General features: G+C 40.8%; 1 protein-coding gene across 1 annotated transcript; it reads right to left on the reverse strand.

The window, feature by feature from the left end:
• Positions 1–8,023: 8,023 nt before the first annotated feature.
• Positions 8,024–41,524, reverse strand: MAL2 (mal, T cell differentiation protein 2). Its single transcript, XM_062188071.1, has 4 exons — positions 41,319–41,524; positions 26,335–26,505; positions 14,130–14,285; positions 8,024–10,317 (listed from the first exon to the last, which is right to left on the reverse strand). The coding sequence occupies exons 1-4, from the start codon at positions 41,445–41,447 to the stop codon at positions 10,246–10,248; spliced, it is 528 nt and encodes a 175-aa protein (XP_062044055.1). The 5' UTR covers positions 41,448–41,524; the 3' UTR covers positions 8,024–10,245.
• Positions 41,525–72,089: the final 30,565 nt, after the last annotated feature.

Genomic DNA, 72,089 nt, shown 5'->3' on the forward strand with positions numbered 1-72,089 from the left:
TGATGCTCTATAGAACGATAAAGAGAAACTGAGGGTCGTTAACAAACAGTGAAAACTAAATGCAACAGACAGCTCGTCTGATGGTTTATTAACAGGATCCTCTCTTTGGCAGCAGAAGAGAAACACCGCTAAAGAGCACACATAGGGGCTGACAGGTTCATTGAACGTCTAAGTCCAGTATGCTGCTAGACAAATTTGTAATGCTAAATTCAACACCCTGGTGTGGAGAATCTGGGACCTGAAACATGAGGGAGGGACATTTAAATGAACACCCAGGTGAATTATGAATACATAATTCTATGTTTACCTTTAAAAATGTTTTGAGGAACTGCCAAACTATTTTCCTAGAGCAAGTGCATTCTCATCAGCAGTATAAGAAGATTCCCACTTATTTTCCTTAAAAGTAAGTTACAACCAGCCAGGCCACTCTAGTAGGTGTAAAGTGGTATCTCACTGTGGTTTTGATTTGTACTTCTTGGATGACTAATGATATGCAGCATCTCTATTCATGTGCTTGTTGGCCATTTGTATATCTTCTTTGCCAATATATGGCTATTCAAACCAACTGCCAATTTCTAAATTGGGCTGCTTGACTTTTTGTTGAAATGCAAACACTCTTTACGTAATTCTGGACACCAGACCCACATCAAACACATGATTTGCAAGGATTTCTTTTTCCCATTCTGTAAGTTATTTTTCTCTTTATGATATCCTTTAATGCACAAGTTTTTAATTTTGATGAAGCCTGATTTCTCCATTTCATCTTTTGTTGCTTATGCTTTTAGTGAGAATGCTTTTGGCTTCATCTCTATGAATCCGTGGTCAAATCCAGAGTCATGAGAATTTATTACTTTTCTCTTTTCGTGGAAGGAAAGTGTCCTGAGGTGAGAATATATACACTCAAGTACACTAGGCTTACGGAGTGTTTGACTTACAACCATGGAATCACACTGAATGTGAGAGGTCCCCATGACTGTGGTCACTGATCAGATCACATAACGTGCCATCCAGAAGCAGCTGGCCTGAAGGAGTTTTGACATGGCATCAACTGAAGAATCAACACAGAGGCAAGACTCCTCTGTAAAGGTGGGGTGTCACCTTTCTGGGTATCATATTGACACTGGATCTGAGACTTCTATAGGGCATTGTGACCCTAAAACTAAGGACATATGGGGCTAGGGAAGATGATCAAAGCAGTATTAGCACCAGTTACCTTCAGTCTCAATAACTCAATATAAACTTGGTGCTTTCTGTCCTTATAACTTTGGGTTCATTTTCACTAGTAGACAGTGAAAAGATTTCATTGAAAAACAAATTTTGATAGATGCTGGAAACATTTTGGGCTCTTTAAGAGACCAATGGACAAGATGAAGCTGCCACTTTTGCAGGGGCAGTTGATTCTGATCAGGATGGGTAGGGCTCGTATTATACAAGGGAGAGAGGGAGGAATATACATGTAACTCAGATGATCCACTTGGGCACCTTCTGGGTACTTCCAAATGTGACCATGAATGGACAAGTGCAGTGATCCCAACTTGAGGAAGGCATTGCTGTTGAGGATTCAGACTCCTAAGGAACAGGATTTGGGTCACAGCACCAGAGAATCCACAGGTAGTTGATAGACACTAGGGGAATGCAGCATGGATACTTGGGGAGAGAGTGTCACTGCAGTGGCCCCAAGACAACTGCAGGGACATGGCTGTGAGTCTATCCCACCGACCTCCTGTTTCCAAGTCTTCCTTTTTGGGTGATGGAAAGTCCACTGAGCAATAGCACCAAGGGTCTGTATGGAGAAGTGGATTTACTTGCATAGGGGCAAAAAGCAGCTGTCAGGTAGCGTGCTGTTCAGATTTCCAAGTACTGTCCATAGGGAGGGAAGTTGTTTGACAACTTCCAGTTGTGGGCATCTTCAGAGTCTTCCGTCAGTTTTTGAGCAAATGAGCTCAGAATCTTAGATTTCCATAGGGAATTCTGACCCCAAAAGTAAGAACTTATGAGGCTGGGGAATAAGCTGATGGAAACTCTGGGAAATCCACAACCAGTGACTGGGCGTGGCACAAGGGATCATCATTTCTAGCTAGTTTAAGACTCCTTCATGGGCAGCCTTTGCATAGGAGCTCATGGTTATGTGGTTAAAACTTTCTGAGTTGTACTTCTTTCACAAGGGCCAGACCTGCATCAGGGACAGAAAACTTTCCTGCTCACATTCCCTATTCTCTCCCACTGCCATTGCCTCCAGTGAACACCTTTACTTCTAACTCCATCTTGGCTGCTTCTTCCCAAAGGACTTTCTCTCCCAGGCAAGTAAAATGTGGTCACCATTGTTGAGTATAGGCTTGGATAAATGAAGTGACTTGCCTCAAGTCATACAGCTACTTCAATGCTTTATATCATGCTGAATAACATTCATGAAACCATGTGATTGCTGTGCAAATGATACTTCCCTAATTCGCTCTGAAAGTATAACTGTTGTAAAACAAAAGCAAACCAAACCAAACTCTGCAACTTAGTCATGTGATATTGGGAAAGAGCATAAAGTATATTTACTCATTGAAAATTTATTTGTGGTATGAAACTATATTTAGACAAGTGTTAATTTCCGGGATTTAGGCAAAGAAATAGGGTACTTACCAGCTTAGTGAGAGCTAAGTGCAAGTATTGAGAAAAGCAATGCCTATGTCTGCCAGACCCTATGTGAAGATGCTTCAGTTGATTATCTCGTTAAATACTTCCATAAAACTAGTAGAAGTGATAAATCCACTTTTCTGACCTCCAGTCAATGCCCCATACCTGTAATCTCCAAAATGGAGCATTTGCACTTGCTGAAATTTGCAAGATATTTAATTATACAGGGTGACAAAACAAAAAATTAACTCTTCTATTATCTACAAATTAAAATGCTTTACTAATAGTTAAAATAAATTGACAGTAATTCATATATTTCACATACATAAACCAGGTATAAATGCTCAAAAACTAAGTGTTAAAAACTTGTTTAAAAATAACAGTTATTCACTTAATCACTATTAAATATTTTTAGATACTTGTAATACAAGTAAATGATTAAATAGTATTCATATTCTAAAAAATTTCCACATGAAAGTTTTGGTGTACTCAGTATGATGGCATATTTGCAACAACACACACAATTTTATAAAAGGCAGGTTGACTCAGAACACAAAAGCATCAGAACTTCATTGCTTCAGGTAAGCTGTATACTAACTCAGGACACCAGGCAAAATTAGAGTAATCCATTAGAACTACAGATAAAGAACTCAACAAGATCATTCATCTAGACTACCTCTCTTAAAGGTTAAATCTTAGAGCTGAGAGACATGAAAAGTTTAAATGCCACATCTTATATACAGATATCACACTTTAGGGTTAAAACAATGTCTGTCATCATGTATGATCCCAATTAAGAGCCATAGTTATCCACTCCCACTGTAATTATAGAAAAAAAATTCTTAGTTCTGATCATACTTCACAGATTATCTAAGGCTATAGTGACATCTTTGTTATGAAAGAATTGGGATACAGATCTACTTACTTTAGGTGGGATGCCTGATCTTCAAGTGCACAATTCCTCTAATGTAGAATTTTTTTACTACACAGAGATATTTAGATACCAGAGATCTTGTGTGGTTAGACTTCATCCTAGGTACACCCAGATCTAGATTTAAAACACCTAGCCATTCTGTTCTAGAAATTAAAGTGCTAGGAAGATCAATATTTACAGAATGTATTGAGTACAAGAGTAGATGTTGCCACTAATCATCATCCTTCCACTAATTCAACACATGTTTACTGAGTGCCTGCTGTTTGCTCTGCTCTGTTCTAGGCATTGGGGATTTAGCTGTGAACAAAGCAGATGACTCCCCTCCACAAAACTTATACTCTAGAGGAGAAGTAGGAGTAATAAGCTAAAACATATACACTGAATAGAAATTATTTTCCATAGTGTCCTGGAGGAAAATACAGGAAAACAAATGAGAGTGCTGGTGTGAGAGGCAGATTTAAAAACAGTTCTCAGTCAGGGTCTCACTGCAAAAGAGACAACTGAGCTAAGACTCAAAGATGGTGAAGAAGCAAGCTGTGGAAGCATTTCAAAAGAGTGTTCCAGAGAGAAATAGTGACCTTTTTCTAGAGAAACCACATAACTTTTTGCAAAGTTGAACTTTTAAAACTAACCCATTGTTGGTGGGAATGCAAACTGGTTAAGCCACTATGGAAATCAGTCTGGAGAGTCCTCAGAAACCTGAATATAACCCTACCATACCACCAAGCCATACCACTTCTTGGAATTTACCCAAAGGAAGTTAAATTGGCAAACAAAAAAGCTGTCTGCACATTAATGTTTATTGCAGCTCAATTCACAATAGCTAAGACCTGGAACCAACCCAAGTGCCCATCAACAGTAGACTTGATAAAGAAATTATGGGACATGTACTCTATAGAATACTATACAGCAGTCAAAAACAATGAAACCAGCCATTTGCAACAAGATGGAGGAATCTGGAAAACATTATGCTGAGTGAAATAAGCCAGTCCCAAAGGGACAACTATCATATGTTCTCCCTGATTGGCGACAACTAACTGAGCACCAAAGGGGAAACCTGTTGAAGTGAATTGGACACTATGAGAAACAGTGACTTGATCAGCTCTTGTCCTGACTGTTGATGTACAATGCAATACTTTATCCATTTTAGTATTTTTTTTTGTTCTAGTACTATTGTTTGAACTCTGTAATTAACACACAATTATTCTTAGGTGTTTAAACTTTAACTGAAAAGTGATCCCTGATAAATATAAGAGTGGGAAAAAGAGAGGGAGGAGATGGCAATTTGGGACATGCTCAATCGCACTTGCCCCAAATGGTGGAGTTAGAAACGTGCCTGGGGATTCCAATTCAATCCCATCAAGGTGGCATGTACCAATGCCATCTCACTATTCCAAGTGATCAACTTCAGTTCACAACTGATCACACTGATAGATCTAAGAGTCAAAAGGATCACACAAACAAGACTAGTGTCTGCTAATACTAACTGATAGAATCAAAAAGGGAGAGAACGATCCAACATAGGAAGTGGGATACACAGCAGACTCATAGAATGACAGATGTCCTAAATAGCACTCTGGCCTCAGAATCAGCCCTTAAGGCATTCTGATCTGGCTAAAGAGCCTATGAGAGTATTTTAGGCATGGAAAGCCAAGACACTGTGGGGGAAAAAAAAAAGAAGAAGAAGAAGAGGACCTAAATGAAAGATCTCTGCGAGTGAGATCCCAGTGGAAAGAACAGGGCCATCAAAGAAGGAGGTACCTTTCTCTGAAGGGAGGAGAGAACTTCCACTTTGACTATGACCCTATCGGAATAAGATCGAAGTCGGCGAACCCTAAAGGCTTCCATAGCCTTGGCAACTCATGACTTGAGCCTAGGGAGATTACTGACGCCATAAACAAGAGTGTCAAATTGTTAAGTCAACAACAGGAGTCACTGTGTACTTATGTCTCATGTGGGATCTGTCCTTAATGTGTTGTCCAATGTGAAGTAATGCTATAGCTAGTACTGAAACAGTATTTTACACTTTGTGTTTCTATGTGGGTGCAAACTGATGAAATCTTTACTTAGTATATACTGAATTGATCTTCTGTATATAAAGATAATTGAAAATGAAAAAAAAAACTTTTTTTAATTGGAAATTGCATAGAAAGTTAATCAATTTTTAAAAAATATCATGTAGGGGCCGGTGCCGCGGCTCAATAGGCTAATGCTCCGCCTTGCAGCGCCGGCACACCAGATTCTAGTCCCAGTCAGGGTGCCGGATTCTGTCCTGGTTGCCCCTCTTCCAGGCCAGCTCTCTGCTGTGGCCAGGGAGTGCAGTGGAGGATGGCCCAAGTGCTTGGGCCCTGCACCCCATGGGAGACCAGGAGAAGCACCTGGCTCCTGGCTTCGGATCAGTGTGGCGCGCCGGCCACGGCGTGTCTGCCGCGGCGGCCATTGGAGGGTGAACCAATGGAAAAGGAGGACCTTTCTCTCTCTCTCACTGTCCACTCTGTCAAAAAAAAAAATATCATGTAGGATCTCTGGCCTTAATGTGCTGTACATTGTGATTTAATGCTATAACTAGTACTCCAACAGTATTTTTCACTTTGTGTTTGTATTTTAGGCATGGAAAGCCAAGACACTCTGGAAAAAAAAAAAAAAAAAAAGAAGACCTAAATGAAAGATCTCTGTGAGTTGTGTTGCTATGTGGGTGCAAACTGTTGAAATCTTTACTTAATATATACTAAACTGATCTTCGATCTTCTCTATATAAAGAGAATTGAAAATGAATCTTGATGTGAATGGAAGGGAAGAGGGAGTGGGAAAGGGGAGGGTTGCAGGTGGGAGGGAAGTTATGGGGCAGGGGAAAGCCATTGTAATCCATAAGCTGTACTTTGGAAATTTATATTCATTAAATAAAAGTTTAAAAAAAAAAGAAAAACGAAAGAGGAGTGCTATCATAATGAAGGCTTCAAAAGAAATCAATGAATCTACCAAAATAAACTCTTATGAATAAAAGGATTTAAATGGGAAAAAAAAAAAAAACAGAAACAAAAAACTTTATTGGTATTCTAAAGATATCACCTCCCAGCCGGTGCCGTGGCTCAACAGGCTAATCCTCCGTCTAGTGGCGCCGGCACACCGGGTTCTAGTCCCGGTTGGGGTGCCGAATTCTGTCCCGGTTGCTCCTCTTCCAGGCCAGCTCTCTGCTATGGCCCGGGAAGGCAGTGGAGGATGGCCCAAGTGCTTGGGCCCTGCACCCGCATGGGAGACCAGGAGAAGCACCTGGCTCCTGGCTTCGGATCAGCGAGATGCGCCAGCCGCGGCGGCCATTGGAGGGTGAACCAACGGCAAAAAGGAAAACCTTTCTCTCTGTCTCTCTCTCTCACTATGCACTCTGCCTGTCAAAAATAAAAAGATATCACCTCCCCTTTACTTTGGACCCTTCCCATATGAATGTGTTAAGTTGCCACGTGAGATGCTGGTTTCCTGAATAACAAACCTGAACAAGATATTAAGGATGGAACCTTTGTGACAATGATTAATTTCAGATTACTCAGATACGCAAAGGTGACAATTCATAGTCCCTGTGTAAAGACTAAATGGGACACTTCTGACTAGACATTTTTGAAATCAGTTCCAGAGACAATTAAGAAGTCTGGATAATTTAGGAAAAGGCTGACTCTATGCAAGATGCTAGAGCAGACTGAAGTTCCATAGTCTATATAAGAAAGAACAGAGTGGTGAAATATTCAGGCAGCCAAGCATTCTAGAGACATTTGTAGACCAAAGCTGCCTGATTTTTCTCCATTATGTAGGTTTGGCCTACATTCTTACAGCCAAAATCATGACTTCTTGGTTATGACAAAACATTCTAGACTACACCTACTATAAACAAAGTCTTAAATGTTCTACTAAAAATTTCTTTGGTGCAAAAGGGTCACATGTTTGGATTTATATGTAAAATCTGGGAGATCTGAGGCATTACCCAGAAATTCAGAGCCTGGATTTGGGAGCCAGCCTGCCGGTGTACTTTGTACTTTTGTACTTTGACTTGCTAGGTGGATGGTCCTGTTTCTTTAGGTCTATGTTCTAGACCCCTAATCTTTAAAAAGGGACAGTTGCATCCATTCTACTGGGTGGTTAGGATAAGGATTAAATGAGCTAATATTTGAAAAAATGTTTAGAAATATACCAGGTATATATGAAGTATTGCATAAACATTCTTAAATAAAATAAATAGGATATAATTCTTATTTAGACAGTTTGCCATATTACTCCCAAAGATTTACTCAGTTTTCTGTTTATCAAAGAAAAGAATTACTGACATTTCCTGAGAGACTCTTTTAAATAGAGTTGGTTAAAATGGAAACTGTTATATATTATGAGCTCTTATATATTAGAAGTACTGTCAAATTTATATCAAACCTCTAACTGAATTTCAACGTGAATGGTATAAAAAATAAATGACCAAAAGGATTATCAAATGAATACTTTATTAGAGTCATAACACTTATAAAATAAATTTCTTTTCATATAGGAGTTACCAGATTTTAAAACCAACCAACACTTTCTCATTTTTACAGCTAAGATACATAAAGAAATTCTTAAATGCCACAATTTTTGTTCAAGTGCTTTGTCACTTAACTCACAAATCTAGAATATGATTAATCTACAAATCTAAGTAGTCACAGTTAGATGAGTTTTAGGCTTGGCTCTTAATGATCTAGAAGCAATCCATTTATAGACGTGCCACCAAAGCATTTTAATGAAATCATTTAATTTAATGCCACCAAGCACAGACCTGTTATACCTTGGAAGTAAAAATAAAATCTCACAACTAAATCCTAGCAGACTAACTTTAAACATTTCTGACTAGAATGGACTATATACCCTTATGGCACATTTATGACTTTGTAATATATAAATCATAACACAGGTTTAGGTGTGTGGTATAGAGCTAGAAAAATCCAGGAAGTCAGATGTTTTAGCAATGATTTGACAAGAGTATAAAGTCATAAGACTCATTTCCTCAAGACACATACTGAAACATGTCTTCTCTTTATGATTTTTATCAAAAACCAAGCTATAGGAAGGTCCTTCTTTCTAGGAGATTATTACATAAACAGCATTTATTTGATCATTGAACACTGATCATTCCTAATTCATGGTTCTTATGTGTTCCATTAAAGTTAATAGCCCAGATTATACTTGGCACTCATGGGATGATTCAGCCAGAGAGCTGAGGGCTGGAAGAAGGGAGCAACCTACAGTCCTTTTTCCCCAGAAGTAGCCCTCTTGGGGCAGGAGACAAGTACATTTCCTGGATAGCATGATGATGGGAACTGCAGCCCAACACTTATTTCCCCAATTAAATCCATTATGGCACCTCTCTTTAATGACCAGGTTCTCTACAGGTTAGGGTCAAATACTTCTGTGCTTTTGGCCAGAGACAGTGTGTGCTGGCTATTATTTCAAGACTGATTCTTTTCATCTCTCACCAATGTAGATGTCCAGGCTACTATCAAAACATGTAAGAATCTACAACTTTATGTTATATTTAACACACCATTCAAATATAATGCAGAAAGCAATGAAAAATAATTAGAAGTAAAAAGTTAACTCTTCAGATAGCTCTATTTGGAAAAGCTGTACATATGCATACATAAATATCTGTATATTCATGCACAGGATATACAATTGTATTCTGAAGCATAAATAAATCCAGAATAAGACATAAGTAGAAGATACCAGTTCCAATCATAATTAATGATCTCTCTGGATCTTGTTCTATGGACTCTCCAGTGATAGTCTTGCTCAGTTGTTAGGAGATTCTTATTTTGATTAAGCAACTAGGGTTTACCTCATAGATTAATTTTTCTTATACCTAAGACTCTGCTTGAATTATCTTGAGAAACTATTTGTCCCTCAAAAGGTAAGTATTTGACTTACCTTTTGTGTGAATCACCAATGTGATTCCTGGGTATTGAGATTAAATATTATGTGGCTTGACTTACTAAAGTTTAAAACCTGTCATCATCAGTTCAATAAAATACAGAATATATAACAAAAGCTTCACACAAGAGATCAATAAGCTAGAGTGTGTGGGCCAATCTACCCTGCCTTGTTTTTATAAATAAAGTTTTACTAAAACACAGCCATCCATTCATTTACAGATTGTCTATAGCTGCTTTCATGCTACAACAGAATTGAATAGTGACCACAAAGGCTATATTGCCTGCAGAGTCTAAAATATTTATCATTGGTCCTTTATTAAAAAGGCATGCCATTCTTATTTTCCATTACAGGATACAGGTCAGTAGGAAGTGATTTGAAATACGTTTTTTTAGGAAGTTTTTGTTGCCTATTAAAATTAAGGTTCAGGTGACTCAGCAACCAAACAGTATGGTTCTACTTTTACATGAACAGTATCTGTATATATCATGAACATGAAAGATCATTATCTTACAAAAAGAAAGGCAGGAAGAAAGAAAGTTAAAGGCCATTTCTCTGTTAAACATCATAATAAAAATAAAATTCCATCCATGAAATAAACCAAAACTTGCCCTTAGATTCTCTCTCTAGATCAAACAAATTGTTTTTAAAATGTTGTTGCATCTGGACAAAATGGTATCCAAATTGATCAGACGTATGAAGTAGACAAATGAAACTAACACAGGACTGTCAGTTTCCAAGGAGTGTTACGGTCGCCATCTTCGTAAAGCCAGACCCAAACTGCAACCATAACATACTGTTGTCACAAAGGCAAAAATCTAAGGAAAAAGAAACAAAAATTGACATCAGATTTGTAACACTGACTTTAAGGAAACACTATTGTAAAGGATAACTATATGAAAATGACAAAAAAAATTCAATGCTTATGACTATTTGTACTACTGATTTATACTTAAAACTTTTATGATGAATTGTACTACTGTTTTATCCCCTCACACCATTACTCCTGTCTTTAAGTATTTTAGCCCCTAATAGTTTTCTCATTTGTAGATAATCTTATGTTGAACTTTTGTTCACATAGTAGGCTCACTTATTAAGTATTTGTGAAGTTCCAGACACTGCTTTTAAAAATCCAGCAGGAGGTATGCACTTGTGTAATGATTTCATAGTCCAAGACAGCAACTGCCAGAATTTGAGAATGTATCAAACCACTTCACATTGGAAAGTGATATTAAAACTCAGCAAAAATCCCACAGAAATGAGTCATCAGATTGGCTCTTTCCAGTGTAGGAGATAGCCCTTATGCACAAGTCTGAACTTTATATTGAATTATATTCCTTAATGTCATTCCTTAGATTTCCTTAGCATTAATTGCATATACACAACTATGTTTGGCCTTCACCCTTTTGCTATTTCTGATTTATAGAAAACTAGAAGACAAAGCAGTACAATATGATAAAACTCGATTTCGTGCAAGGAGTATTAACCGGAAAGCTGCAGCTCTGAGATGGAATACCTACAGTTGTTCTCCTCACTCATCTTCCAGTGGCTGTTCTCTAATATCTAATCTGGCCAATGTCCTCTGAATGTGAACAAATTCATAGTAAAAACGAATTTTCCCCTCTCTCAGGTACAGTGAGAGGAAAATGTGAAGGACTCAATATAATGTCACAAATGAATGGCTCAATCATTTTAGTACTACTAAAACTCAGGAACTAGAGATTCAGTTAGACTGGAGTGTTTGGATGAAATGGGATTTAATGTAGAATCTGAAGCATGTAGAAGTTTGTTGAAGCAGCTTCACTCAAGCAGAGAGAAAGGAAAGGATAACAGGGACAAAGTCACAGAGGAGTAACAACCAGAATTCTATGATGGAGAACAATGAAAACTGAGCTATAAGGGCAAAGTGAGGCTGGTGAAAATCAATTAATTAATTTATTTATTTATCTGAAAGGTAGAGTTACAGAGTGAGAGATGGAGACAGGGAGAGGTCTTCCATCTGCTGGTTCACTCTTCAAAATGGCAACAAAGGCTTGGGCCAGGCCAGGCTGAAGCCAAAGCCAAAGCCAGGCACTTCTTCCGGCTCTACCATGTGGGTACAGGAGCTCAAGGACTTGGTCCATCCTCTGTTGCTTCCCCACATTAGCAGGAAGCTGGATGAGAAGTGGGACAGCAGGGACTTGAACCAGTACCCATATAGGATGATGGTATTGCAGGTGGTGGCTTAACCCTCTATGCGACAGTGCTGGTCTCCTAAATTTATTCATTTTTAAAGATTTATTTTATGTGTTCGAAAGGCAGAGTTACAGAGAGAAAGGGAGAGTCAGAGATAGCAAGCAAGTGATCCTCCATCTGCTGATTCACTCTCCAAGTGACATCAACAGCATGGGCTGGATTAGTCCAAAGCCAAGAGCCAGGAACTCCATCCAGATTGCTTATGTGGGTGGCAAGGACCCACGCATATGGACCATCTTCTGTTGCCTTCCCAGGAGCATTAGTAGGGAACTGGATCAGAAGTGGAGCATCTGGGACTTGAACCCAGTGCTTATATGGGATACTGCCATCATAGGCAGCAGCTTAACCAACTGTACCAAAACCCCTGCCCCAGCTGTTGAACCTTTAATCAGCTAGTACTTGGGGCACTTAGTATTCCTGGGAAAGTAAGATCTCAGGGTGACTATCAATAAACCAATCTGGCACTACTTCAACTATCCAAGAGAGGTAATGAGAGTCTAGCCCACACTTGAAAGGAGGGGTCAGAAGTTAAGACACATGTAGAAGAAAATCCAAGGTAACTGGTAACTAATGGGAAGGGAAAAAGTCAACTCCAAGTCCCTGAACTTTGTTTTGTAAACAGTGATTTTCCTTTGTGATCTTTGGCTCACAAGCATTCTAGAAGTATGGCAGGGATGTTTAGATGAGTGGAAGAAGTTTTTTTAAAAATAGATGGCCATCATTCAAGGCCCTCTTCCTGTACTTCAGCTAGTATACCTATGCTTTCATCTTCTACATGTCGGGTTATAAGTAAGATTTCATGAAGTAAAATGATTTCAATTAAAAAAAATTTTTTTAAATTTATTTGAGAGGGAGAGAGAAGGCTGAAGTGAGGGAGAGAAATGTAGAGGGAAGAAGAGGCAGGTGGAAGAGGGAAGAAGAGAGAGACAGAGACAGTGATACAAACAGAGAGTGTACCCATCGACTGGTTCACTCTCCAAATGCCTGCAATGGCTAGGACTGTTCTGGAGTCCAGAAAGGGCTGAAGCCAGGAACATAACATTGGTCCCCTATGTGGGTGCCAAGAAATCAAGTACTTCAGTCATCACCTTCTCGCTCCCAGCATGTGCTCTGGCAGGAAGTTAGTTAAGAGCCAGAGCTGGGGATCCAAACCAGGGACTTGGATGTAGGACTCAGATATCTTAACCGCTAGGCTAAAAGACTGCTCTGGTTTCTTAAAGTCAAAATCACTGATATAAACCACAAATCTTTCAAAGCTAGAACCATGTCTTCTTTCTGTTGTAATTCCATCTTCAGTCCAGTTCATCATAATCACTCAATGAATTTTGATAAATCCTAACACAGACTTGTAAAACTTATATTAATAGCTCTTAGAATCATGTCTTTCCCTTTTCAAAATCAAGATTCTAGACCTGTGTTGTCCAGTATGATAGCAATTAACCATATGTGACTATTTAAAGTTACTAAAATTAAATATAAAAATTCAGTTCCTTAGTAATACTAGCTACATTTTCATTACCCAATAGCTACAAGTGGCTGGTGACCACCAACATCACAATATAGAATGTCCCTATCACTATAGAAAATTTTGCTGTACAGGGGTGCTTACAACAAGCTTCAATGACTATAAGGAAGTACCAGGTTATTTATGGGCTAATTGGGTAAAACAGTAAAACATCTGGTGACTAATTTGCTAGACAGTCATATTAAACATTAAGGTATTTCAGGAAATAATTTGGACTTCTGAGATCTTAAAAATTATCTATAAGAACAAAAACAATATCACTTTTCAAATTACCGATATCAATTCAAAATGACAAATTTATCCCATTAATGAAGAGGATTTAAAAAATCCTAAAGTTTTCCATTGGAATGTGTTTCCTCTGTATGTCATCCACTGTAATTGTTGGCTTATTTGTCTCCTTCACTAACCTGCACTTCCTCGATTGTAGGCATTACAAGTTCTTCACCCCTTTCCCCACACTCAGAAAAATACCTGTCACACAGAAGGCCTGCAGTAAATATTCACTGCGTTAAAATGAATTATAAATAGGTATTGAATACTAAAGAGCAAAGAAGGGAACAAATCTTCCTTACCATGTTTGAAAGTTAAAAGAAGTAAAAAGCACAATTAATTCCTTTTCACAAAGGAGACTTTGCTGTGAAAAGCCAAGTTGAACTAATGGCTTGCTGTAATTTTCCATGAATGTCAACTTTTTTTGTGTTCCAGTTCAATCATCCACACCTCTAGAGTTGATAACAGTACTTTGTTCATAAGGTTATGGTACAGATAAATGGCTATTATATGTTTAATGCTAATGGCTACTGTAGAGGACTGCTGTTGCCTGAGGAGAGTCTTAGGAAATGCAGGTGAACTGTACTATTGAATACTCACTGTGGCTGCTACGTTTATGTTATACTGGTTATTACTCAGGAGAGGTTGTACAGACACGGTCATGTTGCAATGCAGATTGTGCAGGGACGTTGCTGCTGCTTCCAATAAGAAGGCTCCAAAGTAGAAAACAAACACTGTAAAATGGTAGGCAAAATCCTGAAAGAGGAGAGGAAAGACATCTACAATGAAAAACAATAAGATTTTCTATTACTTATTTCAAACAATCAAGTTTAAGTTCAGGAAGATCAAAACATTTAATCAAACAGTCTTAAGTATACTTGGGGTGTATTTGGCTGTGTTAGCAATGTTAGGCCATTAGAATGCAAATGAAAAACAACTTATAAATCTTAATTGGTAAAGTAGCAAACTTTCTGAAAGACTAAATTTTATAATGAAATGTATAATTTCAGTGTGGATTAAGATGCCACAGAGATCAGAATTAGTTAACATAAGATACAAAAGGGATACAATACACTAACTTTAAAAGTAAAATAGCATTCCAATGATATATTTTTAGTCAATTATCTATATTAATTATAAAATTATTTTATATTTGAGAAATCACTAGTTTCATATTTAAGATCTTCATTCCACACATTGAAAGTTATGGAAGACTTTTTAAAAAATACAATTCAAAGACATATGTGTCTATGTTCTATTACAAACAAATACATCATATGCTTCTAAAAAAAAAATCTAGGAACTGAATTATTTATTAGGCTATTTTGTATGTTGTTGGCATTAATGTGAAGCATAACTCTATTAAAATTGTCTCACCTGAATTAATATACCACTATTACACTGCTCTTTATTTTTAACAGCTCCCATATACCAGTTATACATATTATTACTCATCCTTACAACCACATTTATTACCTTCATTCTACAAACAGAGAATTTCTTTTCAGTTAAATGACTGTCCCAGAACCACAAAAAATTAACTTTTAAAGTGCTAATTCAAACTTACATAGTCTCTCTGCTTCAAAAGTCCACTTTTTTTATAAAATATTTTAATTGACAAATAAAAATTGTCCACATTTATCATATACAATATGTTTTGAGTATATATGCATCATGGAATAGCTAAATTGAGCAAAGTAATGTATACATTGTCTCACATACTTCCTTCTTTTGTGGTGAGAACACTTCCAGTCTACTCAGATAATTTTTAAGAATACAATACATTGGTATTAACTAGTCACCATGCTGTATAATAGATATTTTGAAGTTATTCTTTCCTTCTAATTGAAATTTTGAAATTTTGTATCCTCTGGTCAATATCACTTGAAGCTCCCCTCTCCCTCCCAGTCCCTGACAACCACCATTCTACTCTAAGAATTCAGCTTTTTTGGATTTTATATACAAGTGCGGTCATACAGTGTATTTTCTTTGTGCCTGATTTCTTTCACTTGACATTATGTCCTCCATGTTCATTTATGTTGTTGTAAGTGACATGATTCCTTCTTTGTAAAGGCTGACTAGTATAGATGGAGGAGGGTACTTTGAAAAGTTCACTAAGAAATGGAATTAGGCTGGCGCCGCGGCTCACTAGGCTAATCCTCCACCTGTGGCTCCGGCACACCGGGTTCTAGTCCCAGCTAGGGCGCCGGATTCTGTCCTGGTTGCTCCTCTTCCAGTCCAGCTGTCTGCTGTGGCCCGGGAAGGCAGTGGAGGATGGCCCAGGTCCTTGGGCCCTGCACTTGCATGGGAGACCAGGAGGAAGCACCTGGCTCCTGGCTTCGGATAGGCGCAGCACGCTGGCCGCAGCGGCCACCTCGGGGGTGAACCAACAGAAGGAAGACCTTTCTCTCTGTCTCTCTCTCTCACTGTCTAACTCTGTCTGTCCAAAAAACAGAAAGAAAGAAAAAGATAGAATTAAAAGATAGGCTAATTTTGGTCAAAATAGTTTCAAATTCTTGCATGGTTTTTTTCATAGTATACAATGTCCATGAAGTTTCTGAAAAACTCTCCTACACCACATTTTTTAATCAATTCATCCTAAGCACTAAGTGATAGACACTTAGGTTTATTCCTTATCTTGGCTCTTATAAATAATGCTGCAGTGAGCAAGGGAGTTCAGATTTGTCTTACTGATTTCACTTTCCCTGGACATATGCCCAGTAGTGGATTGCTGCATCATAAGGTAGTTTTAATTTTTTGAAACACCTCCATACTATGTTCCATAATGATAACACTAATGTACATTCTCACCAATAGTATGCAAGTATCCTTTCAAAGTCCACCTTCTTTCTATCAAACTGCCTCTATTATCGATGTAGCAATATTGCAAAAGAAATACTGCCCTGCCTTGGTAAACGCCCACATAGCAAACAATATTGTCCACAGGAATTGTCTTATTATACCCAGAACAATCTTCTAGGACAAATTTAACTAACCAGAGGTGAGAATTATAATAGCATGCTGCTAAAAATGCTTTCAACCAAGCACCTCTTATTTGTGAATTGATCTAATCTCAAGATTTAGGAAAATTGTTTCATACTGGTCATGAGTCTAATGTATAGGAGAAATGTTCAAGTACATTCAACAAATGTTAGTTGATAAAAGTTAAAATCTAAATTTGTAGTGATTAAATGAAACAGAGCTGAATCCTAATTATCTGAATTCATTAGAGGCTCATTTAATTTACTAAGATGGAGTCTCAGAAATGGTTTGTCTTAAAAGAAAGGACAGCAACACGACCTGCAATTCTTGGTGTAACCTGGCTCTTACCTTTTTTACTACCTGATTCCTCTTTGCGCATCAGCCATGCTGGACTCCTTTTGGTCCCTAGGAAGTGCTCTGTATCTTAAGGTTGAAATTCTACACATGGCAGTGCTTCTAGAGTCTTCCATAATCCAGTACTGCTTGACTTTGCCTTTCCTTTTCTATGCCTGACCAATTTTCTTTCTTCACTCCTTTCCTGGACTATCAATTTAATTGTTACTTGAAAGCTCTCCTTGCTGCTTCGCTTTTTATTTTTCACAGGAACACAATAATGTTCTTGTACTCTGAACTCTGTGTGTTTGGGCATCTTATCCAGTTGTCCTTGAAGTCAGATCATAGTTTACCCTGAAGTGTTGGAGGAAATGATACAGTGTGCAATTTGTGGTAATGGCAATACAAAAATCATCATGCAGGTTGCTAGAGGCAGGCATTTAAACTACAGTGGAGAATTTCCTCTTTGAAAAGTAGTTCCTGGTGTGCCACTGGGCTATGGTGGAGAAGCAGCACCCGATCTTGAGGCAATAAGAGATAGGCTTCCAGAACTGCTTATTATGAGCTGGGTTCTGTGGAAGCCATCAAGTCCCACTGGAGGTGGGCCAGCAGCATTCTTAAGATGGGAGTGGCATGTCTGTGATCAATCACTCAGCAGGGCCAGAGGGCATGAAATCAGCTGTAAGAGCAGGCAGGCAGGCTTCCAAACCACTTACCAGGGTGCAATACTCCTGTTTTTCTCAGCTCATACCTAAGGGCACACAGAGGAGGGGGGTTCTCTTACATCTCACTTAAGACAAAAGAAAAACCTTGAGTTTTGCTTATGGTGGAGCTGGTTTGGCATGCAGTTGAAAAGTGAAAAGGGACAGCAGCTGCATTATACTCACATGTGTATTGTAGTTACACCCATGGTTGGCTTTGAAAGATAGTATTTAGGATATAAGGACCTATGTCCAGGTAAGAATATACATAGATTTTTATAGTCATTGGGCAATGACCTGTCAGGCTGGTCAAGACCATGGGAGGAAAGAGATAAAAGGTTCAGAGGAAAGGAAGATATATAAGATTAGACATGAAGATCATTCTGTCACACTGTCTCATGACTACCATGGAATATCACATAGACAAATGCCTTTTTCAGTTGATGTTATCAAGACTTTGCTATTGATCACTGTATATATAATTGGCATTATGGGCATATGAATTAAGTGGCCAGTTAGGGGAACACAGTTATGGGAAGGACCAGTAGCTGATGGCATCAACTGTTAATTGCCAAAGGTGATCTAGCTATGTCTCTTCCAAATGTTGAACCTGCCAATAGAGACCAAGCCTGAGCCCCTGATCTGGCACTATTCTCTAGGGAACCAACCAGCCACCTACAGTAAGCTACAGAAAACTATGCTCCCACCTTACTGGAGGACATAATGGTTCATCCTCACAAGAACTGAAACAACTTAATGAATGGTTCATTCCCATAAGAATAAACATATCCAAAATATTGACTTGCTTTTGCTTCCTCCACAGTGTCAGCCAGAATATAGACCCAAGCAACCTGCAGAGCAGACTGCTAGATGTATAGACATCTACACATCACAGCCTCTGACCAAGTAACCACTTTCTCTGCAAAGGAAGAGTGGGGATGGGTGCATGATCAGAAGCTGGATCGTACACTGTGCAGAAGCTGCTGTCCTGATAACACAATGAGCTACCTGGCTGAAGGCACAGATTGGAGGCAATCAGGAAGGGTGCTCTTCACCATACGGCATATGTATACTGAAGAATTTCTACATGGTTTTGTATCCTCACTTGAAGAGTAGAAATCGAGGAGTAGAGGCAGTAGTTTCTCCACCTTCTATCACTCTCATGACCTGTAGAAGACTTTGTGATTTTTGTTGTCACAACTTTTGGCTTTGCATTGTTAGGGGTGCTGGTCCCTAGAAGGGAATGCCCCTGCCAGAGCATGCAGCTCTGGGTCCCAATGAACTATAAGCTATGCTTGCAACCTGAGCATCTGTACTCCTTCTGTCCAGCTATGAAGAGGAGCCACCATCTTGACAAGGAGAGTTGACTCTTACTTTCAAGAGATGGTGCTGGCACCACAGCTCAATAGGCTAATCCTCTGCCTTGCGGTGCCGGCACACCGGGTTCTAGTCCTGGTCGGGGCGCCGGATTCTGTCCCGGTTGCCCCTCTTCCAGGCCAGCCCTCTGCTATGGCCCGGGAGTGCAGTGGAGGATGGCTCAGGTCCTTGGGCCCTGCACCCACATGGGAGACCAGGAGAAGCACCTGGCTCCTGGCTTCAGATCAGCGCGATGCGCCGGCCGCAATGCACCAGCAGCGGCGGCCATTGGAGGTTGAACCAACGGCAAAAGGAAGACCTTTTTCTCTGTATCTCTCTCACTGTCCACTCTGCCTGTCAAAAAAAAAAAAAAAAAGAGAGAGAGATGGAAGGGTTGTTGTTGGACAGGAGAGCAGAAAGAAGTTTGCAAGTACACATCAAAAAGCTTTTGGGAAATTGGAATGAAAATATATTTATTTAGTTTAAATCCATGCATAGTTTTTCATAATAGATATTTTCCATAAATTTTTTGAAGACCCCTCATATGCACGGATTTCAATTTTTGGCAGCAAAATAATCACATATTTTAATTAAATTTTCCACAGACTTTTTAGAATACCTTTTTATGTGGTCCTAGAATATGTGCCACAAGGAAAGAAGGGGTTAGTTTAAGTGAAACTCAGGTGATCTACTTGGGGGCCTCTTAGAATACTCTTCCACAATTGTGACTAAAAATGGACAGGTGCAACAGCACTGGCCTGAAGAGGGATGGTTACCAGAGCTTCGGATTTCCTCAGGAAAAAAGTGTTAAGTTATAGGAGCAGATAAACCAGTGAGATCAGCAAATCTGAGAGCTGACCAAAAGCAATATAAAATCATTACAGGAAGAGGGTGATGATGGGTAGCAGGTGCATGGAGATGAGAAGCAGTGAAAAGGGCTGTAGTTTTTCCCTAACCTCTCTTTATGCCCTCCTTCAGAACGAGCAGCTCATTAGATTCCTGAAGGATCAGCCATTGAAACATGAATGGGGAAGCGGGTCTGCATGGTACAAGGATAAGACTGTGGCACCTGGAATTATATACGGTACATAGTGTCCTTCCAGAAAGAATTGATGTCCAGCTGTAAGGAGCAGGTAGCTGACAGCCTCTGGCTTCAGTGTATGGAAGATCTGTTGCAGTGTTCGAGCCAACATTCTTCCTGGGTAGCCTCATCTACCTACAACACAGTGGGGATATCAGCATTTGGCCATTTGTGTCCAGTGCAAAACTCTTAAATGGCAGACTGTGCTTTGGAGCTTCTCATGGATTTGGCCACTGCTGTGCCCAGTGGCATTACCATCTGCCTTATCCTTCTTCCTCACCATTACCTTTCTCAGGTATTATCTGCTTTTCTTCAAAAATAAAAGGCCCTTACACTTTTTTTTTTTCTTTTGGACAGGCAGAATGGACAGTGAGAAACAGACAGAGAGGAAGGTCTTCCTGTACCATTGGTTCACCCTCCAATGGCCACTGCGGCTGGCGCGCTGCGGCCAGCACACCGCGCTGATCCCAAGCCAGGAGCCAGGTGCTTCTCCTGGTCTCCCATGGGGTGCAGGGCCCAGGGACTTGGGCCATCCTCCACTGCACTCCCAGGCCACAGCAGAGAGCTGGACTGGAAGAGGGGCAACCGGGACAGAATCCGGCGCCCCGACCGGGACTAGAACCTGGTGTGCCAGCGCTGCAAGGCAGAGGATTAGCCTATTGAGCCGCGGCACCGGCCAGGCCCTTACACTTTTGAATCCATCTTAGAGTCTGATCCCCAGTGGACTTGAGATGACACCTGCTCTTCTGGCATGCCAAGCTTTCTTTTCTTGGCTGTTACCATAAATTTAATTAATGAATTAATTTTGAGCTTATTTATATACTGCTATTGCCAACTACAGCAAATTATTATTTTTACATTGAATTTATTCTGTTTATTCCAAGAATATACATATTTTTCAAACTTTTGGAAAGAAATTGGGTCAAGGGGATATCATATTGCGCCATTCAAAACTGCACTAGTAATTCTGCAGCAAACTCTTGAAAAGTAAATGGTCAGGTAGTCTGCAACTATTCCTAAACACCCACATGTATATTTGGCCATCCTGAGTGTTTTATTCCAATTCCTACTGTGTGCGGGATGTATGTGAGAAGATCTTCCATAAGGTTTATTTCATTGTTGTGGACAATTGAGATCACTTTTGGTAAGCCAGAGGTTCTGAAATTTTAACATGCATCAGAATCACCTAGAAAGCTTGCTCCAATGCAAGCCCCTGGACCAAAACCCCAGAGTTCCTGACCAGTAGGTCTGGGTGGAATAAGAATGCGCACTTCCGACAAATTTCCTGGTGATCACTCTGAACCATTGTCCATGGCACACCCCAGTAGCAGATGACCACACCCCCTTTCTTCATCTTCATTTACTCTGGCTCCTCACCAATCTTCTCAAAGATCACACTTTTCAGAGTACAGACCACTGGTCATTATATTTTCCCTGGACAATCTCAGTCTCAAGCCTAGTTTGTTTTCTCAGCAACCAGTGACCACCCCTCACGTTCTTATCTTGAGTCCAGGCTTTGCTTTGCAGTGCAGGGTCAAGTTTCCACTAACTAGTTAAAAAAGAAAAGCTTCATTGTAGGTAGAGGGGTCCTGATTTACATAACAGCAGCATACAAAAGGGTACAGCAGCTACTTTGAAGCGTAGTTTTCTTATTTATAAATTAAGGACTGCGGCGGGTATTTAGCCCAGCAGTTAAGATCCTGCTTCCCACGTTAGAATACTCAGATTTGATTTCCAGCCCCAGGGCCCGCCTCCAGTTTCCTCCCGTGAAAATTCTGCAATGTAGTGGTGATGGTTTTAGAAATTCTCTTCTTGCTACCCACATAGGATACCTGAATTGCATTCCTGGTTCCCCAGTTCTGGTCCTGGCCCAGCTCTCCCTGGTGCAGGCATGTGGGGAGTGAACCAGTCTGTCTGTCTGTCTCTGATTTTAAGATAAATAAAAAACATAAAAATGTTTAAATGATGGCAGTAATAATTGTCATCCAAAAATAATTGTCATAAAGGTCAAAATAATAAATTAAAAATAAATGAAGGTAGGGACAGAAAATATAGCTCCAGGCATTTAATATATGAAGTGATTTACTCAAAATGTGTGTGACAACTACACTTTGGGGGACTAAAGAGGAACACATATAATTGAACAGGATTTTTAAAATACCTATAATTTTTCTAAAATATATCTCTCCTCTAAACACCTCCCTCACAATCAGAAAAAGAAACATGGAATCTCTTGTTCAAAATTAGACAAAAAGGATATTATTTCATCTCCAGAAATATAAGAAACAAAGGAAAACTGTTTAAAAAATCAAAACCTACATCTTTTCCCCATTATCAGAATGGAGCAACTTATTAGTACTTAATAGGTTTTAACATATATATATATATTTAAATATTAACTTATTTATTTGGAAGGCTGAATTACACACACACACACACACACAGACAGAGAGAGACAGAGAGAGAGAGAGAAAGAGAGAAAGAGAGAGAGATAGAGAGATATTGATCTTCCATCTCCTGGTTCACTCCTCAAATGGCTGCAAGGGCTGGGGCTGGGCCAGGTCAAAATCAGGAGCCCGGAACTCTATATGACTCTCTCATGTGGGTGGCAGGTGATGAATCACCTGGGCCATCTTCTGCTACTTTCCCTGGCACATTAGCAGGGAGATGGACTGGAAACAGAGCAGCTAGAACTGGGACTCAAACTGGCACTTATAATAGATGCTGGCATTGCAGGTGGTAGGCAGCTAAACTTGTCATGCCACACACTGACCTCACATATTATGTTCTTATTTCATCATTTATACCAAACTAAAAAACTAGAGAAAATGTGGAAAATATACAGTATGTTAATTTGTTAATGTTAATTTGTTAATGAATGTTAATTATGTTATTGGTAATAAAAATAGAAATATTCTAGTCAGAATATTACAACAAATACTTTGTAAAAAATACATCCTTTTTCAAAAGTATTCTTGTTTCCTTTAAGAATGGTATTCAGGTGGCATTTAACCATTATTACAGGAAAAAACAATTTTTTTTAGCAACTGCTGCCCAACAGTTCCAGAAATTAGCAATTAAAAATCATCACCATCTGGTGATGACTGTGTGATAAGCATGGCTCAAAAATTTCCTGGCTGCGAGTGTACGAGATATGTTACAAATCCCATCAGAATCAAACCATGCAACCCAAAATAACTAAATATGAAAAAAGCACCCATTCTAAACGGGAAAAGCACTTAATCAAGTCCTTGAAGGAAAGAGTTACTCTTTGCAAATGTGTCCTCCATACAATGAGCCACACACAACACAGCCACAGTGCCACACAGCGTGTATTCCTATTATAGCTGAGACCTCCAATCTGAAAATCCCAAATGCTCCCACATGTGAACATTTTTGAGTGGTAAAGAGTATGCAAATCCTCCCAAATTCAAAAACTCCAAAACCCGAAACAGTTCTGTTCCCAAGCATTTTGGACAAAGAATAGTCAAGCTCCACCACATCTTTGCTTCTGTGAGAATGGACTATTCCAGATAAAAATCCCCAGGTTAATCTTTGCAGGTAACCCTTGCAACAGACTGATAGGTCTTTCTAACTGTAACTGTCACCTCAAGATTGTGGGGAATTGGAACAAGATTCTTACATTTTATTGTCGAATATCAAATACAATGCCACAAATGGGCTGGGAATGCAAATATAGGAAAACTAGGAAATTCGTAAGGGCATTCAATGTTGGACTTTATATCAAAGACTTAATACAAGAAAAAAGAAACAAGATGATATAGACATATGTCTAAAAAGACTAGAAATGATATTGAAGAATATTTAAAAATTAGTAAGGCATGTGCACTAACCAATTAGAAAGAATATGGCCATTGAAAGATCATGGAGTCACTACTTGTCCATGTAATAACCCTTTAGTTGCTGGGCTCTTAGGAGATTCAGGAAGGTCCCAGAAGAAGGGTCAAAATAGGATGGTGGATGGCAAAATATTTGGTGAGATGAAATCAATTTTGGCAATGACTGCAAATTATCCAATATTGAGGCATCAGCAGGCCTACAAGTAGAACATGCTGGCCTGATACTAGAAGAACTTGGTACCCAACATTAGGCATAGACTGATTCATTTATACATTTTTACAGGAAAGTTGGACATTTGGAAAGAAAAGCTTAAGCTTCTATATGTAGCCTAAATAAGGTCCCTTGACTTTTATCACATAACCAAGAATTGGGAATATTTTTGTTATTAATGAGAAATTAAGGCAAAGATGCAGGAATACACTATCTCAGAAACCTAAGGACTTTCAAGGATCTAAATTGCAAGTCTCAGTGTGGTTAAGGTATTGCAATCATTACTGCTTGATTACTATCAGTTAGACACAAAATATAATTCATTATTTCCAATATCCCCCACTAGTATCTGGTAAAACAGATATCATTAATAGCATTTTACAAAAATTCCAATATATTAACTATTTTCACCAAGACTATACAGCTATTAAGCAAGCCAGACATATGCCCTTGCATGATAGTATGTGCATGATTGTAACCACTGAATTCCACTCCCTCCTTGGCTTTATTAAACTGAACTGGGTGCCACCTGCCCATGGGCTGGCTTAAAGGCCAGGCATTTTCAATGAATTTTGCTGCTGATAATATTTGTGTTGATATTTCTCCTCTCATCTTCTATGAATGAAGTACATTTGTATTTTCCTCTAACATCTGACCTAATTTTGCTGAATAAATTGCTATTATACTTGACAGCAACATACAAAGATACTTTAAAAAGGCCATTGAAGGGCCAGCATTGTAGCACACGTGATGTTGGCATCCCATATGAGAACTGACTGCTCCACTTCTGATCCAGCTCTTTGCTAATTTTCCTGGGCATGCAGGTAAGATGGCCTAAGTGCAGTGCTTGAGGCCCTGACACCCATGTGGGAGAACCAGATGGAGTTCCACTGAGTCAGCCCTGGCTGTTGTGGGTACTTGGGGCATGAACCAATGGATGGATCTCTCTCTCTCTCTCTCCCTCTTTGTCTCCTTCTCTCCCTCTACCCCTCTCCTTTTCTCTGTAAGTCTGGATTTCAAATAAATAAGTCAATTAAAAAATTCAGTGGAAAGCTACAATGAGACTGGTGTTGTGGCATAACGGGCAAAGCCACTGCCATATATGCAATGGTTCAAGTCCCAGTTGTTCCACTTCTGATCCAGCTACCTGGGAAAGCAGTGGAAGATGGCATAAGTGCCTGGGCTCTTGCATCCACATGACATGCCCAGAAGAAGCTCCTGGATTCTGGCTTCAGTTGGCCCAGCCCTGGCCATTGTGGCCATTTGGGGAGTGAACCAGCAGATGGAAGATCTCTTTGTTTCTCCCCCCCTCCCATAACTCTGCCTTTCAAATCAATAAAATCTTTAAAATATTTTAAAGACCCACATTATGAGAAGACTATGTATGGATTTCAGATCTTTTTATACCAAATATTCTATTTTCCATGAACTATTTGATGTACCCCTGTGGATAAAGACTGACCGAAGGTCTGAGTTAAGTTTCTAAACAACAAAATGGGGTCAGAATCTAGGGGAGGTTCTTCATGGACTTCACTGAAACACTATCTACTATGGACTAGAATTCATGCTACACTGGGCCATTTTGAAACAGTCTCAGAGAATGAATGACCACAGGTATGAAAGAAAGGCTCATATATTACATATATTACACAGCAATACAGGAAGTAAGATGATCCAATTTAATGTTATCATAATTAAGCATTGTGTTGATTGAAAATTCATTTTTAAAAACTCATCAATTCTTCATTAAGTCAATAGTTAATTATACACATAAAACATGACCTTTTCTTTTCTAAGTATTTTAGAGAACAATATATATAACTAATTGTGTCCTGAAAAAGTGTGTGTGTATATACATATATACATATTTGTATATATATTTGTATATCTATCTATATATTTAAATGGCTGAAGCAGAAATAAATGGAAAATTTCAAGATATATGTTACAGCATTCATCTTCCAAATGTATATGTTCAGCTGTTTAGTACTTATCATGCAATTCATTCATTGAATGAAATGAAATAATTTTTAAGTAAAAGTCATCTAAGTCATAAAGGAGTAACAGAATGATTTCTTAGTTAATATAAGCATTTCCCAAGGTGGCATCCTGACATCCCACAAGGCAACTATGCAGCATTACAGTGGCCCCTGTGTTCAGACCTATTCTCTCCCAGCAGAATCAACAGACAGAACAGGGACTTGGGTATGGCAGAATAAAATGAGATGTTTATAAGTTTCTCGTATTTTTTTCCAACATACATCAAATAGAAAGTTCTTACCAGCAAGTTCCAGTTGGCATTAATTTGAGTCACCATGCCAGACAGGAATACGCCCAGAAAGAGGAGGGAGAAAAAAAAGGCTGCCACAGACACAAACATGACCCATCCTTGTAGCAGAGGTAGAGGAACGTTGGAGGAGGCAACCAAAATCCAGACGAGGCCCCCAAACAGCTGAAAGAGAAAAAGAAAGAGGGTAACAGGTTTGCTTCGATGATATATTTTGTACAACTGAATTAAACACCTCCCCCCCTTTTCTCCCCCTTAGACCCCTGCAACCCCATCCTTTAACTTTTTTCTTTCATATGGGAGATGCCTTCTTTCTTCTGGTCCAAGACCAGATCTTCTATTTGGAGACCTGATGACTCCACACCTGTATCTTCATGTTGGACTCCCTTCCTCAGCCTCCAACAGGTCCAGAATTCTCTTATTATTTAAAAATATCTTTTGATATAGGATAAGTCAGATAAAGTTCATGAGGAGAAGCCACACCTCCCCCACTCTGTGTAATCATATCCACCCACCTGTCAATCAGACGGCCTCTTCACCAGGAAGTAGTTACCCTTAATTGGGACCTAGGGCGGTACCATGTAAACACTTCTGTTTCTAAGCTCATAAGAAATTGAGTGAAGCGAAAACTCCCTCCTTGTAGCCCCAGAGCGAGCAGGGTATGAAAGTCCCTCTTTACCTTTCCTGGCCAACTCTCCCAAAAAAAAGCCCACAAAATGCATGTGTATTTTCCTCACTTGGTAAATAAACATTGTCGCATTGCACGTCTGTTTGTACCTGTACTTATAATTCTTTTCTAAGTAAAAGGCAACAATCCACAATACATTTGTAGGCCCAACGTAGCCCACAACACTTTTGACTCCACTGCCTCTCTGACTATCACTATGTTGACGTATTTTCCTTTTCACTCAGCCATTTTTACAAATTCATCTTTACACGCTCTGTATTTCCTCCCTTCACGGCTGCTCTTCAAACCATGATAAATTGGCTTCTGTTCTCACTACTACTTAGACAATTTATCAGCAAAGTATGGCTATAACTTCCTAATTTGTGACGTCTAAGCATCACTAAATCATGATTTACTCGCACATTTAATATTACTGTCTATGTACAGAATAAAAGTTGCAGTTGTTTCACATGATAGTAAACAATAAAATCTACCATCATTAATTATGTACCATAATTGTCATGAGAATAAGTAGATAGTCACAGATTTTTTTTTGACAGGCAGAGTGGACAGTGAGAGAGAGAGAGAAAGGTCTTCCTTTTTTTCCGTTGGTTCACCCCCCAGTGGCCGCTGCAGCCAGCGTGCTGTGGCTGGCACACCACACTGATCCGAAGCCGGGAGCCAGGTGCTTCTTCTGCACCCATGCAGGTGTAGGACCCAAGGACTTGGGCCATCCTCCACTGCACTCCCAGGCCACAGCAGAGGGCTGGACTGGAAGAGGAGCAACCGGGACAGAATCCAGTGCCCCGACTGGGACTAGAACCTGGGGTGCTGGTGCCGCAGGTGGAGGATTAGCCTAATGAGCTGCGGCACCAGCCTCAAGTTTAGATATTTTAAGTAGTTGTATGGTTTTTTGTTGTTGTTGTTGTTTGTTTGTTTTGACAGAGTGAGACAGAGAGAAAGGTCTTCCTTCCGTTGGTTCACCCCTCGAAATGGCTGCTACGGCCGGTGCACTGCGCCAATCTAAAGCCAGGAGCCAGGTGCTTCTCCTGGTCTCCCATGTGGGTGCAGGACCCAAGGACTTGGGTCATCCTCCACTGCACTCCCGGGCCACAGCAGAGGGCTGGACTGGAAGAGGAGCAACCGGGACAGAATCTGGTGCCTCAACTGGGACTAGAACCCGGTGTACAGGCGCTGCAAGCGGAGGATTAGCCTAGTGAGCCCCGGTGCCTGCCGATATTCACAGATTTATTAGTCAATAATACCTATTTCAAGTCAGGCATTGTGTCAGGTTCTGGGAGTAAAATGGTAAACAAGGTACACATGGTCTCTGGTTTTGCAAAGCTCACAATACATTACAGGGAAGAGACAACTAAGCAAGAGATTAAAATGCTGCTTCATACATGTCACAAATGGACAAACATCAGATACTCCAGGTCCTCAAAGAAAGGGTTGTCAATCCAGATTTTAAAAGTTGAGAAAAAACTTCCTAAAAACAACAACCTGAAGGACAGGGCTCGGGGATGAAGTGAGAGAAGTGTGTTCCATGGTAGGGGATGCATCTTGAGATGATCTTGGAGGAGCAGAGAGCCACGCATAGGTGAAAGACAGAGTTGGGCATGACAAGAGTGCCGAGGGAGAATGGAGAAATCTGCTAGCCAGAGACTGAGCTGAAGAGTACTGAAAGTCAGGCCCAGTAGCTGAACTTTATCCAAGAGCAAAGAGATGGCCAGGATCCTCATGAGCAGCAATTAGCACAATCAAGGTATGTACTTTGGAGCTTCCTACACCTGGAGTGTGAGAATGGCTGGGAGAGCAAGTGATGAAGGGTTCGGGGCCATGCAGGAGATGCCAATGGCATCAGCGTCCACCAGAATCAGGGCACTGAGGGTGAGAGAGGGGAATGGACGAGAGGGAATTTGAGAGTAGACGTGACGTAATTAAAGACTGATCAGATGTGAGACGTGCCAGAAAAGGAGCAGAGAATGAAAATACCTAGCTTTCTGGCTTGGGCAACCAGGATTGGAGGAGAATCAGTGGATGAAGGTGATGAGGTTTATGATTTCAATGCCATCAGTCTCCTAGGCACTACCATTAAAGCAACAAGGGTTGCATATCCCTTGCATGGCATTTCAAGCCTTCTGTCATCAGACTTGTCCTTTTCATCCTTGTCTGACACTAAGCTCCTTATATCTTTGTATGAAAGGGGTAAAAACCCACAGTTCAAAGATAAAGCTCTTGTAACATCTGGATCGCCTGACACTTGCTGGCCCAGGAAGTCATTCCCTACCCAGCTATATTTGAGAAACATCTATTCATTCCCAATCTTGAGCTCATCATATTAATTTTATATATATTTTAATTCTATCCGATGTTCAGTTACCCCTTTGTCCTCTAGGCAACCTCCCTATTAAGGATGTGTTACGTGGATGTGACACATTGACATTGAATGCGCTTGGATTTCAATCCATTTGCACTCTCATATTTTTTGGCAGCATGCTGCTTGATGTGTCTCGGCATCACCAAGCCATTTATTCCTGAATGTAACAAACCTTTCCTATCAGTTAGGCACTATGCTAGATATGGTACTACAAAAACCTAGGCTATGAACTTACCCATAAAACATCTCAGGCAAGAAGGGAGTCTCTCTCTCTCTCTCTCTCTCTCTCTCTCACACACACACACACACACACACACACATACACACACATACACACAAAGGCTCTCAAATATATGCTTAATGAAACAAACTAATGTCCCTATGAGAATGGTTTGAGCTCCAAGTATTAAAAACCGATAATCATCTCTATCTTGTTTCTTAAGTATCTAGATAATATGTAAATTGCACAGGTCATGGAAATTCAAAAACAAGTTTAATTCAAGTTTTAAAAAAAGGCTCAGGGCCAGCAGTGTGGTGTTGTGGGTTGAACAATTGACTAAAATGCCGGCATCCCATATGGGTGCTGGATTGAGTCCTGGATGCTCCACTTACAGTCCAGCTCTCCGCTAATGCGCCTGGAAAGCAGCAGAAGATGCCCCAAATCCTTGGGTCCCCACCCTCCATGTGAAAGACCCAGAGGAAACTCATGGCTTCTTGCTCTGTGCTTCTGCCTGGCTCAGCCCTCACTATTGTGGCCATTTGAGGGACTGAACCAGTAAATGGAAGCTTTCTCTATCTCTTCCTCTTCTGTAATTCTGCCTCTCAAATAAAATAAATAAATCTTTTTTAAAAAAAAGGTCCAGTGGTAGAATTTGTTACTACTTTGGAGAAGCATTTTTGAAAACAAATGATAACTTGAGTAACAGTAACTAAAGTACCAGTGTAACAAATCTGTGGTTGTGGAGGGATACCTCACATTCTGATTTCAAGTTAAACCTTACCAAATAGCCCCAAACATTTTATGAAATAGCTCTAAGTCATGGACATTAATAAATATTAAATTTCCAACCACCATCTTATCAATGACTTTGAAAGAAATAAACTTACTCCTAGTAAAAGATTATCTACCCTGCAATAAATATTTGAAGGTGACAATCTTTTCAATGGGGCAATCTTCTTTTATCTCCCAGCTTCTCCTTTCTAGAAGCCTTTTCTTACTCTCCCACTACAAACAACCTACATAATGTTAAGTATAGTTTAAGAAATGTACTCCATTATTAGATGCCTATTAATGCAAGAGGCATTTACTGAGAGCCTATGCATAAATGTTATGGGTGATAAAGAACAGTTGACCACTGTCTATGGGGCAGACAGATCCACATAGATAAGCATAACAATATGATTTAGGGACTGCGATAAATTCTCCTATAAAGAAGAGGCTACACGATCCTTTGAAATTAAACACAGCATTGAATAAACCTGGGCAAAGCCTTAAACAGGCCAGTCCTAAACCTACTGCTAAGCACGACAGAAGAACACTCAAGAAAAAACAAAACAGGCAAGGTTCTGTCTCCAGGAGCTCTAAATAAGGGAGAAATAGACACCATTAAATCTGATTCAGGAGCAGATTGAGATGAGTGCTATAAAAAGAGCTCAGCACAGTGTGCTCTGAGAGACAGGGCGAGGGAGAAATATGATGTGAGTAATCTGGAAAGGTGGGCAGAGGAGGCGGGTTCTGAAGCAGGCTTTTTAAGACAGACCAGGCTTTGACAGGGGAGGCCTTTATGTGAGGCAGTATGGATTAAATGTTCTGTCATATTCAAAATTACAGCCCTTCCGTCATCTCAGTGGCTTGGAAAGGAAACCAAGTGCTTATAGGAAAAGTGATCAAGCCCGCCTATTCATTTGTGGTGTGTGTGGCATGCGAAGGGGAAGGGAGGAATCGTGAATGGTTCCTCCTCCTCCCTGACATAAAAACAGACTCTGTCTCCCAAGGTCAGAGTCTGTGACATGCAGGGGGACACCCTCTTCACCAGGGCAGAGAACATCAGGAAGCCCACTATGGAAAGCCACCTTCCTCATTCCAAGAGTCGGGTGCTGGGACGTGGGTCACCTCAGCCTGGACACAGCGCATCCTCCCTCCATGGTTCCCTCTTGGCAGAAGCTACCCTTCCCACTGAGATTTCCAACCTGCCTCAAACATTAAAAGCAGAGCTTTTAGTAACCCTGTCAATACCAGTGTATTCACTTCATCTGAGCCTGGGCTTTTGTAAGCTCAGAGGATGCAGCAATGTAGCTATCACAGTTTAGTAAAGATGACCCTGGAAGGAGCATGTTTTTGGAGATACAAAGAAGAGCAGAAAAATGGTTAAAAGGTGAGGGCTAACAGTTCATAAAGTGTCACAGCAAATGCGGGCTATGAACACATTGAAGAAAGGATTAGGAATGCCATGTTTCATTTGAGTCTACATTCTGACTTCTTGTCTACCACTTTTCCTTCAGACCCTGGTATCCTAAGAACCTGATAATTATGTATAAAACACCAAATGCACCTCAGTTTGAGATTTCTTCAAGGAACCAAGTCAGTACTCATGATTCCAAATCTGAAACTCTAACAAGCAGACCACACTGCAACCAGGTTATACATAGCTAGAAACATCCTAGAACCTCCAAAAGTTGACATCAGTTTTTCTTTGTGACTCAGTTACCCTCTATCTTCTTAGACTAACCTTAGCTCCACCAGAAGTACCCTAATATATTCTGAGTTGCAGCTATTCAACTGCTGCCTAAGCCTAAAACAACGGATCTTATTTTGTGGTTTAACATAAACTTGTCACTTTAGTTTGGTCTCTGCAGACCACAAGGATATGACTTTGCTGAATCCCTTCCATAAGAAAACCACAGAATTATTCACTCACCAACCACACTAACTTTAAGCCTCAGAGTTGGAGTTCAAGCATGTTTTCTCTAGAAACTGTGAAATGGGAAAAATACATGGCCCCATGGGAAGACATGGTATTTAGCAAGCAGCAACTCTTGCAATTCTGGTTGCAAGGATGACAGACTTCACTTCTCACCTATTTAGTCTGTTTACATCCCCAAAGGACTCCTTTTGCAAATTTCCTTATTCTTTTCAAATGTCACTTTTGCCTAATAATCTGGTTTTTGAAAATTATTTGTTTTTATTTCCTTCCTTTAAAGATTTGTCTATTTGAAATTCAGAGCTACAGAGAGAGGGAGAGAAAGAGATCTTTCATCTTTTTGTTCACTCCCCAAATAGCTACAATGCCTAGGGTGGGACTAGGCTTTAGCCAGGAGCCAGGAGCTTCTTCTAGGTCTCTCACATCGGTGCAAGGGCCCAAGCACTTGGGCCATCTTCTGCTGCTTTCCCAGGAACATTGTCAGGGAGCTGGATCTGAAACGGAGCAGCTGGGACTTGAACCGGCACCCATATGGAATGCAGGCATGACAGGTGGTGGCTTTACCCACTACTCCACAGTGCTGGCCCCCAGTAATCTACTTTTAGGCACACACTCTGAATCTTAGCTAATAATTTTCAAACTAATTTGACAACTCCATCTTCATATACCCTTATTATTATTGCACTAAGTAAACAGGCTAATTCCTGACTTATTTTGGTTAATGTTTGGAATGACAGTAGGAAAAGGCTAAGAGAATATGAAGAGAAAAAAGATGGTTAGATTACCTCTAAAGAAAAACATTTAATTATTAAAACTGTCTGTATATAGCATATATCTTTCCTTTCTAAACTTCCTATTATCTACACATTGACATTCCATCATTTGATTGCAGCAAAAATGAACCACCAATAAGCTCAGAGGAAAACAGAAAAGAAAAATCATTTCTAAGTTTGGTTTACAGAGCTCGTTTGCATAAGAGGTTGCATGAAGCTAATGATGATAACAGAAATATTAGCTAACATTTACCAAGCTCTTACATTCCAAGCACTGCTGTAAGGCTCTCATTTGTGCCAAGTTAATCCTTACAAACTCTGAGAGATAATTAACCTTATTCTACTTTCTAGATAAATTAATTGAGATATAGATTCATTAATAACCTGTCTTTAGTTACACAGTTAAAAAATGTTAGATCTGGGATTTGAATCCGGCAATTGGCTTTCCAGAGTCATGTCTTTAGCATTAAGTTTGTTTGTCTCTCTCAGGGTTTTGTGTTCAATCTAAAACAGTGTTTCTATTCATTTTCCTTGTTTCTCTAAAATCATATAAAATTGGATAGGTAAGTGAATATGCAGTTTTTGGAGGACACAGTGCATAACTCATCTGAATCACAATGGGGTTTCTGGTCCTACAAAAGTTCAGAATAATTTATTTACTTGTCAACTCCCCATATTCGAATGGATGCTTAATTGTTGAGTTACTTCACACATGAGATATAGTCATAGAATAATTTAACATGTTCATAAATACAGCACCTAGAAAAAAGGATTACCTACCATTAATTCCATTTTACAGCCAATGTATATTTTGAAAATTTTAAAAAAGATTATTTATGTATTTGAAAGGGGGGGGGAGAGAAAGAAAGAGGGGAGAGAGGGAGGGAGGGAGAGAGAACCATCCGCTGGTTCACTCCACAAATGGGCCATGCTGAAGTTAGGAGTCAGGAACTCCATCCCAGCCTTCCACATGGGTTTGCAAAGACCCAAGTACTCAGGCTATCTCCTACTACTGCTTTTCAGGGTGCATTAGTAGGGAGCTGTATGGGAAGCAGAGCAGCTGGGGCTTGAACAAGCTTCTGATCTGGGATGTCAGCATCATAAGCAGCAGCCTAACCTTCTGCCCATCAGTGTTGGCCCCAAAAGATTTTTTTGTTAAGGCAGAAACATATTCAATCAACACAATACAATAACCAGTAGATGTATTTACAAAGTAGCCCTGGAAAGGGTGAATTAAACCACAATGTAGCTGCAGCTCCAGGGTAACCACACTAAAGAATACTGCTGCCCTCTTCCCTAAGCTCACCTTCTCCCTGCAATGCCCCATTTCCTATCACACTTTCTGCACTTTGTCTCCTGCACAGGCAGAGGACTGGTTTTATTTGTCCATGCTACTCTGTGCAGCGTGTGGCCACCAAAGGTTTTGCTGGGTAACTAAAATCAGGAGCCACGTCTTCCATGCTGGATATCACTCCCCCCCCCCCCCCAAGCTTCCATGGTTCTTGATGTATATATCCTCCATGGCATTCAGAACAAATGGACTGAAATCACAGATTTAGACACCTTGGCCCTCACTGGATTGTGAGGTCACAGTCACTAACACTGTCTTAACACATTGCATGTGTAACAAATTGTTCCAGAAGAGATGCTCTAACATACAGCTTGAGGTGCTAGGAACACACTGCTATCTGGAGCCCAGCCTATACCCTGGTACATGATGGGTGTTCAGAAATAGGAAAGATGACTACTGAAGCAGGAACATGTACTTCTTAAATTTTAAGTTATTATTGGCAACATTCACCACCTCCCACAGGATCTCAGGAGGTTGGGGTTCAAAGTTGGTGATAATTGGTACATCCTGGTAATCTAGTTCATGATACTCCATTTTTCAATCTTTGGACCCCAGGTTTTCCCAGATGGCCTATGAGTACTGTAATTACCACTGTGGCTTTTGACCAGGATAAATCTTGTCCTTTATCCCTCTACATGAAACCCATCTGCTCTTTAACCATGCTGACTAGTCCTGTACTAGTTCTGGCACAAGTGGGTAAGGCTTTTGTATATCTGCTTTTTGTTTTTGGCTTGAATTAGGGAAAGGAAAACAAGGCTAATCTTAATAAGTCACAATAAATCAGATAAACAGGAGAGGCCTATATGAAAATAAGCTTTGATTTTTAGTTCCACATATTTGAAAGCTTTAAAAACTATGTTTGAGAGTGCTATGAGGATTATTTCTTTCCCCCATCTTACCCAGATTTTCATTAGTTTCCTTAACTGCTGACAGTAACTTAAAATGGATGAGACCAGAAATGTGTTTTGATACCTTTAATTCTTGTTCATAATTTCCTTTGATTTTTCAAAATCGTCTTTCCACATTTGCAGGTAACTAATTATCATGTAACTTAAGAATGTTCCTGCATGCCAGTGCTCTGATATCACAAGAACCCTACAAATCATTGCCTCTTTTCTTTTTGTCTCCTCCTTCTAAAAGCTATTAAACAAAAGTTAGGAGTGTCATATAGGCTGGCTCAGAAAGAACATGGCCCTCTCATCTAAAAATAGGACACTTATGAAATTCAGGTCAAACTGTAGATATCTGGACAAGAATTATGGTATTTTAAGAATTGAGCAAGACTTAAGAGGTTACCTACTCCAAAGCTACCCTTTCTCATTCCAGCTAATTTCTGCAGAATATTTTCACATACTCTTCAGTTTGTACTACAGAACAGTTAAATAGTGTTTGTTAAGTACTACATGGGCATGATTTGGGGTTGGCTAACCCAGTTCCTGTCTTTGTCATTCTACAGTACTTTCTATTTGGCCATATCAATGGAGATATGTCATGTCCACAGCCCTTACAACTAAACACATTTCTATTGGGCCTTACAAAAACAAATCTCTCCTTGACCTTTTCCTTGGTATCTCAATGTTAGTCTTTTTAGCAACTTGGTTTAAAGTTTTCATTTTTTCAGTTCTTTGTATTTTTACAGGTCTGTGAGTCAAGGCAAATGATTGCTGTCAATAACCTGTGGCAGGGCACTGATTTATCTTTCCTCATGAAAATTTGGCAACTCTTTTCATATAGGTGAAGATTTTTAACCTAGAGGCAAAAGAACTCTTTCAGGATTAAAAGCTATTTAGAGAGGCAAATCTGTCCAGTGCAAACAGAAAATGTCCATTCAAATCTATTTCATAGCCAAGAAAAGAAAACTCTATACATTGGAACATTATGTGTTATTCAGTCTTGAGCCAAAGCTTTCCATTGAAAATTACCAGGAACCCCTTTCACAGACTGAGCTGCATGACTGCATCTCTCTCCTGTACCTGCTTCTCTCCCCTTCATTCATCCTATAATGTTTGCTCTTCTGTGTTAACTCCTCCAAGTAACATATTTAAGCCGGGTGTAGTATCATTTCAACACATGTCAAACTTGACATATGTGGTTCACCTCCAAAATCTCCAATCTCCCTCCTCTTGTACTCTTGGTTTTTTGCCCTGTTTCAGGTTCTCACCGGCCATCATTCAAACTATTTTGGTAAGCCTCCTAATTGATTTCCCTGCCTTCAATCTCTGCTTTACAAGCAAACTTCACCACTCAAAGACTGCTAAATCTGATCAAGTTTATTCCTGTCCTGCAAGAGTTCCCCATCATAGACACCTTGGATTCTATGCTTTGGTCAAACATTTCCCAGAAAACTACAACCTGAATCCTGTCTGCTGCTTTTCCCCATGTCTTTCCACATTCCTACCAGTCATGTCAAAACATCAACAAACAACAGAATCTTTATGCCATACTCTTTCTTCTAAGGTTTGCACATGCCCTTGCTTTTACTTGGAATTCACTTCCCCACTTTTTTTGTCTACTGAACTTCATCATTTAAGGCTAAACTCACCATACAATTAAAACTTCTTGTCTGGCCAGTAGGCAGATATTCTTCACCCTGCTTTTCCACAATAGTTTTCATAAACCTATTTTAGCACTTCATGTATAATATTATAATTCTTTCTTGGTTCTGTAGCCCCCACCATACAGGAACTATTTTTAGGGAAAGAACTATGGTAGTTATCATAGTCCTAGGGCATAAAAAAGAAGACCTGATAAATAGTATGTTCCTAATTATGTGCTGAGTAAATTAACATTATTGTAGAATCCAGAGCACTGAAGATACAAGTGAAAAAGAATTCCAGAATATCTACCACAAAGAGAGAGATGAATGAATAACCTAGGGAAGGTAGAGTTTCCCAAACAATGTGAAACATGCTAAATTCAATAATGAGCTTTAGTCTTTCTTTGTGGTTAATATTGTATATTCCATCTTTCCTGGGCATTTTGCAAGATAGTCTCCTTGGGAATAGGAGCCCTATATATCTTCTTTGGCCCAACAGTAATGTTTTAGCTATAGTTCACTTCCCATACTTCATTCTTTCTTCCTGAATAACAGCTGTATTTGTGCATATCTTCTTAACTAGGTTACAAGGGCTTTCAGGTGATGAAAGGTACATATATCTGTTCCAGAAGAGTGCCTTGCTCACAGTTAGTATTCAGTAAGCACCTGATGAGTGCTTTAGAAAGTATTCATTCAGGAAAGAATGAGAGATTTTGAAAATGATACCTTTTGAAGGTGATATTTTCTGTCCTAAACTAAAAGGCTTCACTCTGGAATACAACCTTAGTATTAAACTCTGTGGCAAGCATGTGTTGTTAAGTAGAGCTGAGGAGCAAAACCAGAGGAATGCCAGGTTAGATATACTGGACAGGAACATGCCCATCTCAAAAACAAAAACAAAAACATACCATACATGTGAGGTTGTAATATTCTCCACTTATGAAACTGGTACTATAAATTGCTTAACCTGGTCTGGAAGGCTATTTATATCTTTTTTATTATCTCCCAACAAATGACTTACTCTATTTCGATTGTCAGTGGAGTACAAAAAGGGGGTTTGGGGTCAGACTCTTTGAACAAAATTAACTGGTTAGTGTGAGAACTGAACTCCAAGATCATGGTCTCAGTAGCTTAGTCAACTACCAATAGCCTAATCCATCTTCACTGGACACAGTTTTCACATGTTAAGTTTCAGTAGGCAACAGCACATAGATGAAGAAATGTGGAAGACAACTGTGTTTGAATGGAAGGTAAAAATTGAGAAAGAGTTGGGAATGTACAGAAACACTGACAGAGGCTAAAGAAATGGGCCTTCAGAGTGCAAATTACCTGGTATTTACTACTTAGGACTGTGCTAAGGATTCTTGCATTTAATTTACAGAGTGAAGCACTTCTGAAGAGGAGCCAATCCAAACATTTTAAAGTAACCAGAAAATTAGAGGGAAGTTGAAAAAGTTGTGAGCAAAAGTGCTTTAAAGGTTTTTACTTAGATCCCATCTGCACATCTGTTCAAGGTGAGCATTTTAGACAGAAAGGCAACAAGGCAACACTGGTTTTTGCTCCATATAAGGCATATGACCCAGTAACAAGCATTCCAGAAAGATGAGATCGAAGATGGAATCAGTGTGATTCCCATGTGGTCTCTTGTTTCCCTAAAGTCACTAGGTGCACTGGACATTTTGGTCCCTTTGTATGCAGGGTGTGTGTGTGGGAGGGGGGGAGTAAAGGGATAAGGAGACTGATATTCAAGTAAAAGAGGTACAAGAAGCCCCATAAAATTTAAACCTAGGTCCAGCATTGTGGCATAGAGACACTGCCACCCCATATGGACGCCAGTTCATGTCCTGGCTGCTCCACTTCAGATCCAGCTCCCATTTAATGCCCTTGGCAAAGCAGCAGAAGGTGTTCCAAGTGCTTGGGCCCCTGACACCCACGTGGGAGACACTGAAGAAACTCCTGGCTCCTTGCTTCGGCTTGGCCCAGCCCCAGCCATTATGGCCATCTGAGGAGTGAATCAATGGATGGAAGATCTCTCTCTCTCTCTCTTTCTCTCTCTCTCTCTCTGTCTGTAACTCTGACTTTCATATAAAATAAATAAATCTTTTAAAAAAGAGATTTAAACCTATAAAATGTTTGGGCATAAAAAGTAAAAAACACTTTTTTAGTTTTTAAAACTAAAAACACATGTGGAAGTGATGCTGTTTTATCTAGGTAAGTGTTCTAGACACATGTCAGGTAAGAAAACTGCAGTAACAGACAATAAAAAGGGTAGAACAGATACTTTTGAGAGTCTGGGATCCCTTCTGTGAGGTGCTAAAAGTTTTAATGGAGGAAGTTCACATTTGCAAGAAGAGCTGTGTTCTCTACATTCTTGATGGAGGACTCCATCAGTGATGCCAGGCCATGACTGTATATTAGAATCTTCAGGGAAACTTTCATTAAAGAAAAAAAATTGCTAATTCTCGGTGCTTCTCTAGGGATTTTGATTTAATTAGTCTGGACTGGCAACAGTAGTTTTAAAACTAGTCAAGTTATTAACTACAGTGAGAGCTGGGCACTAACTACTTGGCTAGATTTGAAAGGGAGAAAGAAAGAACAAAAGAGAGAGAGGAGAAAATTGAATAAGTCATCTTTCATCCCCTTTTCTCCTTAGAATTAGGTAGTGTTTCCAAAAGAGTGAGATGACCACAGATAGTTCTTGAGATGGTATTTGATTTGACATCATATGGAAAAGCCTTCATTGAATATATGTATCTTTACATATATACATCTGGAAATGTATAAATATGTTTGAGAAATATTAGAAACACAGAGCAGCAAACCAAATTTAAGATTTCACATATATTATTGCTTAGGATGAGCTCAAGAAAGTACGGAAGTTTAGAGAGTGAGTCTACTGAAGTGAACGAACTGTAAATTCTGGTACAGGTAGAGAGAGAAAGAGATACTGCAAAAACTTCCAAAAGAGGTAGGAAAACACCTGGAGGTTGGGGAAAAGCAGCCCAGAACCTATCAAATCTGCCTCCCCAGAACATAGCCGTGCAGCCAGCCCAAAGCCAGCCACCGTCTCTCTGCTTTTGTTAAATAGATGCCAGTGTCTCATCTCAAGCATTCAGATGCTCCTGAACCCGGCTTAGACTCAACCCAGCCTCTCCGAGTCCCACAGTCAGGATCCAATTACTGATGCCAGAGATGTCACTTCTTTCAGATTCAAACCTTAGCTAAGTTTAATGTAGAGCGGTGTGACCATCTTTGTACAACACCATGAAAAACAAAACAAACAATGCTCACAGGGCATCGCAGCCTCACAAGCGCAAAAGCGAAACTGAGGTGACCCAAATGCAGGTTATGCAAACTCCAACCTGAGGGTGAAGGGAGAGACAAAAACCCCAAACCAAGCAAACAAAACCAGCCTGTGGAAGAGGCCTGACCTCGCTAACATTTCACTCTTTATTTGCCATTCTCAGGCGTGATGCAACCTCCATTGCCCAATTTATATTTGCACATTCCTGCCTGTCCACAACCACCTTCAGAAGCTTCCAACTCCATAAAATTCCTTTTAAAAAGTTCAAGTGAATAGAGCAGGAAGAAAAAGCCAGGTGGCTCCACCTTTCCTTGAGCCCAACAAAGTATGCTGAGGCCTGGATTCCTGTAGGAAGGCAGGCAGGCAGGCAAGGGGAAGTGCTGGGGCAGGCCGAGGAGTACCTGACAACCACGCACCCATCTTTCCGCCACAGTTCTCACGCCCACTAGATGAAGAACCGCCAAGAGCGGCGTGCACACCTCACCCTTCTCCCTGCCCCGCCTTCTGCTCCCTGTCCTTTCCCCAATCCAAAGGGCACCAATGATGGCAAGGGTGAGCGGGGGAGAACCGTGCCCAGGTCATCAGCCCTCCTCCTCCTCCTCTCCCTGCGGGCTCTTGTCCTCTCTCCGGTCACCCAGTCATCGCTTACACCTTTGCAGCACCCAACAAAATGGCAGGTTAGCAACAGGCGAGACTCAGATCCCCGGCTCCCATTCTAGCCAAGCTGGCCCCCTGCCAAGCCCAAACAGCCCTTTTCTCTCCAGGTCCCCAGTCCTCCGCCCCGCCCGTCCACCTGCGCCTCTCCCGAGGCCATTTCCGTGGCCGGCGGGGGAAACAGGTGCCGGCGTAACAGGTGCCAAGGCGAAAGGGCCCGGGCGCCCGCGCCAGGTATGCAGAGGACCACGGGAGGGGGCGCAGGGAAAGGCCTCGGCAAACGGGAGGCGGCCGAGGGCGGGCTCAAAGGTGGAGACCGGCGAGGCCGGGCGAGGATGCCGCCGCCTGCCCTATCCCGCGGGCGCGACCCCGGCCGCCGCTGCCCCACTTACAATCTCCAGGCAGACGAAGGCACCCGAGTAGGTCCGCAGGATGGCGAGGCCGGCGGGCAGGGTGACCCGGGGTGCCGGGAAAGACACGGCGGGGTTCGGGGGCGGCGGGACTGGCCCTCCGGCCGACATGCTGCCGCTCCGCTGCTGCGTCTCCGCGCGCCGCCGCCGCCGCCCGCTCCCGCCTCCACCTCCCGGCGCAGCTCCGGGCCGCGGGGTCCGGGTGCGCGGAGCGCGAGGGGGCGTGGCCCTCCGCGAGCGAGGCCCCGCCCCGTCACGTGGGCCCAGGTGAGCGCACCTCCGCCCGGCGCCCGAGGCGGTCACACGCACAGGTGCGGCCGCCGCCTGGCACCATCCTTACTGCCCAGCTCTCCTTGCCCCGCCACTCCGCGAGCCAGCGCCCAGTGCTTCCCGGAGTCTCCCAACGCCCGTCCCCACGTCGTTCTTACTTTCCACCTGTTCTCACCCGGCTCCGCCTCCACCCCGAGTCTCACAGCCCGGTTGCGCCCAGAATCCACAATTTGACAGGAGAGCAGGTATTGGGGCTATGACTCAGGAGGCAAACTCGAGGTCGTAAGTCACACCTGAGAAATGAAGGGCCTGTGTTCTAGAACGGACCGAGAAGGGTCTTAGCTCCAGCACGGATTGGCTGTAGGTGAAGCTTGCAGGCACGGAGCCCCCCAGGGAAATGAGGATGAGGGCATTTACCACATAGATGTGCACATCAGATGGCACAGCGGGCAAGGGGAAAGAACTTGGCACACATTAAACGCTTCTCAAATGGTAGCTGCGTAGGACAGCCCTATTCTTTAGGTACATGGTGCTGCCAGGAAGGTTGTATTTTCCACATAGCAATTTAATCCTTGATTTCACCTGTATGAAGCTGACTTCTTTCCTTTTTTTTTTTTTTTTTTTTTTTGACAGGCTGAGTGGACAGTGAGAGAGAGAGACAGAGAGAAAGGTCTTCCTTTGCCGTTGGTTCACCCTCCAATGGCCACCACGGCTGGCACGCTGTGGCCAGCGCACCGCGCTGATCCGAAGGCAGGAGCCAGGTGCTTCTCCTGGTCTCCCATGGGGTGCAGGGCCCAAGGACTTGGGCCATCCTCCACTGCACTCCCGGGCCACAGCAGAGAGCTGGACTGGAAGAGGGGCAACCGGGACAGAATCCGGCACCCCAACCGGGACTAGAACCCAGTGTGCCAGCGCCGCAAGGCGGAGGATTAGCCTATTGAGCCACGGCGCCGGCTTCTTTCCTTTTTAACATTTAAAGAGATATAAAAATGTATTTGAGAGACAGAGCAAAAGAAGGGGAGAGAGCGAGAGCGAGAGCAAGAGAGAGAGAGAGAAAACACTCCACCTGCTGTTTCACTACCCAAATGCCTTCAATGATGAGGGCAGGGGACAAGGAACCAGCCCTATGAACACCATCTGGGTTTCCCACGTCAGGTGCAAGCGCCCGATTACTTGAGCCTTTATGCTGACCCCCAGGGAGGGGAAGCTAAAATCAGAAGTGAAGCTGGAGCTGAACCCAGAAACTCTGATATGTGGTACAAGGGTCCCTAGTAGGATCTTAATTGCTGCTCCAAATTCCTGCCCCAAAACTCTTTAAAGGTTTTTTTTTTTTTTTAAAGCATTCTATATGTGGTTTAGATCTCCTGCCAGATGTATCTCCGTTTTATTCCTGCTTTTAATGTCAATGCTTTGTAAGTGAATCAAAGCAGATGTGGTTTATCTTCTCAAAGATCAGCTGAAGATCAACAAAGCTGCACACAGCAACACATACATATTGTCTGATTTGGAAAAAATATTAGTGGACACGGTCAGACACTTTCCAGACTGGATCTTACTCTTGTCTTTCAGGTTTAGCCTTTGAGGAACTGTGGTTATCTCTGTACATTAGTCAGCAAGTTGTGGTTACCTCATTATTTTAATAATCGAAACTCATAGGTGTGGTGGTGGCATCGGGGTAAAAGCCACAAAGCAGGGTGTGGGTGAAACCTTTCTTTATACCTCCTATCATCTCTCCCTCTTAGTCATTACTTTCTGAGATTTAATATGTGGCATTTACTTAATAAAGAATTTAGTTTTCTACTTTGATTGGTTTGATCAATGAGCCTTACTGAGTTTAGTCCCTGATTGGCAGGCAATGATCATTTTGCCATTTTATTTATTTATTTTTAAAGATTTATTATTTATTTGACAGTCAGAGTTACACAGAGAGAGAAGGAGAGGCAGAGAGAGAGAGAGAGTGAGGTCTTCCATCAGCTGGTTCACTCCCCAATTGGCTGCAATGGCCGGAGTTGTGCCAATCCAAAGCCAGGAGCCAGGAACTTCCTCCAGGTCTCCCACAGGGCTGCAGGGGCCCAAGTACTTGGGCCATCTTCTACTGCTTTCTCAGGCCATAGCAGAGAGCTGGATTGGAAGAGGAGCAGCCAGGACTAGAACCAGCCCCCATATGGGATGCCGGCACTGCAGGTGGCGGCTTTACCCACTACGCCACAGCACCAGCCCCCGTTCTGCTATTTTAAAATCGTGCGTTTATTTCTGTGTAAAACAGACTGCAAGAGGGAGAGGCAGAAAGAAGTAAATCTTCCTTTTGCTGGTTTACTCCCCAAGTGCCACAGTGGCCAGGGCTATACCAAGCCGAAGTCAGGAACCTGGAACTCCATCTGGGTGTCCTAGTGGGTGATAGGGACCCAAGTTCTTGAGCTATCTTCTGCTGCTTTCCCAGATACCATAGCAGGGAACTGGATCAGAAACAGAGTAGCCAGGATTTGAACTGGGATTTAGGTATGGGATGCTAGCATTGCACGTGACAACTTAACCTACGCCTCCATGTTAGCCCAGATCTTTCTGTTTTATTTCATTTTCTGCCTAAAAGTTCACAACATGCACTTACAGAATGTCCAGAGGGAAGACCACTTTAAAGAATTCATTAGGTAGATGCTCAGTAACTGCAACACACCCAAAATGTTCTGGTGAATGAACGAGAACTGACCTGGAGTCCCCAGAAGTGTTAATATCTCAGAAGAACCTTAAGTGAACTTATTTCAAAAATCACCACCACTGTGTCCCTTCCAGCCTTCTCCTTTTGCATTCCGCATGTCCTCAGCCACCCATTTTGCCTCTATTTCCTTCCATGAAGAACAGAAGAATGGCAGACTGTTACTGAGCCACCCACCTCCTTCTATTGTAATGTTAATTGTTTGAAAATGAACTCTTTTCTATTTTTTAAAAGATTTATTTATTTATTTGAAAGTCTGAATTAGAAAGAGAGAGAGAGAGAGAGAGAGGTCTTCTATCAGCTGGTTCACTTCCCAATGAGAGAGAGAGAGAGAGAGAGAGAGAGAGAGAGGTCTTCTATCAGCTGGTTCACTCCCCAATTGGCCTGAACGGCTAGAGCTGCGCCGATCTGAAGCCAGGAGCCAAGAGCTTCTTCTGGGTCTCCCATGTGGGTGCAGGGGCTTATGGACTTGGGCCATCTTCCACTACTTTTCCAGGCCATAGCAGAGAGCTGGATGGGAAGTGGAGCAGCCGGACTTGAACCAGCACCCATGTGGGATGCTTCACTACTGGCGGCGGCTTTGACCGCTAAGCCATAGTGCTGGCCCCAAAAATGAACTCTTTTCCAGAATTGTTTTCCCTTGTCATGACCAATACTGATGCCTGTTTTCTAGTGATATGTTTCCTTCTAATGATGGCAGTACATCTGGAATCAAAGAAAGAAAAGCACTCATCCAGACTCCCAGCCCACCTCTGTCTCTTCTTCCATGAAATTGTCCATGAGCTGTTCGCAGGCTCACCTTTCTCCTCCTTGTTCATCCTGTTTCTGTGGTTTACTGACCTCCAATATGAGTTCCCCTGCCCATAGACTTCCTTTGGGCCCCATTTATTGGAATGCCAGGGTTCTTATTTGTGACATTTTCAACAGTCATGCCTTACAACCACTTACTATCTCCAATGAGGTCAAATCACTTCTGTTCCCACTTTGTTACTTGGGGCTGTGCTCTGCCATTTCTTGGAATGCCACACACACTCTGATGACTATCTCCTATTTGTGTATCTCTACTTCATACCCAGGCCATTCACTTCCAACTGTTCACTTCTTTTTATTTTTAAGATTTATTTATTTATTTATTTAAAGAGGTAGAGTTACAGACACAGAGAGGTAGGGGCTGACAGAAAGTCTTCCATCTGCTGCTTCACTCCTCAAACAGCTGCAATGGCTGGAGCTGGGTCAATCAAAAGCCAGCAGCCAGTAGCTTCTTCTGGGTCTCCCACATGGGTGCAAGGGCCCACGTACTTGGGCCATCTTCTGCTGCTTTCCCAGGACAAAGCAGAGAGCTGGATGAGGTGAGGAGCAACTGGGACTTGAATCAGTGGCCACATGGGATGTTGACACTGCAGGCAGCAGCTTTAGCCATTATGCCACAGCGCTAGCCCCCATTTCTTCTTTATTGGTCCCAATTCTGGCTTTTCCAGCTTCCCTATAAGGGAAGGCCTTTTAGCGATCTTGTTTCAGGTTCATATATTGCTCTTATCTTTCACTTTGCAAATAACCTTGCATTTGCTGCTACATATTCTTCAGCTTGGATTCAACGTGCACCTGCATCTGCCCTCTCTCATTCTACTGTCCTGCTGCTCAGGGTTGCTGGAAGAACATACTAACCCAAACTCCCGATTGCTCTCCAATTTGTGTCTTCTAAACTCGGAGGGGCCTTAGAATTCCTAGTTGTCATTTCCCTCTCCCCCTTCTCTGAGTTATTACTGCAAAGTTTCTTTCACTTTCTCCATCTTTGTGCTGGGCACAAGAAGATAATATGTCCAATGCTATAAAGCATATCTAGACCATTCCAACCTTTCCTACTTTGTCTTATTTTACAAGACATTATAGGACATCTAACCAGTAATACTTGTTTCATTGAAAACATTGTCATCAATCCAGCCACCAAGACAAACACCAGGTTTTCTTGGGTACCTCCTTATCAAGCCTCATATTTAATCAGATCCAAGGTTCCAGAAGTTCTATTATGTTACGCTATACAATATATCCACTTCTTTTTATTCTTACTCTATTGTAAGACACTATCCTCAGAACAAATACTCTGGCCACCTTTCTGTCCTCCCTTGTTTGCTGGCCGCTATGCTGCCATGGTTTCTAAACATGTTAATCAAGTCACTCCTCTGTTTACAACTCATCTAGGGTTTCTTTCCTCAGGATCAATTCCAAACACCCTGTGTGCAATTGAGGTATTCCTAGGATGTGACTTCTGTTGAATTTTCCTACCTCCGCCACCCTAATCATCCACCTACAGTTCCAATAACTCTCTTACCTCCAACCTTTATGTGTTTTCCTCTCTCTAGTGGAATATACTATCTTCTTTCCTTAAGATTATATATTTTTTGAAAGGGAGAGACAGGAAGAGAGAGAGAGGAGGGAGAAAGAGAGAGAGAAAAAGAGAGAGAAACACACACACACAGAGAGAGGAGAGAGAGAGGAGAGAGAGAGACAGAGAGATGGAGACAGAGAGAGAATTTCCCATCTACTTGTTCACTCCCTAAATGCCTACAACATCTAGGAGGGCTAGGCCAGGTTAACCCTGGGAGCTGGGAATGTAATCCGGGTCTCCCGTATGGATAGCAGCAGTCCAGTTAACTGAGACATCACCTCTGCCTCCCAGGGTGCACATTAGCGGGAGGCACTAATTGGTGGTTGAGCACGGACTTGAACAAACACACTCAAATATGGGATGTGGACACCCTAAGTTGTATCTTAAACTACTGGTTAAATGTCTACCCTCTTCCTTCTTACTACTCACATATCCTATGTATATTTCCTGTATAATTTCTTTGACTCATATGGACTATTCTCTCTGGCAGTCCTTCCCTGTCTGATTAAGATAATATAGGGTTCACTCTCACCCAATGTGTTTCCATAACCTGCTGTGATTACTCCACATAGAGCTACTGCTGAATTGAAGTGTTGTTCTTCTTTGTCTCATATCTCTTAGCTATTGCTGTATAACAGGATATTAAATTTAAAAGTTCAGTGGAGGCACTAAGAGATGATGGATATCAGATACCAATGTGAGGTGTGAATCAGACTCCCTGCTTTAAAGTGGTTGATTTAGGATTCATTAGAATATTTATGTGCCCCTCACTTCTATCATGGGTGTGAAAAGCTCAGGAATGAGATTGGAAAAGATTTTGGGGATGGAGAAGCTGTGCTGGGACTCACACTTCACTCTCCCCCTGCTACATCCTCTTTCCCTCATTGCAGGCAGAAACTGAGCTAGGTTCACGTTACATAATAGGAGCTCAAGTAATATCAGCTGCCCAAATGAATGCTATATCTAAATTTCTCTGCTTCATCACCATTATTTTTTTCTTTCTTTCTATTTCATAAGAAGTGTGCCTTACCATATGAAAGGTTAGCCCCATCTCAGGATTTCATTATTTTACCTTTATTCTTCCTTTAGGAAACTGATCCATCCACTCATTTCCCCTTCTCTTGCTTCAGTTTTCAACTTCTACTTTCCACTCAGTCTTTCTCTTTCCATGAATATATAGAACTTTTCCATATTACCAAAAACAGCAACACCTGATTTTCTGACCAAAGTAGAAATAACAGTACTGGTTATTCTGAATTCACTTTCCTTGAGTGAAAAGAACTAAAATCTCAGAAATAATATACGAAACAAAGCTTTGAAGATGTTGCACATCAGATGATCCCTTGGAAACAGGGAAGAAAAAACTGTCAGTCCTGTGCTTGTCCCAGCTTAGCATTTACAGAGCACAGGGAATGTAGACCTTGATGGAAGCTGGCAATCTCTATGAGTTGAGCTGATGAAGCTTGGAATTTCAGGAAGCCAATAGAGCAAGAATTTATAGTGAATTAGGCAAGAACTGTATATTGATAAGCATTGGGAAGTCAGCAAAAGGCCTTTTTAAATCTTCACCTAAATGCTGATCAGCACATTAAAGTTGATAACTTACCCAGGACCAGTGAAGAAATATTCCCAACAAGTGGAGAAACAATTTCAGGAGTTCATACAGGGTCAGGAATAGTAGGTGTTTCCAACATCCATAGTGTAAAACCTCCTTCTGGAATACTGGATAGAGTATTCAGAAAGGTATTACTATGGGCCTGTCCTACAAAGTTTTATAAAAAGACCAGAGAGCTGAAGTACCTCAACTGAGTTACAGAACAATGTTCAAGAATAATACAGGACGGCCGGCGCTGTGGCTCACTAGGCTAATCCTCCACCTGCGGTGCTGGCACCCCAGGTTCTAGTCCCTGTCGGGGCACCGGATTCTGTCCCGGTTGTTCCTCTTCCAGTCCAGCTCTCTGCTGTGGCCTGGGAAGGCAGTGGAGTATGGCCCAAGTCCTTGGGCCCTGCACCGCATGGGAGACCAGGAGAAGCACCTGGCTCCTGGCTTCAGATCAGCGTGGTGCGCCAGCCACATCATGCCGGCGGTAGCGGCCATTGAGGGGTGAACCAACGGTAAAGGAAGACCTTTCTCTCTGTCTCTCTCTCTCACTGTCCACTCTGCCTGTCAAAAAAAAAAAAAATAATGCAGGAGTGCAAAAATGTCCAGCAATCAACAAAATTAGGCTTACCATGTTTTGCAGCCAATTAAAAATTACCAGGCATAAAGGAACAGGAACTGTGCAATAAAACAAGGATACAATAAATTAGTATAAACAGACCTAGAAATCACACAGATACGTTTTTAGTAGGAAGAACATTAGACAGTTATTATAAACATATTTTGTGTTCAAACATAGAGTGAAGGTTTAAAAAACCATATACAAAAACTGAAGGTCTGAAAAAGCTCACATTGAATTTATGTATATTGAGAATAAAATGTCTGCGATGAAAAATACACTGTAGAGGAAAAATAACAGACACTACAGAAGAAAAGATTAGTTATTTTAAGTAGAAGACATAGAAGTAAGAGCTACTTGATGTGCAACATGCAGAGGAAAAAAGACTGAACAAAATGAGCAAAGCATTAATGAACAGTGAAATAATAAAGGTTTTAATACATTTGTAATTAGAATCATAGAAGATGTGTTTATGTGAGTGTGTATGTGAGAGAGAGAGAGAGAGAGAGAGAGAGGAGAGAGAATATTTAAAGAAATAATAGCTATGGGGCCAGTGCTATGGGGGTTAAGCTGCTACCTGCAGTGCCTGCATCCTATATGGGCGCAGGTTAGTGTCTGGCTACTTCGTTTCCAATCCTACTCTCAGCTATTGCACCTGGGAAGGTAACAGAAGATGGCTCAATTCCTTGGGCTCCTGCCATCCATGTGGGTGACCTTGAAGAAGATCCCAATTCCTGATTTTGGCCTCTCCCAGCCCCGGCTGTTGTGGCCATTTGGGGAGTTAACCGGAGGATGGAAGATCTCTCTCTCCTTCTCTCTCTGTATGTCTGCCTTTCAAATAAATAAATAAATATTTAAAAGTAAATAAATAAAAAGAAAAAATGGATGAAAGATTTCTAATTTTTGTTTGTAAATGAACCCCAGGAATGGGAAACATAAAGAAATATAAACCAAAGCACTTCATTATCAAATTATTTTAATGATATTTAATGATAATACAAATAATTTTGAAGTTAACAGCAAAAACAGACACATTACATATAGAGCAGGAACGATAAGACAACAAAAAAGACTTCTATAGGGAACAATTTCAGCCAAAAGGGAATAGAGCAACATCTTTACACCACTAAAACAAAGAAAAAAAATAAACAAACATTGGCAACCTAAAATTCTACACACAGCAAAACTGACTTCTAATAATGAAGGTGAAATACAGACTTTTTCAGATATAGAAGAGCTGAAAAAATTTGATTGCAATAGAAAATGCAGTATAGGAAATGGTGAAGAAAATCTTTCAAACAGAAGGAAATTGATGCTAGTTGGAAATCGGCGTTCACACAAAGAAAGAAGACGGCCATAAAGGATAAACATGCAAATAAATGCAAGATATTTGAAAAAATTTAAAATATTTAAGATCATACTTGCTGTATAAAGCAAAAACTTTAACAGTGTAGTTTAATTTAAATATATGTAATAATATGATTACAATATTAAAAAAGCATTTGGAGGGAAATGCAATGTATAGTGTTCTACAATCCTTATACTTCACTTTGAGTGATTTAGTAGTACTTGAAGGTAGACTGTGAAAAATTAAAGATGTCTAATCTAAACCCTAAGAAATCACGAAAAAAGAATATACATATTCTATATTATTTAATAACCACAGCAATATATTAATAATATTTAATAATTGATGTGTTATACTTCCAAAACAAGTCATGCAAAGGAAAAACATGAACAAAGAACATACAGAACAAATGGAAAACAAATAGAAAGTAGAATTAAGCACAGTATTAAGCACATTAAATATAAATTCCTTAAATCTTTCAATTAAAAGGCAAGGATTAACAAATTCTCTTTAAAGCAAGACACAACTATGCACTATCTACAAAAAAACCCTACTTTAAAGATGCAAATGTAGCCAATGTAAAATGAGGTAAACCATGAAAATAATCAAAAGAAAGCTTGAGGAGCTATGTTGATATTTGATTAACTAGGTTTCAGTAGGTAAAGAGTGTTATTACAAAATGATAAAAACATCAATTTTTCAAGAGGGTTTAAACTTTCCAAATGATTATGAATCTTATGTTTAAAAACAAATAGTGCTAAAATAATAGAATGCAAGGAGAAATGCAGAAATCCATAATTGGCACAAGAAGCTCATCATCTCTCTCTCATTGATAAAAAGCATATAATATCAGGGCCATCGGTCTGGCAGAGTGAGTTAAAGCTCTGGCCTGCCATGCCGGCTTCCCCATATTGGTGGCAGTTCGAGTCCTAGCAGCTCCACTTCTGATCCAGCTCTCTGCTGTGGCCTAGGAAAGCAGTGGATGATGGTCCAAGGCCTTGGGCCCCTGCACCCACATCGGAGACCTGAAGGAAGCTCCTGGCTCCTGGCTTCACATTGGCTCAGCTCTAGCCGTTGCAGCCAATTGGGGAGTGAACCAGCGGATGGAAGACCTCTCTCTCTCTCTCCTTCTCCCTCTCCCTCCCTCTCTCTCTCTCTCTCTCTCTCTCTCTCTCTCTCTCTCTGCCTCTCCTTTTTTCTCTGTGTAACTCTGACTTTAAAGTAAAATAAATAAATCTTTAATAAAAAGAGTTGAATATCAGTGGCAGTATAGAAGACGATTTGATGACACTATTGAGCACCCACACTCTTCAGTCTGGCTTTCCAGAGGCAGTCCCTGAGATATGGATTCAGGTGCTAGTGATTCATTATAGACGTGCTCTTAGCGGAAGCTGGGAAAGCAAGGGGCAAAGCGAGATAGAGGAGGAAAGGAAGCCCAGCAATAATGTCAGCTCATGCAGGAAAGCTGGAACGGAAGTTAGGCCTCTTGTCACTGGGAAAGGCTAAGGAGCAAAGGGAGGCAGGAGCATAAACTTCAGTCTTCAGGTGTCTGCATATGCAGACAATGTGTCTAAAGCAGCTCAAAACTGCCTTCCAAAAATGAGCTACACTTTCTGTGATTTTTCCTACACCAAAGCAGGGAGAAAGGCACACAGAAGTAATGTCAAGGGATTTGACGGGACTTGGGAGCGCAATCTGACCTAATCTGCACTCCTACCTGAATTCTTGCTCAAATTTCAGATTTCTACTTCCAATTGCCTGTTGGCATGCATGTGTATTTTAAGCTGAATAAATCCTAGAGGAAGCTTTCTCTACAAAACATTACCGTTCCATTTGATTTTTCCTTCTGTTTTTGCTATTAATATATTCCCTATTATGCAGCCTCTAATTTCACTTTGGTAAAATGACAAAACTTTCCTATTTGACTTCCTACATTCAGTCAATTTCCAAATCTTTGCTACCCCATGTCTTTGATGTTTCATACATTTATCCCATTCATTCATTTCCTTTACTTAAGAAAATGCCCTATTACTTCTGATTTGTTTCAATTATCTGATATTGCTGTATACAGTCTTTTATCTCCTGGCAAGTTTTAAATAGTTCTGTCACATTAATGTAGTCAAAGAAGAGCCCACTTCATCCTAAGTAAATGGCAAACTGAACAATTTGCTGTACCTCATAACTCTGCCTTAGTTCAAACTCTTATTTGTCTTGACTCCTTTGAATAATAATACTTCCTTCTCCTATGAATATCCAGATTTGAGCTATGCTTTAAGTTCTTGTCTGAAAACCACCTCTTTCACAATGCCCTCAGTTCTTTTTCTTTTGACATTTGTATCCTTCTAATGATGTTCACATTCTCTCTTACATAATGGTCATTCATTAGTTCACATTTATGTATATTCACATATACATATTTTATACATAGATATAAACACATACAAATACACTGAAGGCTACTTCTAAAACTTGGTGTAAAAATTAAAAATAAGTTTAGTTTGGTGCAAAAATTTTTTTGAAATCCTTGCTTTGTTTTTCATAATATACATTTTTATGTTTTTAAGACCCCTTGTATATGCAAAGTCCCATGTACATACACACATATTTATGCACATACACATTTTTAAAAAGGATTTATTTTATTTATTAAAAGACAGAATTACAGAGAGGGAGAGGGAGAGATAGAGAGATCTTTCATCCACTGGTTCACTCCCCAAATGGCCTCAACGCCAGGGCTGGACCAGGCCGAAGCCAGAAGCCAGGAGCTTCTTCTGTGTTCCCATGTGGGTGGCAGGGTTTCAAGCACTTGGGCCATCTCCTGCTGCTTTCCCAGGCACATTGCAGGGAGTTGGATTGGAAGTTAAAGTCCTGGGATGCCAGCATTGCAGGCAGCAGCTGAACTCAATATGCCACAATGTTAGCCCCTACATACACACATTAATTCATTATCAATGTCTTTTTTATATGAGGATTATGTTTGTGATTTTTCTTTGTATATCTTATCTTCCCCTAATCATTCCATAATTTTTGCATTTATTATTTCATTCTTTCATTCAGTTAGTTTATTTTGTTTCTATTTGGTGACAAGACCACGGCAGGCACTAGATACACAGTGGCACAAACACAGAGCAGCCTAGTTCTCATGGAGTTTATAATTCAGTGGAAGTAGCAGTAGTAAGTGAAATAAATATTTAAATTTATGGCAAATATAATAATGTACAAGAATACTTTATCAGTGTGCTAAGTTCTAAATGACAGAAACTAAATCTGACTGATTTAAAGAGAAATAGAATTTATTGAAGACACGTAATAGTTCATAGCATTGGCAGAGAGCTCAAGCTTAGAAAGGGGACCAGAGTGAGGTCAGATGATAGCTAAAGTCATGCCTGAAATGTAGTTACAGAATTAGTCCAGTGAGGTCACTGCTTTCATGCCACTAATCACCAAAATCCATGTATTACACTCCTCGCATTGTTAGAACTAGATCATCAGTACCAATATCAGAACTGCCTCTGTGATCCTTCAAAAGAGGATATCGGTGCAACTGTTGTCACCACCCAGGGGTTAACTCTCTTACCCGTGATTCTTTGAATCACCAGCTTCTTATTCAAAGCTAGAAGCAGTTGCATCTAACTTGCTTAACTTCTTTTTCTTTTTAAAAACATTGTATTTAAGGTATACAAATTTCATGCATTTCACATACACAGATTTAGGAACATAGTGATACTTACCCTACCCTCCCTCCCACCCACACTCCCGCCCTTCCTCCTCCTTCCTCTCTTAATTTTACAATGATCGACTTTCAGTTTACTTTAAACTCATATGATTAACCCTACACTAGTGAAGAGTTCAACAAATATAAGAAAAAAAACTGTTCAACAGTAGAGACAAGGGCTATAAACAATCATTGAATCTCAAAATGTCAATTCCATCCCTATACATTACATTTTTGCACTCTATTAGTTACCACAGATTAGTGAAAATATGATATTTGTCTTTTTGAGACTGGCTTCTTTCACTAAGTGTAATGGTTTCCAGTTGCATCCATTTTGTTGCAAAAGACAGGATTTCATTATTTTTCATGGCTGAGTAGTAAATCTTGCTATGCATCTGGGATCTAACTGGAAAACTGGGAACATAGGTATCTACTTTTAGAACTACACGATGAGACATGAGTTTTATCTCTATTCATTACTTTTACTTTGGAAAATTGATTGAATAACATCTTGATTTGTAATCTGAGCAACTAAAAATTCTTAATGGATGTCTGTTTATTTAAAAAAATCGAAGAGTGAATGACAGAGACTCTTCACCAGACTGTGGCAAGTTGGGGGAAAACTTTGATGAGTAAGTGACTTAATTGTAGACCCAAACGATGCATGAAACTAGTTGGAAGGGTGAAGGAAGAGCACACATGAATGCCCTCGTTCAAGAAGGAGTCTGGTGCTTAGAAACAGGGTACTCCACATACTTGGAAATGAAACCAGGGAGTCACCTGAAGATTTGGTCCTCCAGAGTGCTACAGTTCATGCTTCAGATTGTGAGCTTTATCTTAAGAACTGTGTTAGAACAGTGCAAGGTTTGACTATGGGAATGAAGGTATGCAGCACACACTTTTAAGAGAGAACTCAGTGCTGTATGCAATGAATAGTCTGCACTTAAACGTTGAAACCATCCAGTGAACAAGACAGCAGTATGTACAAGGTATAAGTTTACAAACTTTGGAGAGACAAGACTTGTTTAACTCAAATCATTTAGCTTTCCTGAGTCTCATTCTTCACCCTTCAAGTGGGATTATTTTCCTATGTTTATCCACCTTTGATGCTATTATTAGGTGAAGTGAAACAGAAGATGTGATTATAATGGCAGAATTTGCATAAATATGATACTGTAACAAACATTTAGTTTTTTTTTAAAGATTTATTTATTTATTTGAAAGTCAGAGTTACACACAGAGAGAGGCAGAGGCAGAGAGAGAGAGGTCTTCCATCCGATGGTTCACTCCTCATATGACCTCAATGGCCGGAGCTGTGCTGATCCGAAGCCAGGAGCCAGGAGCTTTTTCCTGGTCTCCCACATGGGTGCAGGGGCCAAAGGACTTGGGCCATCTTCTACTGCTTTCCCAGGCCAGAGCAGAGAGCTGGATCGGAAGAGGAGCAGCTGGACTAGAACCGGCTCCAATATGGGATGCTGGCGCTTCAGGCCAGGGCGTTAACCCACTGCACCACAGCGCTGGCCCCTAGTTGTTTTTTTTTGTTTGTTTTTTGTTTTTGTTTTTTTTTTAAGACTTGTTTATTTATTTGAAAGGCAGAGTTACAGAGAGAGGGGGAAAGAAGCAGAGAGATCTCCCATCCACTGGCTGATTCCCCCAATGGCCAAAATATCATGACTGGGCCAGGCTGAAGCCAAGAGCCAGGAGTTTCATCCATGTCTCCCATGTGGGTGGCAGGGTCCCAAGGACTTTGGCTGTCTTCAGCTGTTTTCTCAAGTGCAATAGCAGGGAGCTTCATCAGAAGTAGATCATCCAGGTCTCGAATGGGCCCTCATATGGGATACCATCATCACAGGCAGAAATTTAACTTGCTGCACCACTGCGTTGGCCCTAATAAACATTTAGTGAATGATCAATTATTTTACTAAATGGTATAAAAGGTAAATTATTTATCAAACTTGTGGGGAAATATTCTAATTTCTCATTTCACAGAATATCATTGATTCTTTTAGATCCCTGGTGTTTATATTTTTAACTCCTTTTTTTCAGAGAATGCTATTCTGCAAACTGATTGATGGTGTTATGTAGAGGATTTAATCACAGTACTTTACATATAATAAGTACCTATTAAATGCGAAACAACATCGGTAGTAATGTGTATATCATAGAAATTATTACTGAAAATATATGATATCAGCTCTTCATTTTGATGATTGCTTGAATTTATGCAACAGAAAATCATTTAAGAGCCATAAAATAAATAAATGGATTGGTTTGCAAAGACAAGAGAAAACAGGTGTTGCCATTATTTTACAGAAGAAAATGTATTTCAAGATGGCCAGTTTTTTTTTTTTTTGACAGGCAAAATTAGATAGAGAAAGAGACAGAGACAGAAAGGTCTTCCTTCCGTTGGTTCACCCCACAAATGGCCGCTACGGCTGGTGTGCTGTGCCTATCCGAAGCCAGGAGCCAGGTGCTTCTCCTGGTCTCCCATGCGGGTGCAGGGCCCAAGGACTTGGGCCATCCTCCACTGCACTCCCGGGCCACAGCAGAGAGCTAGACTGGAAGAAGAGCAACCGGGACAGAATCTGGCGCCCCGACCGGGACTAGAACCTGGGGTACCGGCGCTGCAGGCGGAGGATTAGCCTAGTGAGCTGTGGCGCTGGCCTCAAGATGGCCAGTTTTATGCAGAACACTTTGTAACATCAAAATAATTCTTTCCCCCAGGGAATTTGCACTATGGATGTTCTTCAAACCTTAGATAATACCAAGTTTGACCATACTAGAAAATTTATCCAAGAATAGATATGGCCTTTTAAGCTAATTTTATTCTAATTATATTAGATATGAAGGCCTAGCACTTGGAAAGATCATGATGGAGAGCAGTAGCTTCTGAGGCATTTTACAAAAAGCCTTTTTATTCTCAGAGCAGTTTGGGGTTTACAGTAAAACTAAGTAGAAGGTACAGAGATTCGCCACACATACATAACCTCCCTGGTTGTCAATGTCCTCCTTCAGGGTGGTGCATTTGTTACAGATAATAAACCTACATCAACAATCATTGCCACACTGAGTTTATGGCTTTCATTAGGGTCCATTCTAGGTAACCTTCATTCTATGGGTTTGGACATATGTAGTGACGTGGATCTACCATTTTAGTATTATACAGGGGAGTTTTACTGTCCTAAGAGCACTCTGTGCTACACATATTCATCTCTTCTTATGCCCCCCCCACATACATCCACCCCAATCTGTGGAAATCACTGATTTTTTTTTTTTGCCTCCATAGTATTGCCTTTTCTACAATGTCATAATGTTGGAATCATATGATCTGCAGTCTTTTCAAATTGAGATCTTTAACTTAGTAATAGGAATTTAAGTTTCCTTCATGTCTCTTCATGGCTTAATAGGTCATTTCCTCCTAGAACTGAAAAATTCTATTATGTAGCTTGTGTTTTTAGAAAGAAACATATTTTCTAAAGTGAGGAAAATAACCTCTTCAAATACATGGCACAAGTCATATGCTCTGTTTTGTCCCCATACACATGACAGACATCAATAATCAATCATAGCACTCTTCCTTGGAGCAGACAGCTTTTCAAAAAAGTCCTTTTTGCCTGTATTAGTTGTGAGGCAAGACTTGTGGCAGAGAGATATGCTACAAAACAAGGGAAAAGGAAGCAGAAGATCTATTTGCTTAAAAAACAAAAACTCCTTGAACAGTTTATCTAATAGTGACTAATTAATCTCCAATCCATGTCAGTTAACTTTTCTATTACATCCCAACAATCTCGTGGATAATCAAGAATATTATGTCAGTGAGAAGGATAAACTTGTGAAAGAATCATGCCCTATAGACTGGTTTGCCAGAAAGGGAGCTGTCCTTGTGTACACTGAGTGGTAGCTGGCTATGTCCCAGTTCTCAGAATGATCAATACTAGCTGATGCAAGTTTGGGTTCCAGCCCGTGATGACACCATTGGAAGAACTGAGTGTCTCCAGCCATAAGCCCTGATGTCAGAATTCCTACTGCAAGAGTGATGTCTCATGTAGCAGAAATTCGGAGCCTTGGGCAAGACCTGTTGCTTTCTGCTGCCCACGAATACTTTGCTGAATGCAACTGGAGCTGAGTTTCTGTGACAGCACAACAGAACCACATGAGAGAGGGGCTAGTGCTGCTGCTGAAACCATCATAGCTCAAGGCACAGGCTCATCTGAGTCTTAGGCGCAGCCTTCTACAATGAATAATTAGGAACCTAAATTTATGCTACTAATTTTCATATTTCCTAGTTTCCCCCAATGAGTTCTATTCTTGACAACCTAAGCATGTGTGTATGTGTGTGTATGCGTGTGTGTGTGTGTAAAAATTCATCTTAGTACTCATCAATGTTAATCATACCTCAATGTAAGATGTTCTTATCTGGTTTGTTTTCTTTTTTTTTTTTTTTTTTTTAAAGACATTTATTTATTTGAAAGACAGAGTTATAGAGGGGCAGCAGGAAAGAGAGAGCAAGAGAGAGAGGGAGAGAGAGAGAGAGAGAGAGAGAGAGAGACAGAGGTGAGATTCCATCCGCTGGTTCCCCAAATGGCCATAAAGGCCAGACCTGTGCTGATCTGAAGCCAGGAGACTGGAGCTTCTTCTAGGTCTCCCACGAGAGTGCAGGGGCCCAAGACTTGGGCCATCTTCCATTGCTTTCCCAGGCCATAGCAGAGAGCTGGATCGGAAGTGGAGTGGCTGGGACTCCAGGGACTCCAACCAGCGTCCATTTGGGATGCATACACTGCAGGCAGTGGCTTTACCTGCTATGCCACAGCACCAGGCTGGTTTGTTTTCTTTTTAATGTAGATCAGGTACTGAAGGTTGAAGCACAGGAAAGCTTACTGATCTACTTTTTGAATTGTTTTTCTGTGGTTTCTCCCCATGTCTACTTCTTTGCACTTTCCTGCTTTTTCTGTTGTTGTTGCTGTTGGTCTGTCTAAATTCTCAAGTCCTAGTGTGAGTCTTGATTTCCTTTTCCCTCATTTCCTCAAAATGACAGCCCACAGTGATCTCATCTGTTTCGTTTCTGCTGTGGACTGACTTCTTACCCCTGCTATGTTCTTCAACAGCAGCCAGAGCTCAAGTGCCACCCTTTAATTCTAGCATCATTTGAGTCATGCACATCATGACTCAGTTCCCCATAATGGCCTCTATCTGGTGATGTGCTGGTCAAAGTTTAACAACCATATCAGATAGAGGGGAGCTCTTACAAGCAGTACCTGCTGATTTCTGCAGTACAAATATTTCCACCATGATCAATTCCAAACTACCAAGGTGAAGTCACTGAAGGTAGATTTATGAAGAAGTGTGCAGTGAATGGCATACTCACTGTATAAATATGAGAACTGTAGATAACTGTAGATAAAAAGTTAAAAATTTTTTAGCCTCAATTTTTATTATCTTTATATCAAAAGTAATTGATGTACTTAAGTTATATAATTTAAATGTTAATAGTCACTATATATAAAAAGGAGCCTGCAAGTTACTTTTTTTTTTTTTAATTTTTTGACAGGCAGAGTGGACAGTGAGAGAGAGAGACAGAGAGAAAGGTTTTCCTTTTTCCATTGGTTCACCCTTCAATGGCTGCTGTGGCCGGCGCATCTCGCTGATCCGAAGCCAGGAGCCAGGTGCTTCCTCCTGGTCTCCCATGCAGGTGCAGGGCCCAAGAACCTGGCCATCCTCCACTGCATTCCCAGGCCACAGCAGAGAGCTGGCCTGGAAGAGGGGCAACCGGGACAGAACCAGCACCCCAACCGGGACAAGAACCCGGTGTGCCAGCGCCGCAGGTGGAGGATTAGCCTATTGAGCCGCAGAGACGGCTGCAAGTTACTTAAACATTTGAGTCAGCTCTTGTTCTCCCCCAGTTGCTGTAGGTGTGCCCTCCTGTCTGCTAAGATACCAGTGGTAGCTGGAGTGAAGTAGAATGTGAAAATCTGCTCCATATGTCACCCTCAAGTCCCACTACAAACTGGAGATGCACATACATGGGTGATGTTTGGATTCCATGCATAAATTTCAACACTGACCGCCTGAGTGAAACTTGTTACAATATCCAACCCCCCTTTCTTTTTAAAAATTGCATTAAAATATATTTTCTCTAATTCATATTAAAATGTATTATGATTCTCCTATGACTTTATTTTGTTTCCAAATCTCTTCTCCTGTGTTTACTTGGCATGCCTTAAGAAATCAGAGAATGTTATACCAGAAGAGAATGGAACAGCTAGAATGCTAACTTTAAACTGTAACAGTAAACAAATATACTTATCCTTCTTTATAAACTTTCCCTGCAGCCTTTATGTATATTGTCTTTAGCTGTCTTTGGGATTATCCAAATTGGTTTGTAGTCAGTGTAATCATTAGAAAGTTGACTTCTTTTTTAATTAGAGTTATTTCATTACAATAATTAGTCTGCTATGTACTCATTAAGTGGAATTATCTTTCATTTTCTTCTAAACACTGCATTTGTTTCAAAGCCAGAAACTGTCTCAGGGCTCCTCCCACACTTAGCACTCATTAACTTTCTGTATTCAAATGCATCCTCTTTAGAACATTAAGGAGTTCATTCTCTCTCTCTCTCTAAGTAATCAATATTATTCAAGGCAGTTCCACCTTTTATTTTTGTTTATATGACAATTTAGCTCAAATATTTCACATAAACAGCTTCTTGAGATTGGCACTAATGCCAAATAGACTATATACAATTCAGAAGATGTGTATATTTATATTCTCAATTGTACAGAGTATTTTGATATTCACTGATAAGAAGTTTAAAAAGCAGTTTCTATGAAACTGCAATAAAATGTTATATCCATGATGAATATTTATATCTAATTTATACCTGATCAATTATATGGCTTATATCTGAGAAAGCCTAAGAAATTCATGGAAAATATGCAGTATATTTTAATTTAGTTTCCATGAACTTTTTGAAGTATCCTCTTATATGATATATAGTACTTACAAAATAAATGCTCTATATTGTGCATATAACATATACTAGATATCCATAATATAAGAAGAACTTAAAAATTTTGTGGAAAAATTGAATTGGGCATTTTGAGATGCATAAGTAGTTCTTTTTAATAATATGCCTTTTTCCATGAGCCTCTGAAAGTTCATTTATAAATAGTCATTAAATATTTTGCCAAACAAGTTTGTCTTTTAATTTCATTTTCCACAAACTCTGTGAAGACTCCTTATGTTTCTGGTAGTTGTACACAATCTTGTTATATAATATATATATACATATATATATATACATACATGTATATATATTTCAAAAAACTAATGGAAAAATAAAATTAAAAGATATGCACATTTTCTATGACATTTTTGAAAACCCCTAGTATGTACCATCATTTTGGTCTGAGTATATGGTAGTCATTAAGCCAGTTATTAAATGAGTTGCCTGAATAGTGTCACTACTTGTCACATGTTCCTCTTTATGCCAAAGCGCTTTCTCTTCCTGTAAGATAGGAATGATAATAACATCTTCCTGTTAAAGTCCAACCTTATACAATGATGGGAGAATTCTGGGGAAATAAAGTTCTGAAAAAGAGTGTGTGAATTAGGTAGGCAATATCCATAAATTAGGTAAATCCAGTTGCTGCAGAATTTGTTGAATGTGACTGGATATTTGTGTCCCCTACCTCTGTGAGTTCACATAAAATACTTTTAGGTGGGCCTGTGTGTCATTGGTAGGATATCTGATACATTTTAATTTCAAATAAACCATAAATGATATTTAGTATCTAAGTATTGTACAAGACATACTTTTAAAAATTTCTGTTTATCTGAAATTCATATTTAGATGAGCATCATTGTATTTTTGGTTTGCTAAATCTGGCAACACTAGCCTTGTGGACACTTTTGTTCAGGGGAGCCAGGGTTAGGAAACAGAATTGAGCATGGAGGAAGGAAAATCAAGGGTAGCCTGGAAGCCACCAAAGCCTCTGAATCTGCCCCTCAGCACCTCCAACCATGAGGAGATCACAGTAGCTGCCATTCACTTACACATCACCTAATCTCACCCAGATCTTTCCTGTGGCCAAACCTTAATGCGGAAGCATGGAGGGAGGGGAATCCAAGAAACGCAGTTCTAGCCTGGTTCACTGACCAGTACAAGATGCCATATTGCACAGTAATGAGTCACACATGTACAGCTCTAGATCAGCACTTATACATAACACACATTCAGAAAATATTACCCTTTACAGTGACTGTTTCTCCATTTTAGTAATTTTGCCAAATGGGACCTTAGACTCAGAAGAGGGGCAAGGGGTCAATGAAGAGTAGTACAAGGTGCAAGGTGTAGCAAATAATTAAGCTGTCAGCTAAGGAAATGAGTTTTCTTATTGGAACAAAAGACAACTTTGCCTTGAGATTATAAAAGAAGCTCTCTTGGCGACGTAACCATTTTCTCCAAGACGCGACAGAGGCCTGAGGGCCGCTCAGGGCATGGGATCGTCACAGTGGAGGCTTGTGGTCATGCTGATGCTTTCGGCCCTGCTGTGGTGATTGTGTTGTAATTATTGCTGTATACTTTCAGGTTGGTTGTGCCTTTTACTCCCTTCAATGAAGACAGAAATGTTTGAAAATGGGCTGTGAAATGATTGTGTGGCACTGTTTTGGCCACACTAGTCCAGGTACTGCGTTCTCCAGCAGCTATTAAGAGTCTTGATTTGGATCTGTTTCCAGATTCCTGTTGCCCACCTACCTGATTGCCTGAGTGACAGCAGAACATTCAGCATCCACTGCTCCTTTTCCTCATCCAAGAAGCCTGATTTTGATTTTAGGGAAGTAACTTTTCTCTCATCAATGCAATCATTAATGTTCCTTGGTCAAGGGGGTGACCGTACAGCCGAATTTTGGCTGACCAGATATGAGAGCCTTTGTAGATGGATGGTTATTTATTTTCTTTTCTTTTTTAGATTTTATTTATTTCATTTGAAAGGCAGAGCAATACAGAGAGAGGAAGGGAGAAAGGGAGAAATAGAGAATATTTCATCCCCTGGTTCAACCCCAAATGGCCAGGACAGCCAATGCTGGGTCAGGCTGAAGCCAGGAGCCAGGAACTTCATCTGATCTCTCTTGTGGGTGACAGGGATTCAGGTACTTAGGCCACATTCCACTGACTTCCTAGGCATATTAGCAGGGAGCTGGATTGGAAGCACAGCAACTGGAACTTGAATTGGCACTCTGATATAGAATGCCAGCATAGCAGGCAGTGGCTTAATCTGTTGTACCACAGGTGCCCATTCCATGAATAGCTATTTCAAACAACCTTCTGGGGCTGGTGCTGTGGTGTAGGTTAAGCCTCTGCCTTCTGTGTCACCACCCCATTTGAGTCCCAGCTGTTCCACTTCCAATGCAGCTCCCTGCTAATGGCCTGGGAAAGCAGTGGAAGATGGCCCAAGTGCTTGAGCCCTTGCACCCACGTGGGAGACCCAGAGAAACTCCTAGTTCGTGGCTTTGGATAGACCTAACTCCAGTCATTGTGGCCATTTGAGGAGTGAATCAGAAAATAGAACACCTCTCTCTATATATCTCCCTCTTTCTATTTGCATCCCTTCTTCTCAAATAAATAACTTTCTTTTTCTTTTTTAAATAACTAAACCTTTAAAAAAGAAAAGCTTCTATCCCATCATGTTCCTGGACAAGAATGTCTTCCAAGACTCAGAAAACAGTGATCTAAACCTTTGCTTGCTGCACACATACAAAGTCTCTGGGGTACCATGGTAGAATTGTCCCAGTTAAGTCCTGAGTGATATATCTTCTGGAGTGGGGCATTTGTCCTTGTTGCTCGTGGTACAATAACCTCCTTCCTAAATTTTGGAGATTCCCCTAATTGAAATCAATCCTCCCATCCCAGTATGGAAGCTAGAAGTATTACCTTGCTAAATTCTCACCTCCTAATCTCCCTTGCAGCTTGCATTGAGCATTTGCATAGAATCTGTCTGTTTGAGGTGCCCACTTTCAGGCTTTGACTCAGAAACTAGTTTGGACATGAACCTCAAGTCACATAGAATCCGCTGAGATTAGGGTGACATTAGTCCTGTGCAACAAAAATATGCAATGTCCACTGGCTGTAGTAGTAGCTTTTCCAGTGGCAGCTTCCATTACCTGTGAAGTAAGACACAGTGAATTAGAATGATTTGCAATGTTTTTAAAATTTTTAAAATTAATTTGAAAGGAAGGGAAAGAGAGAGAGAGAGAGAGAGAGAGAGAGAGAGAGAGAGAGAGTCATGCTAGCTGGTTCACTACCGGAAGGCCCACAATAGCCAGGACTGGGTCAGGTTGAAGCCAGGACCCAAGAATTCAATCCAGGTCTCCTACATGAGTGGTAGAAACCTAACTACTTGATCCATCACCTGCAGCTTCCCAGAGTGTTCATTCGCAGGAAGCAGGAATGGCAAATGGAGCTGAGACTTGAACCCAGGCATTTCATTATGGGATAAAGGCATCCTATGGTGTATTTAATAGCTATTCCAAGTACCCAGCCCTGTGGTGCTGCTTTCCAAAGCCTCATTGCCTACCTTGATACTGGATTCTCCAGGAGATTTAACAGGATATTCAATATACTCCAAGAAAATTCTCTTATCTTTTAAATAATTAAGTTTTTCTCTCAATACAAATAGGAACTTTAACTGATACATATTCTAGGACAAAAGTTCTACTACTTTCCTACTATCTACTACTTTCCACTTACGATCAACATTACTCAGACATCCATTCACAGATTTTCAAGTCATCTTTACATGATTTTATATTTGATAAATTCTTCACATCTAAAGAAACATATGTCTAATGATGAAATTTCAAGTTTTATGTTAGATAATGTGAGTGATTAAAACATGGCGTGGGTTCATTGGAAAATTGGAAAAGTATGGGAATGTATTACAGTAGAATAAAATAATCCAGAATCCTGTCATAATCCTAGCTGAAAGTTTTTCCTTCTATTTTTTTCTATGCATATTTGCAAAGAAAATCTAAACATCTAAACAATTTGTGTCTTTCATCTTTTTTGAGATGTCCTAGCCCATTTACCATTCTATTAAACAACCAAATAACCAAACTTGTAAATGAATAGTTTGCATATTGTGATTTTCGAGGGCTATTCTCAGTTTTTATTGTTATTGATATAATATGTTTCATGTGAATTTCTTAGCATATAGTCCTAAAAGTGATATTATCAAGTAAAAGTGCACTACTGCCCTGATACATGGTATATTAATTTGCTTTCCAAAGGGCCTGTCATGGATAGGAGTATACATTTCACTGTGTGCTACCTAAAAGTACATGTGATATCACTTTAAAAAATTGCTTAGTTAAAATGGTATTTCAAGTTGGTAAACAAGAAAAGACTAAGAAGAAAAAATTTATGCAATAAGTGCAAAATGACTAATAATAGATGAAAACAATTCAACCTCACCATAAATAAATAAATAAATAAAGCTAGCAAATAAGTGAAATATATTATTTTGAGGTAAGAATTTCTAGAATAATTTATACTTCTTAACATATCTGCCTGGGAGAAAGTTTGATATTTTAAAGATTAATTTAAAGCAGGGCATATCTACTGTGTCAGGTATATAAGGTCCACACCTACGTGCTCTTTTTTTCTCTTCTTCCAATGGCCTTATTTGTTAACGTCTTTCTGAATACAGTATTTCCTTTGTAGGTGGGACATGATTTTATGGCAAGTTTTATTTTTTCTTCCAGGTCATATTTATCTTTGTTGGGAAATGATGTCTGATCCCATTGTCCTTGTCACTGACAGCCCAGCACTTTTATTTTATTATTCCAAAATCTCTTCCCTTGTTTTCTCTTCATATTTGGACTAGCATTACCAATTTATCTTCTGCATGTTGAATTGCTTCTTTCTTTTTCGTTCATTTTAAAGATTTGTTTTATTTATTTATTAAAACACAGATTACAGAGTGAGGGAGAGATACAGAGATCTTTCATCTGCTGGCTCACTCCACAAATGGCCACAATGGCCAGGGAAGGGCTCTGCTGAAGCCAGGAGCCCAAGGCTTCATCTGGGTCTCTCAGATGGGTGAAGGGGCCCAAGGATTTGGGCCATTCTCTGCTGCTTTCCCAGGAGCATTAGCAGAGTTGGATTGGAAGCAGAGCAGCCAGGACTCCGCCCATATGGGATGCCAGCATTATAGGGAGCAGCTTAACTTCCTACACCACTGGCCCAAGGATTACTTGTTTTTTAACGTGTTGACATTTTCTCACATCATACTTCTGAGGTTATCAAACTTCATATTTTTAAAAAGTTATTTAATTTAATTTTTAAAAAGCAAGAAACAAAGGGGGTGGGAGAGGCAGAGAGATAGAGTTCTCTCAACCAGTAGCTGGTTCTCTTTTTATTCATGTATTTCTTAATTAAAAAATTAACATATATAAGAATTATGTATATTTGTATATACCACGTGATGTTTCAAAATAAGTATGCACCATGCAATGTCCAATCAGGATGAATATATCTACCTCCTCAAACCTTTAATGTTTTTTGATTGTGACCAGAAAGCCAGAGAGGGGTGTAGGGAGCGTGGAGTGGGGAATGGTTGATTAATGGGTACTAAGGGCCAACGCCGCGGCTCACTAAGCTAATCCTCCAACTGCAGTGCCAGCACCCCCGGTTCTAGTCCTGGTTAGGGTGCTGGATTCTGTGCCGGTTGCTCCTCTTCCAGTCCAGCTCTCTGCTGTAGCCCGGGAAGGCAGTGGAGTATGGCTCAAGTGTTTAGACCCTGCACCTGCATGGGAGACCAAGAGGAAGCACCTGGCTGCTGGTTTCCCATCGGCACAGTGCACCGGCCGTAGTGGCCACTGGGGGGTGAACCAACGGAAGGAAGACCTTTCTCTCTGTCTCTCTCTGTCACTGTCTAACTCTGGCTGTCAAAAAAAAAAAAAAAAAATGGATACTAAGGGTTAGAAAGAGTAAGAAGCTGTGGGATTCTGTTGTTCAGCTAGGGTGACTATAAATAATGTTAATATGCAGTATATTTCTGTATAAAAAGAAAAAAATGAAGATAGGACTTTGGAAATTTTTACCACAAGAAATTTAAATGTTGTTCTTCAGCTCTGTAGGAGAGGGTCTAGAGTAGCAGGTATTCCAGTCTAGTTTGGTCTTACTACCAATGTAAAGTGCTTCTGGAGTTTCTCCCGAATGCTTACTTATTGTCCAAGTGTAGACCCTAGACTAACAACATCACCATTCACTTCTTTGTTATACAAAATCTTATGCCCTACTCCAGACTCACTGAAACTGGACGTGGGGCTCAGCAATCTGTGTTTTAGCAAGTTCTCCAGGTATTTCTGGCACACCCTGAAGTCTAGAACCTCCCAATCCTTCTCAAAACTCCATGTGCAGAAGAATCATCTGGGGATTTTGTTAAAAATGTTTTTTCAGTAGCCCAATGACTGAGAAAATGAACTAATTTTTATATCTGTATTTCAGCTTTCTTTTTACTCACATTTTATTCCCTAGCCTTTTTATTTTATTTTCCATGACTAGTGTTACTTGTTTGTCGCAATCTTTATCTTGTTAACCGACTTCCACTCTGATTTTTTTTTTTTTTCAGACAGGCAGAGTTAGACAGTGAGAGAGAGAGAGACAGAGACAGAGACAGAGAGAAGGGACTTCCTTTTTCCGTTGGTTCACCCCCCCCCCCCAATGGCTGCTGTGGCTGGCGCACCACGCTGATCCGAAGCCAGGAGCCAGGTGCTTCTCCTGGTCTCCCATGCGGGTGCAGGGCCCAAGGACTTGGGCCATCCTCCACTGCACTCCCGGGCCACAGCAGAGAGCTGGACTGGAAGAGGAGCAACCGGGATAGAATCTGGTGCTGAGACCAGGACTAGAACCCCAGGGTGCCGGCGCCGCAGGTGGAGGATTAGCCTATTGAGCCTGGCGCTGGCCTTGATCTCTTTTAATAGTCACAAAATCTCTAGGGGGCCAGTGTCATCATTTCCCCCTTTTACACTTCTTATCTTAGTCTCTCTGACTGTAACTCATATTAGATTACTTGCCTTGTGCCATCCAGCTAGAAATGGGCAGAGTCTTCAGTTAAACTCAGGCACGTTAAATTCAAATCCCAGTGCTACAGATTTTGTGCTTGTTCTGCTCTAGTATTTTAGTCTGAATACAACTTTAAACACACACAATTAAACTTCCTTCATATTGGATTACCACAATTAATATAAGAAATCTGAGTAAATGTGGGCTACAAATCAACAGTACCTGGCACAATGCTTATACTTATTGAATTCATTTCAATCCATTCTACACAGCAGCCTCTGTACTGGCTTCTTTTGTTTAAAAAAGACCTGCAGTCATTCATACATTTTACTATTTTCTTTCATAATAACCTTGGAAGACAATACTTTTATTTTACCCAGAGGAAGGAGGCTTATCTTGATGAATAAAGAGAAGATTTTGAAGGGGTTGACCAAAATGGGACCACCTTGTATACTAAAGCTACATCATCCCATTTTTAAAAGTGTAGCACCTTGATTGGAACATTAGAGTGGCTCAATGAGGGAAAGCAGATACACTGATGCATTGCAGTGTGCATTGTGGTTCTCCCAGTCTCTCTCTCTCTTTCTCTCTCTGTGTGTGTGTCTCCCTCCCTCCCTCTCTCCCTCTCCCTCTTCCTCCCTCTGTCCCTTTTTCTGTCAACACATATAAGGGAATTCTGTTCTCCATAGTAATTACCTTGTAGCTTGAAGCATGCCATTTGATCATGCCTTGGATCAGGAAGTACATTATTATTAGTTAAAAAGTTATCCATATTAAACGGTTGCACACCAGCACCAGCACTATAATCTGCAGTTCTGGTGATCACATATGGAAGGTTACAAATTGGGTAACAGCCATGGGACATTCCCTCTTTTATAAACATTTCTCAAGCCCTGTTGTCTGCGAAGCTAAGACATTTGTTTTCAAATCTGATGATCTTCAGTATGAAAGGTCCTAGATGGCTAAAGCCTAAATAAATCATCTCCTGAAACTTTTTAAAAATACAAAGTACTTTCTCTTTTTTTCCTCTGAGTCAACTTTACCTCTGCTCCTGCCAGCAGGTAACAGGGTAGGTGACAATTCAGATTCAGAAATCTCAAAGCCTTGTGATCTTCTCACTATATTCTCAGACCAGATTTATCTATTATCCTGATTTTGCTGTTTGTATTAAATTTTTAATAATTGACTGAGCTAAATTGGATCCTAGTCCTTTATAGAGGCACAAAGCAGGGCAGACAGTTTGTCTAGTAGTTAAGACACCACTTAAGATGCCCTTGTCCTACCTTGGAATTCCTGACTCCCACTCCTGATACCAGTTTCCTGTTAATGCAGTCCCTCGGGGGCATAGTGATGGCTCAAGAAATTGAACACTTCACCTGTGTGGGATACCTGGAATGAGTTGGGCTTCAGTCCAGCCCAACCCTGACCATTGCAAGCAAACTGTATCTCTCAGATACATAAATGGTGAAATTTTGTAAAGAAAAAACACAAAGCATTGTACTTTATCAGTATACTCTTTATGAGAGGTAAAGAAAAGAGAGAGCAGTTTCTGAAGATCCTTCTTGCTCCAGGATCCTTCTTGCTAAAATGACTGATGGGCCTCGGATTGGAGGACACTACAGGTGCTTGGAAGCTGGAAAGAACCTAGGTCCCACCTGTGCAGTATTTGTCAGAAAAGGGGTTTTGGGAACAGAGTGGAGCTAAGACCTTGGAGCCAGGTGAGCAGATAGTTAGGCGCTGGCCACAAACCAAAGAGGAAGTGTACACAGGTGGGCAGTCAAGAATCAGGAGGCTACAGACACCCAAGGGCAAAGTAACATGAGCTCTCTGAAGTCTGTCTGGGCAGGCAGCCACTAACTGGGAATGCCAGTGGGAGGGAAAGGCGGGGACAGCCAGGGAACCAGAAACTCATCTGGCCAGCTACTGTGAGTGCTGCCACCAGTAACAAAAGACCTGATAAGAGGACCAAGCCCTTTTTATGATGTAGTGGGAAAGGCATGAGCCAAGGAATCTGACCTGAAGCTGCTCCTTCACGGTGCTCTGTCACCAGGGGTGGGTCTCTATGTCTGGGCTTCTAGCCCAGTGCCCCAGTGCCTGACACAGAGAAAGGAGAAAAAATGCCACGAGGCCCAGTTTCTCTTGTTCAGACCACGGATTTTTGTCTACCTCATTGGACTGCTGGAAGGATGAAAATGGGCAGGAGAAAGTTATTAGGAAATACCTAACGTGCCATGTAACAGGTGCTTCACTTTCTTTCTTCTTCTTCTTCTTCTTCTTTTTTTTTTTTTTTTTTGACAGGCAGAGTTAGACAGTGAGAGAGAGAGAGAGACAGAGAGAAAGGTTCTCCTTTTCCGTTGGTTCACCCCCCCCCCCCCCCCAAAGTGGCCACCACGGCTGGCTGCGCCAATCTGAAGCCAGGAGCCAGGTGCTTCTCCCGGTCTCCCATGCGGGTGCAGGGCCCAAGCACTTGGGCCATCCTCCACTGCCTTCCCAGGCCACAGCAGAGAGCTAGACTGGAAGAGGGGCAACCGGGACAGAATCCGGCGCCCCAACTGGGACTAGAACTGGGAGTGCCGGAGCCACAGGCGGAGGATTAGCCTAGTGAGCTGCGGCGCCAGCCAGGTGCTTCACTTTCTCTTTTTCAATAACCATCTTGCACATTCACTTCCTGTCAGGGCATGAGGTAGGGAAAGTGGAAAAATAAAAGAAAAAGACTCATTTCAACACAGGCATTGGGCCTTCACCAGAGGCTTGTGTTGTCTTTAAGTGGTAGGTGTCTTTTAGAGGCAGCTTCTAACCGGAAATTCCTGTTTCCTACTTTGAATTAGAACATGTCCTGTTCTGAAAACCCTTGTCAGTTTCTGCCTGAGACCCCTGGACCTTATTCCCATTGTCAATGAAGTTTTTATTAGGAAAGGTGACAGCTGGGGAGAAGGTATAGCTACGTGCGATCACAGGTGCGGAGAGAGGAGAATGGTCAGAAGCTGTGTTTTCTTGTAAGTACCGCATGCTAACCGATTGTGCCACTGGAGCCACAGAAGCTGTGTTTTCAAAGCAAGTGCACTGTTGTGTTATGTGGGATGGGTAGTCAAGGATGGGAGGTGCTTGATGAAGATGAAGATAGCTTTCCATTCTGCAGAGTTTTCCTAATCTGTCATCCCCTTGGTTATAGTCCTCAGTGTTTCCATACCCTTCCTTCCCACATCCATGCCCTAGGGATAAGATCCAAGGTCCTTTATGAGGCAGAGAAACTTTTAAGATCTAAATTGGGCAACCTGTGTGTCCTCAATGGTCACTTCTCCACCCCTCACATGCTAGCCCAGAGTATACCATGTTCTCTGCAGATCAGTGTGAATGATGCATACTTTATCAGCAGTGTTTTTCTCCTTCTACCCATTTACCATCAAATTCTACCTTACACTTCACATCTGAGCTTGGAAGTCACTTCTAACGGGAAGTCTTCTGTGACCTCCTGTGTCTGCCCCAAATGCTCTGTTCCCCACGGACTTCTGTATTACCCCATACTTATTTCTAAATATGTAGGAAATCACACTGTGCAAAACAGCATAACTACATGTATACTAACTTTCTTTCCCATGCAGCTGTATATTTTTAAGGGGGAAAGGACTGTCCAGTCAACTGTGTATCCCAAGCACCTAAAAGATAATAGATATTCAATGAATATTTGTTGAATAAGTGAAAGAATGAACTGACCTTGAAGAAAGAATTCCCCAGCAGTAGCAAAAATAACCCAAAGCAATTTTGGTGATAAGAAAGCAATAAGGCACATAGTGGAGCATCAATAAACACCTGAACAAAAATAATTTAAAGTTGTGCTGAATGACAAAAAAAAACCTTTATAAATAATGTTGCATGATCGAAGACTCAAACTTCTAAACACCTGTGCATATATGAACTTTGACATCATTTTATGGTACAATGTTTTTCAAATTCAGCTCTCATAAGATCATTTTCCCCCCTGTAAACTTGATTCTGAGATTTGAAATGATGTCAACAATAGTAATATAGTTCCTTTG

The sequence above is a fragment of the Lepus europaeus genome, chromosome 4, assembly GCF_033115175.1.
Source record: "Lepus europaeus isolate LE1 chromosome 4, mLepTim1.pri, whole genome shotgun sequence".
Lineage (NCBI taxonomy): Eukaryota > Metazoa > Chordata > Mammalia > Lagomorpha > Leporidae > Lepus > Lepus europaeus.

Coding starts and splice junctions, on each gene's coding strand:
- MAL2 (XM_062188071.1), bottom strand. CDS start 41,447: ATGTCGGCCGGAGGGCCAGTCCCGCCGCCCCCGAACCCCGCCGTGTCT. Junction 14,286..26,334: donor ATGCCAACTGGAACTTGCTG/GTAAGAACTTTC, acceptor CTCCTCTTTCAG/GATTTTGCCTACCATTTTAC. Junction 10,318..14,129: donor ACATAAACGTAGCAGCCACA/GTGAGTATTCAA, acceptor CTTTTTCCTTAG/ATTTTTGCCTTTGTGACAAC.